The 72,089-nt window shown below is 40.7% G+C and overlaps 1 long non-coding RNA gene across 1 annotated transcript; it reads right to left on the bottom strand.

Annotated features, from left to right (window-relative positions):
- Positions 1-39,761: 39,761 nt before the first annotated feature.
- On the bottom strand, positions 39,762-45,818 carry LOC140739401 (uncharacterized). Its single transcript, XR_012101623.1, has 2 exons — positions 43,237-45,818; positions 39,762-40,153 (listed from the first exon to the last, which is right to left on the bottom strand). It is a non-coding gene; the product is annotated as an uncharacterized lncRNA (long non-coding RNA).
- Between the last annotated feature and the right edge of the window lie 26,271 nt (positions 45,819-72,089).

The following is a 72,089-nucleotide window of genomic DNA, read 5'->3' as shown; positions in this document are numbered from 1 at the left end:
TGTGGATGAACCAGGAGATTTGTAGTCTGGTGAGGGCTAGATCGGTGACGTTCAAGACCGCTGATCCAGAAGCACACAAGAAGTCCAGGTATGACCTATGGAAGGCTGCTTTACAGGCGTAAAACAATACTGATTGATGTTAGAGATGAATTGGAAGCATGTCAGCTCTGGCAGGGCTTGCAGGCCACTACTTCCTACAAAGTGCAACCTGACATGATGAATGGCAGTGATGCTTCACTTCCAGCCGAGCTCAGTGCTTTTTATGCACACTGTACAAAGGAGAATAAAACTACACCTGCGTGAATCCCTGCAGCATCTGGTGACTCTGTGTCTTTTGTCTGGAGGCTAACGTCAGAACATCTTTCAAGAGGGTGAACCCTGGCAAGGCATCAGGCCTGACAGTGTACCTGGTTGGGCTCTGAAAACCTGTGCCAACCAACTGGTGGGAGTGTTCGAGGACATCTTCAATCTCTCACTGCTGCATTTGAAGGTTCCCATCTACTTCAAAAGGATGACAGTCATACTAGTGCCCAAGAAGAGTAGGGTGAGCTGTCTCAATGACTGTCGCCCAGTAGCACTCACATCTACTGTGATGAAGTGCTTTGAGAGGTTGGTCATGGCTAGAATCGATGTCTGCCTGAGGAAGGAACTGGACCCACTGCAATTGCCTATCACCACAATAGGTCTACAGAGGACCTAATCCCTGCAATCTCAGTGGCTCTCCACTTGGCCTGGATCATCAGGGCAATAGCAAACTCTATGTCAGGCTACTGTTTATTGGCTACAGCTCAGTGATCAACACAATTATACCCTCAGTTCTAATAAACAATTTCCAATACCTGGGTCTCTGTACCACCCTCTGTAACTGGATTCTTGACTTCCTCGCAGTCTGTGCAAATCAGAAATCACATCTCCTCGCTGACAATTAACACTGGTGCACCTCAAAGGTGTATGCTTAGCCCCCTGCTCTAATCACGATTGTGTGGTTAGGCACAGCTTAAACGACATCTACTGTATACATTTATTGAAGTAACTATTGTTGGCTGAATTCAAATTGTGATGAGGAGGTGTACAGGAGTGAGGTAGATCAGCTGGTTGAGTGGTGTCGCCGCAACGTTCTTGCACTCAAAATCAGTAAGACCAAAGAATTGATTGTATACTTCAGGAGGAGAAGTTGAGGAAATATATACCAGTCTGCATCGAGGGACCTTTATTTTGTGGTGGGCAGCTTTCTCCCCAAACACACCTCCCACTTTTCCACCACTACCAACAGCTTTTGTGCCACCACACCAGACAATATTATTGAAAAGAGCAACTACATTTGTTTTTCCCTCCATTCTCCAAATTATAAAAATCTGGTCATTACTTAATTGAATTTATTTTTCTGAATTAATATATTTCATGATTTATATTTCCATTTCAGTCAAAGCCTTATTCCCCAGATTTGTTAAAAGAAAGAAGTACCCGTTGCGAGCAGTCTGGAAGTAGATTTTCAACAACTTCCAATAATAGCGCATGTTGTGCCTGCACTTAATGAAGCAGCAATATCAATAACCAGGGACTCAATTTTTAAATATCACATTAAGCTGTAAAAGTAAGTGGCATGTGGCTTCAGGCAGTTCAATAGATGCAGTTTTAATGCTTAGTGCAATTGAGTAACAATGATGAACTATTTACTCTAAAGCTATTTCATTTTATGGATTTTGGACTGGGACAGACTTTTTTAAAAATGATTTATTGAGATACAGTGTGGAATAGGTCCTTCTGGTCTTCCAAGCCACCCAGCAACTCTCGATTTAACTATAGCCCAATCACTGGACAATTTACAATGACCAATTAACCTATCAACTGGTACATCTTTGGACAGTGGGAGGAAACTGGGGCACTCGGAAGAAACCCACATGATCACAGAGTGAATGTACAAACTCCTTACAGACAGCAGCAGGAATTAAACCTGGGTTGCCAGTACTGTAAAGCATTGTGCTAACCGCGACACTGCCATGCTGCCACTAACAGGTCACTAATAGGAAAATTTGTAGCATTAAATCACAGCATCCCACTTTGAGATTTTTGATCAACTTACCGTTGGAGATAATGCATTAGGATAGATAATTCTTGGACTAACACTCTCCTCTAATGGTATCTATCTGAAAGGATTTGTGTTATGCTTTAGGATATATCTGCCTTGGAATTGGTCAGTGTTGCTAAATGTGTATCCAATCATGGCAACATATCATCCTCTCTCTTAAATTGTATTCTATTGACTTTATTGTGACACATTTTAGAGGAAGTGTAAATTGCACTGATGGATCTATTGATTTTGAACTAACCAGCTGGGGATGCTTTCTGGGCTATCACCTTTTGTGCTAGAAGATTGAGGGATAATTTTAAAACATGCCAGGAGAATTAATCTTCTGTAACTTTCCTGAACTGCCTCTATCCCTTTGCATTGTTCCCCCTTCTACTTGTTGATCAATAGGAATCCCTGGCAAGGTTCTATCTCCAAGTTTTTCACTTCCACTGATGACTAGTTTAAAGATTGCAAAAAGGAAGGGAAAATTATTCTTTTTGAGTAAAACTTCTGGAATAAACATTGATATATGGTTATTTCAGAAGTTATCACGCAAGATGTATTCCAGCCTCTCTTCAGCTTTACGATAGCTGAATCATTGCCACACCTGAGATCTTTTTTGCTCTCTCTCTCCCTCCGCCACAGATGCAGTACCTGAAGCTCACTATTATATCCCAGCCAGTGCACTTCATAATTTCAGTGGAAGCAGATTTAAGAAACCCACACATGCATTTGAAAGATCAACCTGTTTTTCAGCTCAGGACAATATCTGATGACAGTAATTATCCGGGTGATTGTGCATGATAAATCCAAATATTCAAGCAGTCATGCACTATTAACACTTCACCCATCTCTCCATTTTGCCTGTTTGATTTTCACTCCTATTTGTCAAGCAAAGTTACTGCACCTATATTGTCATGGTCCTGTTTGGCAATTTCCCATCTTGCTGTTACCTCCTTAATTGGGCCTTAATCCCCTCATCTGATTTCCAATCATTCCCAGTTCTACTAATTCTAGCACACCTGGTTCCCATTAGTGAAAATAGGATAAAACTCGGGCGCCAGAGCCATGCTTTGCCAGTTTGTTGGTAGGCCTTGTTTCCTGGTTCCTTAGTACTGGTAGTTCTAAGCTCTGTATCATTTCCTGGATATTCTGTGTAAACCTTGTCTCTGTGTGAAGACTCTCCTGGATACTGGTTCCCTGTTTGTGGCAGTGCTAATGCCTCATGACTCTGCCTCTGTGTCCTGCACTTAGGTTTGTCCTCAGCCTTGTCCTTGCAACACACAGAGGTGAGGACATCAACAATCCTTTATAACCACTAGAAACAGTATATCTTGTTCTCTGTCACAACAATGTCTACCAATGTGCCAGCACAGTCCTGTTGAAGGGTCCCAGCTCAAAATGTTGACTGTTTATTCCCATCCATAGATGCTGCCTGAACTGCTGAGCTCCTCTGGCACATTATGTGTATTGCTCTGGATTGCAAGCATATGTGGTACCTCTTGTATCTACAGTTTGCTGTTTGACTATGGAGTCTCCTTGACATATGCCTACCCTGAAAAATGTTAAACCTTCTCCCAGACCTGATGGGTCTTAGCCCAAAAATTAAACTGTTCTTAAATGTTGCCTGACTTGCCAAGCTCCTCCAGTACATTGTGTATGACCAAGGTGAGGTTGTCTTTATTCACTATCTACAGATTTGTGTGATATATCCTATTAAAGCTAAATAGGAAAGGGTATTGTTATTCCATTAATCTGAGCTGGATAAGTTCAATATGATGCAACTATTTTGTTTGTTTTAAATTTTGTGCTGTGTTCTGTGTATTGTTTTTAGGTCATATGTTTCCTTTTGAATGAACAACATGACCTCTAATTTGATGTGTACAGTAAGCTGTATAATCTATTTATATCTGAGCCCACAGAGAAAGATTACTGATACTTGGTAAATGGGTGTGATGATCCCTGCTGCCAGCCCATTAACTTTGTTGCTTGTCATGATCCCTGCTCTGTAGGGAATTAAAACTGTTTAATGATTTTTTTTTTTTAAAAGAATTATTGCTTGGACATGGTAAATTCTGGAAGAATTCAGCATGTGTGAAGGCAGAATGGTAGAGAACATTTCAGCTCAAGATCCTGCACCAGGACAGAGAGCATAGAGAGCCAGTGTAAAGAGGTGAGAGAGGGATGAGCAGGGGCTGGCAGGTAAATGAAGCCAGGGAGAAGGAGGAGAGGTATAGTCAAGTGACAGTGAATGGTGGGTGATAGAGACAGATAAGGAAAGAGAACAAAGAAAGGGTAGATGGATCCAGGTGGAGGGAGGAGATGATGGTCATTGAGGCAGAAATTGGAAGTTGATCTGTGGAAACAGAAGGCTGCTGATGCTGGGAATCTGATAAGTAAGGAAGATGCTAAGTAGGAAAGGATGATGGGCAAATGGTACCACTTGGGGGAGAGGAGTAGGACACAATAGGCATAGTGGGTGGCTGCTAGGTAAATGGAACCGTCTGGAAGAAGAAATAAAACTGGTTGATGTGGGGGAGTAGTTACTGGAAGCAGAGAAAGTAGCACGTGTATGGGTTCAATGTTCATTCCATTGTCTTATGGATAGACTTCTTAGACAGAATCTCCCTTCTCAGCTGGTTTCACCTATTAACTGCTAATCCTTGCCTCACTCCATTTCTTTATATTGGTCATCTCCAATCCACAAACTCAGTTTGAAATGCTGACCATTCTTCTGCCTCCAGAAATGCTACTTGACTCATTGAGTTCCTCCAGTGTTTTTTTTCTCTGTTAGTAATTGATCACGTGGGGAGGTACTTTCCTACTGGTAAATGTACCTTCAGTCATTTGTCTTTAAGAGCAAGAGTTGTGAGTTAAGCTCCAAGACTTTAATGTCGAGACCCTAGCCTTATAAAAGTTAATATGATCATATTTAAATAGAATTGATTGAAGTTTAAAGGTTATTATGAAAATTTGAAATGATACGGATGGTCAAAAATTCAATTGCCTTAATGAAATTAAATGACATAATAAAATTAGCACAAAAACCTTAGCATATTATGCAACAGACCACAAAATTGTGGTTGGCTAGGCCTGCTTTACACTTGCCCTTTATTTGCTTGCTATTACTGCTGCAAATTAATGAACAGGTCACGGAATGTTTTGTCATGTGGGAAATGAGTTACAACATTCTGAAGCAATTTCACTTGAAGAAATTTTACTCCACTACTTGGGACTTAACGCACTTTCACATCAGTACTCACCTTTGAATTAACTCTTTCAACTGGACATGCAGGATGTTTATAGTTCTCCACCATCTGTATGATTACACACACCCAACAAAACCACTTTTGCAAAATAGAGTCTAAGTTGGATAAGCATGTACCAATGTCACTTTATCCCTTTTGAAACTTAACTTCTTTCATATAATTCAATATATTGATATTTTGTAAATTCAGTTATTTCTCTTATTGATTTTGGAAGAATAATAATAACATGAGATTTAGGAAAACATAGTACCAAGATTAGAGATGACTATTTTCAGCAGTATCATATTAACTAGTACACAGCACTGCATCCAATTGTAACATTTCTAATAATAACCAGTAATAGTACATTCTGTAACTCTGAGAATCAGAGAACATATTCTCTAATAGTCATCTGTACAGCATGGAAAAAAGCCATTCAGCCCACCTTGTCCATTTGACTGTTGGGCACCCTTTCATATTTTATCCATCTTCCAGCCTTTAGTCTTCAACCCAAGCTTGTAAGACGGCTAGACAAAGCTATAACATGGGGTACAAAATAACATTTCTTATCATAGAGCATACAGCAGAAAAATGGGTCCTCTGCCCCAACTCTCGCAGGTCAATAAAAGGTGCACATATAAGCCAGTTCTAATTGCTCACATCTAGTCTCTATCCCTCTAAACCTTTGCTATCAATGTCTGTCCAAATATATTTTAAATGTTGTTATTATAAAGTACCTGTGTCTCAACCATTATCTCTGGTAACTCTTTGTCTCTGTGTGAAGAAGATAAATTCTATGTTAAAACTGTCCTCAGGTTTTTGATACCATTTACCTGGGGTGGGGTGGGGGGGGGGGAGAGGGAAGTGTCTATTCACCCTATTCATACTCATGATTTTATATACCTTCATCAGAATACCACTCAGTCTACTAAGTTCCTGGGTATGAAGTCCTATCCTATAACTCAGGTCATCATGTCTAGCAATATTCTTGTATATCTTCTTTACAGTCTTTCCAGCTTACTGATGTCTTTCCAAGAGTTACTAGACACACCTGAGACACCTTGAGATGTGGTTAAGGCTGGTGGCTGCGTCTACCATTTGGTCAGTTTTGACACTTGCTCTGCTGGTAAGAATCAGCAGCTAGAGTTAATCATTCTCCTGTGCTGATTCTGTGAAAAGACTTACCTGGGATCTAGCTAGTGGAACAACTCTTTTGTTTCGTGAACTGACTTGTCTGATTTTCCCCTGAAGCCTCTGATCTTGTGAGATAGCTTATCTGAAGCCCTTTGCCATATTCTCCCTGAACTCTTAAGTTGCCTGTGCATTTCAGTTTGAATGTGGCCAACTGAATGTGACAAGACATTTGCACTGAGTGCTTCTGACTGCTGAAGTAAAGTTTAAAGCCATTTGACCAACACGATTGCTGTCTCTGTCTGCAATTGCGTTCAGACCCATCTGCATCATTACAAAAGGAATCAGGCACACACAAGAAATAAGATTTGATGAAAAGCAGAGCACTTGGAGGGTTGGACACTAAGTGCTCGAGACAACTAACAGATTTGGTTGTGTGAAGTCATGGTTGGATTTTAAAAATGGGATAAATATTCGAAATAAGGAGAGTAAAATCTTTATCCATACTCGGGTTCATGGGTGTAGCATAACTGGAGATGAGAACTTGCAGTAAATTAAGATATGGGCACCAAATCTTTGAGATACACAAGAGATGTTGTAGATGCTGGAAACCATTATATAACTATCTTAATATAACCTTAGTTTTAAATAACTCAAAATATACCAAATCATGACAAATTAAACTAAAAGGGGATGCAGGATCAGGTGATGTGCTGTAGTGCATGATGTGGTTTCTGGTGACCACATCTGTTACAAATGCTGGCTGATCAAGGAACTCGGGCTCATAGTTAATGACTTGGAATCAAAGGTTTAAATGCTGTGATATCAGGAATGGAGTAAGTAACTCAGACACTGTGTTTCAGGAGGTAGTCACACCCATTAGGATAAATATTTCAAATTCGGCCTATGTCCAGAGACAGGGGGGTATGATTTAAGTGAAGAAGGTAGGGCTAATTCCAGGGGTAGTGTTGGAGGAGCCTCACCCCTTGACCTTGCCCAACAGTTCTGAGATTGTTGCTCCCTGTGAAGATGAAAGTGGGGCTGTAGGAAGGGTGAACAACCAAATCACAGCACCATGGATCACGGAGCCATTCAATGGGAGGGAGAGAAGAGAAATGTAGTTGTAATGGGGGAGGGGGTAGTATAATCAGGGGAATAGACTCAATTCTCTATCGCAAGGATCGATCGACCTGAAGGCTGTGTAGTCTGCCTGGTGCTTGGGTTCATCTGACCTGCAGAGGAATTTGGAGTGGGAGGGGAAAGATCCAGTTGCTGTGGTCCGTGTGGGTACCAATGACAAATGGAGAACAAGGTAAGATGCCCTTGAGAAGGGAGTTTGAGCAGCTGGAGGTTAAATTAAAATGCAGAACCAAAAAGGTAACAGTCTCTGAATTGTTACCTGAGCCACATGCAAATCGGCAAAGGTAAAAGGACCCTCAGGGCAGTTGTATACAGGCCTCCAAACAGCATCCGGGATGTGGATTACGAATTACACAGGAGGTACACAGAAAGTGGATTTAGAAAACAGGCCAGTACTGGACCTCGAGAGATTTTGTAGAATGTCTAAGGGATGGCTTTTTAGAACACTAGGGGATCGGCTGTACTGGATTGGGTGTTGCACAATTATCTGGAGGTGATAAAAGTGCTTAAGGTTAAGGATCCCTTAGGGAACAGTGATCACAATATGATCGAGTTCACTTTGAAATTTGAGAAGGAGAAAGTAAATTCCAATGTGTTGGTATTTCAGTGGAATAAAGGAAATTACAAAGGCATGAGAGGGGAACTGGCCAAAGTTGACTGAAAAGGGACACTAGCAGGAAGGACAGCAGAGCAGCAATGGCTGGAGTTTCTACAGAAAATGGGAAGTGCAAGACAGATATATTCCAAATAAGAAGAAATTTTTGAATGGAAGAAGGACACTACCGTGGCAGGCAAGTGAAGTTAGAGCCAAAGTAAAAGCAAAAGAGAAGGCATACATTGAAACCAAAGCTAGTGGGAAGATAGAGGATTGGGAAGCTTTTAAAAACTTGCAGAAGGAAACTAAGAAGGTCATTAGAAAGGAAAAGATAGATTATGAAAGGAAGCTGGTGACTAATATCAAAGAAGATACTAAAAGCTTTTTTAAGTATATAAAGGATAAAAGAGAGTTGAGGGTAGATATAGACCATAAGACAAGACAAAGGAGCAGAAGCTGGCCATTCGGCCCATCAAGTCTGCTCTGCCATTTCATCGTGAGCTGATCCAATCTCCCCTTTAGTCCCATTCCCCCGCTTTCTCACCATAACCTTTGATACTCTGACTACTCAGATACCTATCAATCTCTGCCTTAAATACACCCAATGACTTGGCCTCCACTGCTGCCCATGGCAACAAATTCCATAGATTCACCACCCTCTGGCTAAATTTTTTTTCGCATCTCTGTTCTGAATGGGCGCCCTGCAATCCTCAAGTCATGTCCTCTCGTACTAGACTCCCCCACCATGGGAAACAACTTTGCCACATCCACTCTGTCTATGCCTTTCAACATTCAAAATGTTTCTATGAGGTCCCTCCTCATTCTTCTAAACTCTAAGGAGTACAGTCCAAGAGCGGTCAAGCGTTCCTCATATGTTAACCTTCTCATTCCCGGAATCATTCTAGTGAATCTTCTCTGAACCCTCTCCAACATCAGCACATCCTTTCTTAAATAGGAGCCCAAAACTGCACACCGTATTCCAAGTGAGGTCTTACCAGTGCCTTATGGAACATCAACATCATATCCCTGGTCCTATACTCTATTCCTCTAGAAATGAATGCCAACATTGCATTCACCTTCTTTACCAGCGACTCAACCTAGAGGTTAACCTTAAGGGTATTCTGCACGAGAACTCCCAAGTCCCGTTGCATCTCAGAACTTTGAATTCTCTCCCCAGTTAAATAATAGTCTGCCCATTTATTTCTTCTACCAAAGTGCATGACCGTACACTTTCCGACATTGTAATTCATTTGCCACTTTGCCCATTCCCCCAATCTATCCAAGTCTCTCTGCAGAGAAGGCAGGTGAGTGGGGATGACTGGAAGAATTGGATCAGCCCACGATTGAATGGCAGAGCAGACTCGGTGGGCCAAATGGCCTACTTCTGCTCCTATGTTTTATGGTTAATGGGACCAAAGGTCTAAACGTGTGGCTCAAAGTTTCATCTGGGAGAAGAGGATCTGATTTCTTGGGGCCTTGTTAATACTATTGGGGATGAAGGGAGCTGTTCCAATAGGATAGTTGCCAACTGAATCATGCTGGAAATAGGTCTGGGCGAAGTGCATAACCAGCGCTGTTGTCAGGGCTTTAAACTAAAAAGTATAGAGATGGATTCAACAGTTTGGGAAAAGTAAAAATCAAGTAAAAGTGAATTGAACTTTGAATTGAACTTATTTAAATCTTACATCCATCCCACAATGTGAGGGAGAAAAAATCTTTGTGTTATGACTCCGTCACAATGTGCAGACATGTGAATTTATAAGTCTGATGGCTTGTAGAAAGAAGCTGTTCTGTAGCCAGTTGGTCCTGGCTTTAATGCTGAGGAACTGTTTGCCAGACAGAAGCAGTTGAAACAGTTTATGGTTGGAGTGACTGTTGTACCGGATGATCTTTCAGGCCTTTGTTATGCAGCTGCTGCTGCAAATGTCCTCAGAGGAGGGAAGTTTACATCCACTGATGCACTGGGCTGTCCATACCATTCACTGCAGTGCCCAGCTATCAAAGTTGGTGCAATTCCAGTACCAGGCGGTGAAACAGCCAGTCAGGATGCTCTCAATGGTGCCCCAGTAGAAAGTCTTGAAAATTTGGGGGTTCATGCCTAACTTTTTCAGTTGCTTGTGGTAGAAGTTGGAGTGCTGTGCCTTATTTGCAAAAGGGAAGACGAGATGTTTAGAGAAGGGCGACATGCAGTAACATAGAAACAAAATTTAAAACAGTGATGAATGCTGCACTGAAGGTGCTATATATGAAGGCACGCAATGTACAGAATAAAGTAGATGATCTTGGACAGAGTTTGAAATTGGCAGGCATGACATTGTGGGCATCACTGAGTGGTGCGTGAAAGAATATCACAGTTGGGAGCTTAACATCCAAGGATACACATTGTATCAGAAGAACTAGCAGGTGAGTAGAGAGGCTCTGTTGGTAAAAAAATGAAATCAAATCCTTGGAAAGAAAGGACACAAGATCAGAAGACATAGAATCCTTGTGAGCAGAGTTAAGAAGCCACAAAGGTAAAAAAAAAAAGCCCTGATGAGAGTTATATACAATACAGGCCTCCAAACAGTAGTCAGAAAAGTGAGTACAAATTACAATAGGAGCTAGAAGAGGCATGTAAAATAGACAATGTTATGATGGTCTTGGAGGATGTCAATATGAAGGTAAATTGGGAAAATCCGGTTGCAACAGAAGGAATTTATAGAATTCCTACAAGATGGGGTTTTTTTTTTAGCGCAGATTGTGGTTGAACCCAATAGGGAAAAGGCAATTCTGGATTGGCTGTTGTGTTATGAAGCAGATTTGATTTGGGAGCTTAAGGTAAAGGACTCTTAAGGAGACAGCAATCATAATATGACATAATTCACCCTGGAATTTGTAGGGAAGATGTATTACAATGGAGTGAAGGGAGCTACAAAAGCATGAGAGAGGATTGGCCAAATTTGATTGGAAGGAGATATTATCAAGGCAGACAGCAGAAAAGCAATTCAGAAGGCAAAGGATATTCATCTCAAGGTATTCTAAAGGGAGGATTGACAATGGAAGTCAAAGGAAGCATAAAAGCAAAAGAGAGGACATATAAGTAAAATTAGTGGTAAGGTAGAGGATTGGAATGTTGACAGAAGGCAACAAAAAAATCCATAAGCACAGAAAAGATGAAATAAGAAAGTAAGCTACCCAATAATATAAAAAAGAGAATATCAAAAGTTTTTTCAGGTATAAAGAGTAAAAGAAAGGCAAGAGTGGATATCAGACAACTGGAAAATGATGCTGGAGGGTAAGTAATGAAACAAAGAAATGGCAAACCAATTTAAATATTTTGAGTCAGTCTTCAGTAATGGAAGACACCAGTGGTATGCCAAAGTTAGAAATTGAGAAGTGAGTGGACTCACTTTTACTGAGGAGAATGTGCTTAGAAAGCTGTAAGGTCCTAGGGTAGATAAGTCACCTGGACCAGAGGAACTACAGTCCAGAGTTCTGAAAGAGGTGGCTGAAGAGATTGTAGAGACATTTGTAGTGGTCTTTCAAGAATCTCACAATTGTGGAATAGTTCTGGAGGCTTGGAAAATGGCAACTGTCACTCCACTCTTCAAGAAGGGAGGGAGGCAAGACAGGAAATTATAGACCAGTTATCCTGCCTTCAGTGGTTGGGAAGACTTTGGAGTCCATTATTGAAGATGAGATTTCTTGAAGGCACAAGGTAAAATAAACCGAAGTCAGCATGGTTTCTTAAGGGGAAATCTTGCCTGACAGATCTATTGGAATTCTTTGAGGAAACAACAGGCAAGTTAGACAAAGGAGAATCAGTGGATGTTGTTTATCTGGATTTCAAGAAGGCCTTTGACAAGGTGCTGCACATGAGGCTGCTAAACAGATGGAGTCCATGGTATTACAGGAAGGGTAGGAGTATGGATAGAAGACTGGCTGACTGGCAGGAGGAAAAGAGTGGGAATAAAGGTGGCAAATTCTGGTTGGCTGCCAGTGACTAATGGTGTTCCACAGAAGTCAGTGTTGAGACCACTCCTTTTCAATGTTTAAATTTTAAGATCAGGATGATAGAGTTAATGACTTTGTGGTCAAGTTTGTGGATGATACAAAATAGGTCGAGGGGTGGATAGTGTTGAGTAGGCAGAAGGACTTGGACAGCTTAGGACAGTGGGCAAAGAAGTGACTACTTTCTAATTGGGGAGTAAATTCAGAGATCAGAGGTGCAAAGGGACTTGGAAGTCCTACTGCTGGATGCCCTAAAAGTTAATTTGCAGTGGCAAATGCAATGTTGGCATTCATTTCAGTAGGGCTAGAATATAGAAGCAAGGATGTAATGCTGAGGCTTTTTAAGGCTTTGGTCAACTAACCAGAATATGGTGAGCAATTGTGGCCTCTTATCTAAGAAAGAATGTGCTGGCATTGAAGAGTGTCTACAAGAGGTTCACAGTAATTAGCTTGGGAATGAAAGGGTTAACATACAAGGTGTATTTGATGGTTCTGTGCCTGTACTTGCTGGAGCTTAGAAGAAAGAGGGGAAATCTCATTGAGATGTATTGAATATTAAAAGGCCTATACAGACTGGATGTGGAGAGTATGTTTCCTATAGTCAGGGAGTTTGGAACCAGTCTCAGGATACAAGGATATCCCTTTAGCACAGAGATGAGGAGGAATTCCTTTAGCCTGAGGGTAGAGAATCTGTAAAAATCATTGCCATGGATGGCATTGGTGGCTAAATCATCAGGTATAATGAAAGCGGAGGTTAATAGGTTCTTGATCAGTCAGGGTATGAAAGGTTATGGAGAGAAGTCAGAAACATGGGGTTGAGGGATAATAAATCAGTCATGATGAAATAGTGGAGAGATTCAATGGCCTAAATGGTCACATTCTGCTCATATGTCTTATGGTCTTATAGATATGGTCTTGAGTAATACACACAAAATGTTGGAGGAAACTGAGCAGGTCAGGCATTGCCCATGGAGAGTAATGTTTAGATGCACTTATGCATGCATCAGGTGAAAAATGTGGTGTGTTAGGAAATCAGTCAACAATCAACAATTACATTACCAGATGTCTGGTGTGGACCCAGATTCTGATCCATGCAAGTAGTCATTTGTTGACTTTTGATTCAGAAAGATGACTAATAAACCATGAATTATACATAGGTGATGAGGAGGCTGCTGTGAGATTAAAGTTTAGGCAGATTGTTAGAGCAGAGTAAAACAGAACATTCTATATGTGCATTAAAGGTTTGAGAATAATAAAAAAAAATGTGCACTTAAAAAGAGAAATTCTATTCTCTATTTCTTCTATATTTCCTTTCAATTAGTGCAAATCTTGACCAAAATGCTATTTTGGTGGGTTATTAGCAGTAACCTGAAGAGATATTTAAAATGTGTTGAAATAAAGGTGAGAGAAATATACATTGAAGCAATGCTTCTAAGAACAATGAGTTGCAGATCATGTTTTGAACAAGTACTAATTATTCTGTTTATGAAAATTGCAGAAATACAAGGATGGCTTTCAGAACACTGTCTAGATTCTATAAAACTGAAATACTTTCTTTCTGCTCTCACCCATCCTTTCCTCCAGTTTGCTTCCCCTTAGCCAACTCAGAATAATTAGAGCTCCCCAATATCTGAGATTCAGCACTTTTTACACTGACCCTTGGACTCACACAATTACAACTTAAAACCGCTTAATCCTTCAGTAAACAGGATCAGTTAAATCCATAGAAAATGTGTCATGCAGATAGATGTAAATTAAAGCTCAACATGATGAAATACAGTCGTGTGAAACTGGCCCCACTAATTTCAGTGTTTCAGTGTAAATTTAATACCTAAACTTACCATTCATCTCAGACATACGAAGCTACCCAGAGAGTGACGATAAATGGGAGGGAGGGGAGGGAGAACAGACTGTAATTCCCAAACTTTGTAGATAACATAGAACTGATCGGGAAATATGCACTTAGTACAGTTTAAATCAGCTCAACATGAGGCTAGAGCTCTTTTTTTGCTGCTTGGGAAAATGCATTATGAAATCAGGCGAATGATGAGCTCTGAAAGTGTTGGCTGTGAAGATGATTGACAAATAGGTAGCTCTCCATCTGTGCATAATCTTCCACCATCTGTAATTGCAAAGTATGAGTATTAGACAGTTTTGTGGTTGTTTTGACATATACAAACTGAAATCAGCCTTGTGCTCATCCGATGTCCATACCTGCATAAATTTTGAATGGTTATTAGAACAAACAAATCTCCCTTACCCTGCTGGTGGTGTAGTAAGATCAGTGCCAGACTTTGGAGCAAAGGTTCCCGAGTTTGAATCCAGCCGGCTCCCTTGCACGCTTTCCAGCTGTGCTGGGTTGAGCGTCAAGCTGGCAACTCAGCCTCGTAAACATAAGAAAGCCTGCTAAAAAACCACCATCATGATGACGGCCTGATGACTCCACTCAGAGTTAAGGGCTTTCTTCTTCATATCTCCCTTATTTTATCTCCCTACTTCAGATATATTAAAATACATTGTCACTCTTTAACTTTGCCCTGCATCAAATTGCATGGATTGTTATGGTTTAGTAATTGTACAAGCAAGTATCTTAACACACTTGGACAAGTGCTTCTCAAATAATAATTAGCCTTTGTTTCTTGTGGTGGACACAAATAGATAAAACTCCATATTTAATGCTCGGTGGTGAAGAGTCAAGTATTTCACTATTTATCATATATACAAATACACTCAGATTTTTGTTTTTGCAGAACTTGTTTTGAGCAAGAATTTACAATTTCCACATTTCCAGGATGGTATCTTCTGATTCATGGTATATCTTTGTTCATTCATTTTGAAGGGCATTGTTACAAGACCAGCATCCATTGCTCATTCCCAATTGCCCTGGAAGTGGTGGTTAGTTACCTACTTGAACCACTGCTGTTTTTCTGGTGAACACACACCCAAAATGATCTGGTGAAAGTTCTGGCAATGATGAACAATTGATCATTTATCTCCAAATCAGGATGGTCTGAGAGTTAGTGGGGAATCTGCAGTTCCCAGTGAAACCTCGGGCTTTTCCTCTTTTAGAAGGATGAGGTCCCAGGTTTGGAAGGTGATCATAGAATTAGAGTTGCATGGCATAGAATCAGGTCATTCACTTCACCTCAGCCGTGCTGACCTTTCTGCTCATCTACATTCATTCTATTTGCCCATATTAGTCCATATCTTTCTATGCTTTGCAGAGCAAGATAGCTTTAATAAGTAACTGCAGCAAACTTCAGACAAGATATACACTACAGACAGTGGTGGGGAATATAAGGTTAATGATAATATGTTAATCAAGTAGGTTTTTTTGCCATGGATAGTGCTGAACTTGTTGAGGGTTGTCAGTTCTGCACTCGCCCAGGTAAGTGAAGAGTACTTAGTTATTCTCCAGACATGCCCCATTGATGGTGAAAAGACCCTTGTTAGCAGGAGAATTATGAACTATAGAACACATAACTTTTGACTTGCCTTTGTAGCCGTAGTCTTTATGTGACTATTTAAGTTGTGCTCTGGGATGGGGTGGTCCTCAAGCTATTGATGATGGTGGACATTGAATGGTAATGTCATTGAATATAACAGATAAGGGAGTAGTCGCTCTATTTTTAGATAATCTGTCTGACCCTGTTATGCTGTGAATGTTTCTTGCTAATTCCTTAAATGTTGTCTAGTCTAATAGACATGGACCTCTTCTCTGAGTTCATATAACTACAGTATAACTCTTCAACCCTCAGAATCATGTTGGATTAATCAAAATATTCTGAATATGTTTAAATATTCAGTAAAAAGTGCAATCACAGAAAGAGAATGAAATAAAGACATGGATGAAAAAGTGCATTGAATCATGCTAGCTATGGTCAACATATCTGAGTGGATCTCAGCCAGTCAAACTGAAGCAAGTCCTGTAGTTCTGCACATGCACTGTCAAGGATTAGTGAATGGGGTAAATCTAACAGTTCATGCCTCTAATCAACTCTATGTGGAGATCAGTGATGGGATCCTGTACAGTTGTGATCCTTCAGTATTATACTGAAGAGTTTCTGCTTGGGCTCTGCACGAGGTTTTACCTGGCACAGAATCATTGATTTCAGTGACACTTGTCATTTCAGAGGACAACATGTTCATATTGGGTATGTTAACCATGGACAGCAATTCTGGTCAGGAGTAATGGGTCAGTATGATCTCACCCTTTGGATATATATGTAATAAAAGTGAAGAAGTATAAATAAATAAATTCATGAGAAATGCATCTCAAAATAATAAAATTTGGTTTTCACGCTGAGGAGATGTTATTTGACAGTGATTAACATACCATTTAAAAATACACCGGTTTTAATAATTTTTGATGTGCACAGTAGGTGAGTACAACATGACATCCATATAATCGATGACAAAGCTTGAGTCATTTGTCAGGGAACTAGTGCATCGAGGCTTGAGAGAGAATGGGGAAACCCAATAGCAACTTCTGAAAATGGAGATCAGAAGTAGCTGACTGCCTCTGTATAATGAGTGATTACTGTATGCCTCACCTTTATTGCTAAAATAAAATCCAAGGAAATAGATGAAATCTCAAAATTACTTTGCTCATCTAGTGAGGGTATTGCAAAATAAAAAATATATATTTGAAATACCAAGGTGCTGATGTATTTATTCACAAATGCAAAGTCACTGAAGGATTAATGATGGAACACACTCCCATTTCATTTTTATCACTAATTATTCATTCTCTGATGATGCCATTGATTGTTTCCATTGTACATCATTAAAGTTAAGCTGTGACTTACTAGAAGGGAAAATCCAACATTAACCTACTCTTTCCAATTTTGTTTATATCTACTAGGGAAAAAAATAGCCCCATCTAATGCAAAATATAATTGCCCGAAGATTGGACTTGATACAAAATCTGGTAAAACCTATTAATCCTACTTGGATCAAACCACCTTCAAGTACTTTGTAGGTGAGTAAAGCTGGCTAATTTACATGAAAATTAAAGAACTCAACCTATATGAAAATTTATCATTCACTCCAATCCAGTGCTATCTTTCTAATGAGTGACACTGTGGAATAGACAGCTATTACGTTATTTCAATACTGCAGCTATCTACAATTTATTTGATTAATGCCCTGGGACTTCCTCATGGGATTATTTCACAGATAAGTAAATCATTTCATCCCTTCCCACAGCTGGTGGAGCACAATTATTGTTTGGAGGACTATTGACTCAATCTACAATGTCTCCAAACAGTACTAACTGCAGGCCATCACTGTTCTAAATGAAAGACCAATGGGAACCATTAAGGATAAAACAATGATCTACATATCTCCTGTAAATGAAAATCAAATCATTAATAGACAATAGGTGCAGAAGTAGACCATTCGGCCCTTCGAGCCTGCACCACCATTCTGAGATCATGGCTGATCATCTACTATCAATACCCGGTTCCTGCCTTGTCCCCATATCCCTTGATTCCCCTATCCATAAGATACCTATCTAGCTCCTTCTTGAAAGCCTCCAGAGAATTGGCCTCCACTGCATTCCGAGGCAGTGCATTCCAAACCCACAACTCTCTGGGAGAAGAAGTTTTTCCTTAACTCTGTCCTAAATGACCTACCCCTTATTCTCAAACCGTGCCCTCTGGTACTGGACTCTCCCAGCATCTGGAACATATTTCCTGCCTCCATCTTGTCCAATCCCTTAATAATCTTATATGTTGCAATCAGATCCCCTCTCAATCTCCTTAATTCCAGTGTGTACAAGCCCAGTCTCTCTAACCTCTCTGCGTAAGACAGTCCAGACATCCCAGGAATTAACCTCATGAATCTAAGCTGCACTTCCTCTATAGCCAGGATGTCCTTCCTTAATCTAGGAGACCAAAACTGTACACAATACTCCAGGTGTGGTCTCACCAGGGCCCTGTACAAATGCAAAAGGATTTCCTTGCTCTTGTACTCAATTCCCTTTGTAATAAAGGCCAACATTCCATTAGCCTTCTTCACTGCCTGCTGCACTTGCTCATTCACCTTCAGTGACTGATGAACAAGTACTCCTAGATCTCTTTGTATTTCTCCCTTACCTAACTCTACACTGTTCAGATAATAATCTGCCTTCCTGTTCTTACTCTCGAAGTGGATAACCTCACACTTATTCACATTAAACGTCATCTGCCAAGTATCTGCCCACTCACTCAGCCTATCCAAGTCACCCTGAATTCTCCTAACATCCTCATCACATATCACACTGCCACCCAGCTTAGTATCATCAGCAAACTTGCTGATGTTATTCTCAATGCCTTAATCTAAATCGTTGACGTAAATCGTAAACAGCTGTGGTCCCAATACCGAGCCCTGTGACACCCCACGTCACCACCTGCCATTCCGAGAAACACCCATTCACCGTTACCCTTTGCTTTCTATCTGCCAACCAGTTTTCTATCCATGTCAATATCTTCCCCCCCAATGACATGACCTCTGATTTTACCCACCAATCTCCTATGTGGGACCTTATCAAATGCCTTCTGAAAATCGAGGTACACTACATACATTGGATCTCCCTTGTCTAACTTCCTGGTTACTTCCTTGAAAAACTCCAACAGATTAGTCAAGCATGATTTGCCCTTGGTAAACCCATGCTGGCTCGGCCCAGTCCTATCACTGCTATCTAGATATGCCACTATTTCATCCTTAATAATGGACTCTAGCATCTTCCCCACTACTGATGTTAGGCTGACAGGATGATAGTTCTCTGTTTTCTCCCTCCCTCCTTTTTTAAAAAGTGGGATAACATTAGCCATTCTCCAATCCTCCGGAACTGATCCTGAATCTAAGGAACATTGGGAAATGATTACCAATGCATCCGCAATTTCCAGGGCCACCTCCTTTAGTACCCTAGGATGCAGACCATCTGGACCTGGGGATTTGTCAACCTTCAGTCCCATCAGTCTATTCATCACTGTTTCCTTCCTAATGTCAATCTGTTTCATTTCCTCTGTTACCCTATGTCCTTGGCCCATCCATACATCTGGGAGATTGCTTGTGTCTTCCCTAGTGAAGACAGATCTAAAGTACTTAATAAATTCTTCTGCCATTTCTCTGTTTCCCATAACAATTTCACCCAATTCATTCTTCAAGGGCCCAACATTGTTCTTAACTATCTTCTTTCTCTTCACATACCTAAAAAAGCTTTTGCTATCCTCCTTTATATTCCTGGCTAGCTTGCGTTCGTACCTCATTTTTTCTCCCCGTATTGCCTTTTTAGTTAAGTTCAGTTGTTCCTTAAAAATTTCCCCATCATCTGTCCTCCCACTCACCGTAGCTCTGTCATACTTCCTTTTTTTTAATACTATGCAATCTCTGACTTACTTTGTCAACCACTGTGGCCCCTTTCCCCCCTTTGAATCCTTCCTTTTCCGGGGGATGAACTGATTTTGCACCTTGTGCATTATTCCCAAGAATACCTGCCATTGCTGCTCCACTGTCTTTTCTGCTAGGATATCTGTCCAGTTAACTTTGCCCAGCTCCTCCCTCATGGCTCCATAGTCTCCCCTGTTCAACTGCAACACTGACACCTCCGATCTGCCCTTATCCTTCTCAAATTGCAGATAAAAAACTTATCATATTATGGTCACTACCTCCTAATGGTTCTTTTACTTCAAGATCACTTATCAAATCCTGTTCATTACGCAAGACTAAATCCAGAATAGCCTTGTCCCTGGTCGGCTCTCGTACAAGCTGTTCCAAGAATGCATCCCGTAGGCACTCTACAAACTCCCTATCCTGGGTTCCAGCACCAACCTGATTCTCCCAATTCACCTGCATGTTGAAATCCCCCATAACTACTGTGACATTACCTTTGCCACATGCCAATGTTAACTCCCTATTCAACTTGCACCCAATATCCATGCTACTGTTTGGTGGCCTGTAGACAACATCCATTAGGGTCTTTTTGCCCTTACTGTTCCTCAGTTCTATCCATACAGACTCTACTTCTCCTGATCCTATGTCCCCCCCTTGCAAAGGACTGAATCTCATTCCTCACCAACAGGGCCACCCCACCCCCTCTGCCCACATTTCTGTCCCTACGATAGCACGTATACCCTTGTACATTCATTTCCCAGGTCTGATCTCCCTGCAGCCATGTCTCCGTTATCCCAACAACATCATAGTTACCCATTCGCACCTGAGCTTCAAGCTCATCCACCTTATTTCTGACACTTCGTGCATTCAGATATAGAATTTTTAGCCCATTTCTCCTCTCTCTGTTTAAATCGCTGCCTATTGTGCTTAACGCAGCTCCCCGAACTCCCATCGGGCTATACACCCCTTGAATTTTGTCGTCCTTCCTAAATTTACTTATTCTTTCTGCACATTTAACTCCATGTTCTGTCAGACCATCCCTCTGTACATGTGTCCTCCTTATCACTTGTTCCGCCTCACCTTTCTCTACTACACACTTAATATTCCAGAACCGTGTAGTCCCCACCTGTCCTTTATTCTTCATCTCGCTATCCTCTCTCGCATTCTGGATCCCTGCCCCCTGCAAATTTAGTTTAACCCCCCCCCGAGAAGCACTAGCGAACTTTCCTGCAAGAATTATCTCACCCGATCTGAGATGTCCCGGACCCCGGCACCAGGGAGGCAACATACCATCCGAGACTCCCGATATTCCCCACAAAATCTCCTATTAAATGAGTGAAAATCAGAAATGAAGACTTTGCAGGTCAGTCTATCAGAATTGGGAGAAAGAGAAAAGAACTTAGTTTTAGGTAATTTTTAGGTACCGCTCCAATTCAGGTGTAAACCGTCCCGTCGGAACAGATCCCACCTTCCCTGGAACAAAGCCCAATTATCTAAAAACCTGAAGCCCTCCCTCCTGCACCATCCTCTCAGCCATGTATTAATCTGTATAATCCTTCTGTTCCTTGCCTCACTCACACGTGGCACAGGTAGCAATCCTGAGATTGTTACCCTGGAGGTCCTGCCCTTCAGCTTCGCACCTAACTCCCTGAACTCACTACGCAGGACCTCCTCACTCATCCTACCCATGTCGTTGGTCCCTACATGGACCACAACATCTGGGTTCTTGCCCTCCCTCTCGAGAATAACCTGCACCCGATCTGAGATGTCACGGACCCCGGCACCAGGGAGGCAACATACCATCCAAGACTCTCGATCTTCCCCACAAAATCTCCTATTAAATGAGTGAAAATCAGAAATCAAGACTTTCTGCAGGTCAGTCAGCATCTATGGACTGAGAAATATAGTTAATATTTCAGATCAAAGGCCCTCCATCAGAAAGAGGAAAGAACTTAGTTTTAGGTAATTTTTTGTTTTACCTTTTCCATTTCTGACAATTTAGGAAAGTCTTTTAAATTAAAGAACTGTTACCTTCCCACGTTTGGTGTATGACCTAGTGATTCCAGCATTTTCTGTTTTCACACTGTTTTCCCACTAGAGACCTTGCTTTATGGATTCAGAATTGGCTTGCTCACCGAAGGCAGTAGTTTGTAGATGGTTCATATTCTACATGGAGATCAGTGACCAGTGGTGTTCCACGGAGATTTGTTCTGGGACCCCTCCGCTTTGTGATTTTTATAAATGACCTGGCTGAAGAAGTAGAACGATAGTAAGTTTGCTGATGACAAAGGTTAGTGGTGTTGTAGATAGTCTGGAGGTGTTGTCAGAGGTTACAGCAGAACATCAATGGGATGCAGAACTGGGCTAAGAAGTGGCAGATGGACTTCAACCCAGATAAGTGTGAAGTGGTTCATTTTGAAGACAGAATATAATAATGGTAAGACTCTTGGCAGTGTGGAGGATCAGAGAGATCTTAGGGTCTGTGTCCATAGGACACTCAAAGCTGCAGCGTAGATTGACAGAGTTATTAAGAAGGCATATGATGTGTTGGATTTCATTAACCGTGAGACTGAGTTCAAGAGCTGTGAGGTTATGTTACAGCTGTATTAGAGCTTGGTCAGACCTCTCTTGGAGTTCTGTGTTCTGTTCTGGTCACCTCACTACAGGAAGGATGTGGATACTATAGAGAGAGTGCAGAGGAGATTTACAAGATGTTGCTTGGATTGGAGGGCATACCTTATGAGAACTCTTTGAGTGAACTTGGCCTTTTTTCCTTGGAGCAATGGAGGATGAGAGGTGAGCTGATAAAGGTGTATAAGATGACGGGCATTGATCATATGGATAGCCAGAGGCTTTTTCCCAGGGCTGAAATGACTATCACAAGGGGGCCTAGTTTGAAGGTACTTGGAAAAAAGTACCGAGGGGATGACAGGGCTAGGTTTTTCGCACAGTGGTGGGTGTGTGGAATGCAATGGTGGTGAAAATGGATATGGTAGGGTCTTTTAAGAGCCTCTTAGGTGCATGCAGCTTAGAAAAATAGAGGGCTATGCACTAGGGAAATTCTAGGCAGTTTCTAGAGTAGGTTACATGGTCAGTACAACATTGTGGGCTGAAGGGCCTGTAATGCGTTGTAGATTTCTATGTTCTATGTTCGATTTCCACTCTACTTTCTCCAGCATTCATACCTCTTGATAAGATGAAGCTAGCCCAATATATTATGATGCCATTGAACATCAGTTTTGAAATCGAATCATATCTGAACTAACTTGAGTAGATTGTCTCTTGTGTGTTGTCTTTATGTGGAGATAAGAAGGTATATATTACAATGAACTATGGTGCTACTGGCCAACAATGCCAGTTATTTTTGGTTTTTGGAGAAGGGTACTGTCACTACTTACTTGGCCAACTCTTTGACATTTCCTGCCAATGAATGAGTGTTGTAACTTTTTCTTATGGAATCGGAATCAGACTTACTATCAATGAGATGTGGCATACTAGCAGTACAGTGTAATGACATAAGTGTATAAACTACAAAAATAAATAAATAGTGTAAAAATAAATGCATACTGGGGTATTGCTCATGGATAATTCAGAAATCCGACAGCAGAGGGAACAAAGTTGTTCCTAAATCATTCAGCCTGGTATGGAAACATTAATGCCTTTGAGTGGAAAATCCTACAAAATGGTAATGGTTTCAGCCCAGTACATCACAGGTAAAGCCCTCCAAACTATTGAGCACATCTACATGAAACATTGCTGTAGAAAAGCAGCATCAATCATCAAAGACCCTCGTCACCCAGGCCATGCTCTTTTCCTGCTGCTGCCATCAGGTAGAAGGTACAAATGTCTCAGGACTCTCATCAACAGGATCAAGAACAGTTACTGCCCCTCAACCATCAGGCTCCTGATGAAAAGGAGATAACTACACTCATTTTAGGACTATCATATTGTTATTTCATGATTACTGCCCCTCAACCATCAGGCTCCTGATCAAAAGGGGATAACTACACTCATTTTAGGACTATCATATTGTTATTTCATGATTGTTACTTATTGCTATTTATTATCTCTGCGTTTGCACAGTTTGTTTATAGTTAACAGTTCCTGACGTTTACAGTTTACAGTTACTGTTCTATAGATTTACTAAGTATGCCCGCAGAAACAGAATCTCAGGTTTATATGTAATGACATGTATGTAGTCTGACAATAAATTTTACTTTAAACTTCGTTAATCTGGAGGCAACTAGGGTAACTATATCACCAGACCTTTACATTGATTTCAAAGCCAAGTATCTGATTTATGTTGACCTCAAATTGCACCTTGTGCCAGTTCCCCATAACCCTCAACAGGGATGATAGTTCAAATGTAATTCACCAGCCATAAAGCACTTTCCAATATGCCGAGATTGGAAATTCTACATATGCAATGAGGTATTGGTTGTTCATTGTACTCTGATTCTGAAACATATTTACTTTAACACTATATTTCTTGGCACCCATTTCTTGTGCAATCAATATTTTATTATGAATGTCTTTAAGAAATATGGATTTGAATGTTCTTAATTTTCAAAATACATATCAATTTGAGTTACTGCTGCCAGCTGCTCGAGTTGTATAATAAAATGCGGCACATTGTCATGTTGCTTACTGATTTGATACTAAATTTTCTTTGCTGCCTGTGAGCAAGACTGTTCAAGAACAAACACTTTAAAGTAGAAAAAAGGTTTCAGTGCTTTCAAGTAGAATTAATAATGAAAGGAAGTGAAACTGGGAAAAACAAATTGAGGAGCAGGGATAAGGGAAATATTGAATAATATAGATGAGAAATAGATACAAAAACAGAATATAGCATGTAAAAATAAACAAGAATTAGAAGGCATTATGTGCAAAGGTTTACTCCTGACATCACTGGCCCTAAAATGGATGTGTCAAAATGTTGTGCCTTTTAAAAGACTAAATGAGAAAAAATAATACCTACCAAACTGTAAAATACATTAGTTTTGAATCTGGAAAGAACCATATCAAGGACCCAAGTAAAGAGAAGCACTATTTAAGAGAGATTCCTAATTTTTTTGACAATTGTATGCCAATTACAGTACATTACCTGACCAGCCCTGATTAGCAGACAGTTTCTGGGTGGTAAGGTTTACTGGAAAGTTTGTTGGGACTGGAAGCAACACTCCTGCGCCTCCTGACTCACAAGACACAGAATCTATTTGAGTTCCACCCCTTGCACCTTACTCAACCTGCCGGACTTCCTGAATCCTGTATGTCCTTGTTCCCCGCGTTTGAAAATAAGATCACACTTAACATATTTTGAGACCCAGTCTGCATCCTGAAAAGGTTTCAGTTGCCTGTCTTCACCCCCCCCCCCTCTATTATAATTGAAAGTGGGAAGGTTTGAGGCTGGCTTTGTTCTCATTTATATTTCTAGCATTTCACTCTCTCAAACGCAACCATTCAGGGTGGATTAAATAGTCTCACTCCAGGAGTCTCTTTTTATGAGTCACAGCAGAGGATTGCTCATTACCATGAGAGGTACTGTATGTTATTTTATGCTGAGTAAAGTACTATGTTGCCATGCATAAATCTACACATTTGTAAGTATTTTATCACATTATTCACAGGTGCACTATGTCTTTTGTATCATCAAGTTTGCAGATGACTCAGCAGTGGATAGCCTCATCAACAATGGTGATGAGTTGGAATACAAAGAGGAAGTGGACCGGCTGGTGGACTGATGTGAGAACAACAATCTACATCTGAATGTCTAACCAAGCAAATGATTGTGGACTTTAACCATCCCCTCTGCACATACATGGCTCTTCCATAGAGAGTAAAGTGCGCCACGTTCAGGGAGTCACATCGTGGACAAACTCACAATGGTTCATCAATGTCACTTTCCTGAATAAGAAGGCACAGCAGCCCTTCCACTTCCTGTGGAGATTGAGGCAAATAAGGGTCCTCACCCCCAGCATTTATACTGAATTTTACAGTAAGGTTGCACTGACAAACTGCATCTCCGTCTGGTATGGGAGCAGCAGAGCATCGAACTGGAAGTAACAACTGTGGGGACAACTAGGAGCATCATAGGGGGTTCTCCCCACCATCCATCATGGACAATTATCAGGAGTATGCAGAGCCCTTAGTATTGTTAAGCAACCCACCCATCCAAACAACATCCTCTTTGACATTCTACCATCAGGTAGGAGACCAGGAGACTGGTCAGGATGGGAAAGAACATCTCCCCCTCAGGCAATGAGGTTTCTGAACTCCCTGCCGCATCACATTTGAGGTGTTACTGAATAATTTGTACTGTGCCATACAATATTTAATTTATGCATTTAGTATTGTTTTTTACGCTTAATTGCTTTGTAAGTTTAATACTTACTTTAAGTTATTCTGTGTTAAGTGTACGATTGTGGTTTGCACCCTGGTCTGGAGAAATGTTGTCTCATTTGGTGTATACATGCATATAGTTAATGATAATGATTTGACGTGTGTGAACGCACAATGTATCATTCAGCTAGCACAATGCATGGAGTCAGGAAGAATAGATTTAAGGCTTGAAATCGAGTTCAAAAAGCACTCTGGTAAATTACAGGATCTCAGTTACCATAACTTATTAACAGTGTGTGTTCTACACCACTTCCAGGTATCAAAAAGAAATAATTTTTTTTCATAAAATATTGCTTTTGCTTCAGTTTTAAACAACAAAACTGAAAAATCACCATAAAGCTCAGAGACATACAGAGTATGAGCACTTTAAAAGATTGCTAAAAGCCAGAGTACATCTTTCATTGTAAAGGAAGGCAATATTTGATCGTAAAGACACTTACTGCCATAGACATCAGAGCTGATGCACCATCTCATAAAAAAACAGCAAGTCTTTATGAGATTACTTTTTCTTTACTTTTTCTGCTGATGCATTGAGCAAGCCACCAACACCATTGGTAAAGGTAAATGTAATTGCACTGCCTAATACTTAGGAATTGACCTTTTTTCCTATGTATCTTCAGTGCATTCTTCATGAAACATTAACCCTAGATAATAAAGTAAAAATAAAATCATACACGCCTGTTCTACAAACTTCCTTTGTACTCCCCCATTTTGTGTCACCCAATGTGTAAATTTATATCAGGATCAGCACAGTAACAATTTATATCGTTTGCAATTTGATTTATCTTAATTCCACATATTGGTATGAAGCAGATCAAGTCAAACCAGTCCAAGAAATCCATCCAATAACTTATTTACAGGAGATGAGTTCATGATTGTGCAAGAACTGAAAAAAAAACAATTTTATTTATCAGCACATAGAATTTGTCCTTTTTCCTATAGTATACATAATTTTAAATTATGTGCTTTTCATTAGATTTGACATACCATTTAGATATTAAATAGGAATACTTTTAAATCAAAACAGTTGGAACTTCTGAAATGTCCAAGTCACTGCAACAACACTATTTTAGTTTGCCCTTTGCCCAGATGAAGAATGGGAATATGCATTTTGAACTGAATAGGAAATGTGATGTAGATTATAAAAATAAATATACTTCATTTAAACTATTTATGGCATTAAAGAAGGACAAGTGTTAAATAACTATTTTATGGCTTCTGCCTTTTCCCTTTCTAGTTCTGATGCAGAGTATCAGACTGAAATGTCAACTTTTATTCCCTTCCATAGATGCTGCCCGACCTGTTGGGTTCCTCCAGCATTTTGTGTATGTCACTCAACAACTTCCCATTGTTCCTTTGCTTCTTAATAATGGGCACTGAGAATCATTCATCTGCTTGTCAGCCACATAATCTTTCAATTACAATAAAACTGAAAAATGAAATTTTGAAGACAATAGAAAGCCTCCGAGCTTTAACGAGGTTTATATAAGGGTAGCTGTGGAAAACATCAATTTCAGTTGATTTTGGTTCTTGATATTTTTCTTTTAATTTTTGTATTGCGGTAAAGTTACGTTGCACGGTGTACTTCTAATTTAGATTGTGAGAAATATTAATTTGTCATCATGAATTGACAATGTGGATGTGTATGCACACAAATACACACACATATAAACATCAACATTTCTCTTCTCTATGTGATATATTCGGGTTCTCGCTTTTAATAATCCAAGAAATAACTTCAGCATTTTTCTTATTTTCTCTACTGTTATATGCCGCTTTACGAATTGTGTTGATTTGCAAACCTAGGTATTTTGGTTTGAAGATTTCCAAGTGAAAGATGTACCAAACAACTTAATGATCAGTGCAATGAAACAAATGGCACCCATGATGATGTAACTCCAACTTTAATAATTAACAAATGGATTATTAATATATTTCAAAATTGAATTGACTTTCAGTCTCTTTATTAGGATTGAACTGCCATAAAGCTGTGTTCCCTCAAGTATTTGTTTCTTTGTAGCAGGAACTCAATATATGTCTTCTGAACCCTTAAGTTGAGTCGGCTGACGTGTTACGTTTCCTTTTGAGAATTGATATGCTAGTTTCACCATTAACTAGCACATGTGTGAAGTCCAGATGACTAATTAAAAAGAAGTATGAGAGGAACATTTGTTGAAAGAACTTGTGATATATGATTTTCAGACCAAATAAAATGTTTTTTTTTAAATTGCAGATACATTATTGAACTTGTGAAAGCTATTCAATTGGTTCAGTGCAACATTCTGGGCTTACAAGCCTGCTTCTGTGCTGTATGCTGTACTGTTCTGTTTTAAAACTAATTACAATATAGTTATAAGTCATAATGTCGAACATTAACAAATAGCACTTCTGCAAGGTGCATAGAAGTAACTAGGTATGTTTTAAAGACTTGGCTGGAAAATCAGAGCATCCAGGCAATATATACAAAACGTTCACCATTTGGTCCACCAAAGTCCACCAAGTCTCTATTAAGCAGCCACTTACACTAAATATAATTATTGACTCTATTTTCATTGACTACAATCAGATTCCACTGCACTCTTTCACATGAGGGACAATATACAGTAGCCTATGAGCTGGTAATTTTTTGGAATGAGGTGGGAAATTGCAGCAGTCAGAAGAAACCCATCCAATCACAGGGAGAACATGCAGACTCCACCAAGAAAGCACCAGGGAATAGACTTGAAACTGGGTTACTGAAGCTCAGAGTCAGTGGCTTTACACAGTTGCTGTGCAACTGTGCTACTCTTAAGTTTTCAGTGATCAGATTAACACTCGTCTTATTGCTAAAGAGAAAGGACTCCAACAGACACAGCAAATTGTGATGCGATGTCTTTGTGCATTTTACTGATGTACAGTACTGCAAATTATTTTTTATAACTGTGATTCTCTTAATTCTGGGCCTTCCATTTGTTAAAGGAACAAATAGATTCGTGTAGTGGCATGTTATACATGGTTGGATCAAGTGCACTTTTAACAACCCTGTAACTGTCGAGCTGCATCACGTCACTTACCCCCCTCCCCACACCCAAATGCCAAGATTAGCCTTGATTGTAGAATAATGTTCTCAGCTATCCACCCTGGCTCATCTGTGAATCCTATACTCCCATCTGCTGACAGACAGACATATTTTATTGATCCCGAGGGAAATTGGGTTTTGTTACAGTCGCACCAACCAAGAATAGTGTAGAAATATAGCAATATAAAACCATAAATAATTAAAATACTAATAGGTAAATTATGCCAAGTGGAAATGTCCAGGACTAGCCTATTGGCTCAGGGTGTCTGACACTCTGAGGGAGGAGTTGTAAAGTTTGATGGCTACAGGCAGGAATGACTTCCTATGACGCTCAGTGTTGCATCTCAGTGGAATGAATCTCTAGCTGAATGTACTCCTTTGTCTAACCAGTACATAATGGAGTGGATGGGTGTCATTGTCCAAGATGGCATGCAATGTGGACAGCATCCTCTTTTCAGACACCACCGTCAGAGAGTCCAGTTCCACCCCCACAACATCACTGGCCTTACAAATGAGTTTGTTGATTCTGTTGGTGTCTGCTACCCTCAGCCTGCTGCCCCAGCACACAACAGCAAACATACTAGCACTGGCCACCACAGACTCATAGAACATCCTCAGCATCATCCGGCAGATGACCATACACTGTCAACCCTGACCAACTACCAGTCCCATCCCTGCTAATTTATTCCCTGCTGATCTTACTCCTCTCTGTCAGTTCTATCCCTCCTGCAGACCCTGTATTCATGTTCCTCATGACTCTCTCTCTGTCTCATTCTCAGTCGTGACAGATTATGAAGTGAAGAGATCAGTTGTTTTCTCCATATCACCCGTTGCCCTTGCTGTTTGTCCGAAGTCTGAAGGGCAAGGATTACTGCAGTGACTAGGCTTGGTTTACATTTCAGGCCTTGACCTTCAAACACTGCTTTTCTGAAACAGCCAACAATTTCCCAGTTGCACTGGAAATGGTTGTGGGTTTCACCATTGAGGGTTTCCATCATTGAAGGGTATCTCTGAAATATGGCAAAAAACCATCTTTGTTTTCCCATGTCCAATGATGGAAATGTATCGTTGAGCACAGCAGTATGGTTGATTGAGAATCTTTGTATTAATGATATTTATTGAAAAATCCATTTCCTCCTGTGGTTCAGTGAATAAGTATTATGCATTGTAGCTCAAACTCAAAATGTGCACACATGCATGTGTAATACGCTGTAAGGATTCACTGCTAATGTGATGGCTTCTTTGTGGTGTTCACTGCTGAGGTATTGGTTTCTCTGTAGCAGCAATGTTAGGGTTATGACTGGAGATAACAGGACTGTGGTATGCATGTTAGCCAATCAGGAGATTGTTGCTCTGTCTTGTGGATCTGGAAGGAGACTTTTCGCGGTCTTTTGCCGGTGAGAGATGAGGAGAGAAGAAGCAAATGGAGAGAGTTGGTAGATCGTCGGACGGGGTAGACTTGGAGCAAAAGTCCAAAGGGAAACAATGATCGGAGGAGGTCGATGGAGGACGATGGGCTTAGCAGTGAGCTCCAACATTGCGCAACAGATTGTTTCATAACATTGGGCCTTTCATCTTTTTTTTTGTTTTCTTTACTAAACGTATAGTCAAAGTAAGAATTATAAAGCTTAGTCATTTAATCGCATATTGTGTACTGTTTATTATTTTGGGGTACTTATTTGTAGCAGGGAACACATTGCACAGTATCCACCCAAACAAGATTTCTTAAGATTGGCAGGGCCAGGGTCTATCACTCCCTATATTAAACCACTAGCCGGTGGGCGTTACACGTGCACACACCACCAAATGCCCACGCACACACACACACACACACACACACATACAAATATATGTGCACACATATACAGATATGTACACACACATACACCCACACACATATATACACTAGTCTAAGCTAATGTAAAAACAAAAGAGAGGGTATACAACAAAGCAAAAATTAGCAGGAAGATAGAGGTTTGGGAAGCTTTTTAAAACCTACAGAGACGAAGTCAGCAACATTTCCTTAAGGGAAAATCTTGCCTGATGAACCTGCTGGCATTCTTTGAGGAGATTACAAGTAGGATGAATAAAGGGGATGTAGTGGATGTTGTATATTTGGACTTCCAGAAGGCCTTTGACAAGATGTCACACATGAGGCTTCTTACCAAGTTAAGAGCCCATAGCATTACAGGAAAGTTACTAAAATGGTTAGAGCATTGGCTGATTGGTAGGAGGCAGCAAGTGGGAATAAAAGGATCCTTGTCTGTTAGGCTGCCCGTGACAAGTGGTGTTCTGCAGGGGTCGGTGTTGGGATCACTTGTTTTTATGCTGTATATCAATTATTTAGATGATGGAATAGATGACTTTGTTGGCAAGTTTGCAAATGATATGAAGATTGGTGGAGGGGCAGGTAGTGTTGAAGAAACAGGGAGGCTGCAGAAAGATTTAAATCGATTAGGAGAATGGGCAAGAAAGTGGCAAATGAAATACAACATTGGAAAATGCATGATCATACATTTTGTTAGGAGAAATAAATGTGCAGACTATTTTCTAAATGGAGAGAAAATCCAGATCTGAGATGCAAAGGGATTTGAGAGTCATTGCGCAAAACACCCTAAAGGTTAACTTGCAGGCTGAGTCGGTGGTGAGGAAGGCAACTGCCATGTTTGCACTCATTTCAAGAGGTCTAGGATACAAGAACAGGGGTGTGATGCTGAGGCTTTATAAGGCACTGATGAGGTCTCACCTTGAGTATTGTGAACAGTTTTGGGCCCCTCATCTTAGAAAAGATGTTCTGGCATTGAAGAGAATCCAGAGGAGGTTCACAAGGATGATTCCAGGAAGGAAAGGGTTATCATACGAGGAATGTTTGATGGCTCTGGGTTTGTACTCGCTGGAATTTAAAAGACGAGGTGTGGTGGGGGATCTCATTGAAACCTTTTGAATGTTGAAAGGCCTACACAGAGTAGATGTGGAAAAGATGTTTCCCATGGTGAGGGAGTCTAGGACAAGAAGGCACAGCCTCAGAATAGAGGGCGTCCATTTCAGACAGAGATGCAGGGAAATTTCTTTAGCCAGAGGGTGGTGAATTTCCGGAAATTGTTACCAGCTGTAGAGACCAGGTCGTTGGGTGTATTTAAGGCAGAGATTGATAGATTCTTGATTGGACATGGCATCAAAGGTTACAGGAAGAAGGGCAGACAGTTGGGCTGAGGAGGGCAAAAAAGGATCAGCCATGATTGTATGGCGGAACAGACTTGACGGGCCAAATAGCCTAATTCTGTTCCTATGTCTTAGAATCCTATGGGCACAAACACATACATACTCACATACACACACACTCACAGATACAGACACACATACACACATACATGCACACACATATACTCACACATACACACACTCACACATAAACATACACATACACATGCGCACACTCACACATACACACACACACACACATACATATGCACATATCCGTGCATACACATACATGCATGTACACAAGCAAACACACACTATACACAGACATGCATACACATACACACTTACATACATATACACACACACCCACACAACACACTTACATACACATAATGGTCATTTATTACTGCAAGTCAATCACTGAGGGAATGAAATAACCTTTGTCTGCAGTGGAGATAGCAGAGGTCCAAAGAAAATCTCATCAAACCAAAAGCAACTCACCCGTAAGCAATTCATACACGGATTCTTCAGTACTCTTGACCACTTATGGCTGTAACCCCTGAAGCCAGATCATTGATAACCAAGAACACAGGAGAGATTGAAATTTTCTAGGACAGTGCGGGTTGAAATGAAAACTTTTCAAAGCATTTTATCCGAGACTTTATCACTGATAGGGTTTCTTTGGCTTCATTACACAATACCCTATCTAGTTCATTTGATGTCAATTGATATAATGGAGAATCCTCAAATTTGGTAGCCCATGGGAGTATATTCAACTCTATTTTATATCTACTACATGATATCATACAAGTCACAATATTAGCTAGTAGTGTAGACATTGCACACAAAATGCTGGTGGAACACAGCAGGCCAGGCAGCATCTATAAGGAGAAGCGCTGTCGACGTTTTGGGCTGAGACCCTTCATCAGGACTAACTGAAAGGAAAGATAGTAAGAGATTTGAAAGTAGTGGGGGGAGGGGGAAATGCGAAATGATAGGAGAAGACCGGAGGGGGTGGGATGAAGCTAAGAGCTGGAAAGATGATTGGCGAAAGTGATACAGAGCTGGAGAAGGGAAAGGATCATGGGACGGGAGGCCTCGGGAGAAAGAAGGGGGGAGGGGGGAAACACCAGAGAGAGATGGCGAACAGGCAGAGTGATGGGCAGAGAGAGAGAAAATAAACCAAACAACTAAATATGTCAGGGATGGGGTAAGCGGGGAGGAGGAGCATTAACGGAAGTTAGAGAAGCCAATGTTTATGCCATCAGGTTGGAGGCTACCCAGCCGGTATATAAGGTGTTGTCCCTCCAACCAGAGTGTGGATTCATCTTGACAGTAGAGGAGGCCATGGATAGACATATCAGAATGGGAATGGGAGTGTAGACATTGGTTAATCTTCCCAAATAATGAAATAATCAGCCCACTTATTTATCCTGAATATTGCTCACTTACTGCCAACTACCACTTCAGCCACAGGATAGTCTCTCCAGACCACTTCTCAATTTCATTGACTCAAGTCTGAAGGACTATGATTCTTATCCTTTCTCTAAAGATCTTGGCGCTGCAGATAAGAGTGCAAGTTTCATGATTTGAAATGTGAGTTTTAGAGACTTTGTGATCTGGTCAGTAAGTTTTCCCATGTTCTGAACTATTTGCAAGGTGAACATACAAATGGAAAGCAGTCTGCAAAAAGATGCAGCCTGTTCCCTAAATATCAACTTTATTAGCAAATTAATTACAGCGATAACTTGCGTGCAGCATTTTTAGAGGAGTACATTTTGGAAAAAAAAAGATAAATTATAAAATTAATCCAAACATCAGCAACAATATTTTTGACTCTGGCTTCCTGTTCTACTCCTTTCCCTCTGCCCATCAGCTGCATCTGACAGTTGGAGCAGAGAGAAGCAGAAACTTGGTGTGAAAGAGCAGCAGTAATGGTATCAGAGCTGACACCTGGAAGGACAGATTACACCATGAGGAAATATTCAGTAGGATTGTTTTATAGTTATTGGAGCGTAGGAGAGTGAGGTAATACTTGATTGAGACATAAAAAGTCAGAGGTCTCTTGCTGGGTTGGATATGGAAAGGATGTTTTCTCTGTTGGGAGAATCAAGTAACAGTGAGCCTCTTTTTTAACTTCTTTAAGGTGACAACTGGGCTAAAAAAAAACCTCTCATATAGTTACAAGTCTTTGAAAGTTTTTTTGTCAAAACATGATGGAAATGGAGTAATGGAATATTTTAGGTCGAGGTGCCTCCTTCTCCTTATCCTTTCTTCTGGTCAAGACCAGAGTGAGTGACAAAAGCTACAATCATGATTTTGTCTCCATGTCAACAAAGCAGAAATTAAAAATAGCAGTAGTGCAAAAGATCAAATGCAATATCCTAAGAAAGTAAGGTTGCTTCTCCAGACAAAAGTGTTGGGAAATAATCGAGAAAGTAGCAGTCAGACAGAAATCAGAAATGAGGCAGACAGCATGCAAACTTTTGCATGTCTCACTTTTATGCTTATCTTGGAAAGCACCTCTCTGTGGTGAAATAATATTTGACCACAAGATAATACTAAACATACATTTGAGGCACAAGCAAATATAATCAGTTCCAACACCTGGAATCCACAGGGATGCATACACCATGGTAGTTATTCTGATGTCATTAAATTAAATTCTATTTTATTTGGAGGTACAGTGTGGACCAGGTCCTTCTGACTGTTTGAGCTGCACCGCCTAGCAACCAGCCGATGTAACCCTAGCCTAATCATGGAAAAATTTTCAATAACCAATTAACCGGTACATCTTTCGGATTGTGTGAGGAAATCAGAGCACCCGGCAGAAAACCACAGGGAAACATACAAACTCCATTACACAGATGGCGCTGGAAATGAACTTCGAACTCTGTTGCCCCAGATTGTAATGGCGTTGCACTTACTGCTATGGTACAGTGGCACCCTGTTGGCATCTGCAGATGGTTAAGGGAAGCATAATGCTCTTTCTCTCCAACATTCCAGGTAATTTCTATGTGAACTTTTGTCCCCAATGTTGCTTTCCTTAATTCCACAAGCAGTATTAACTCACATGTTTGATATTGGGATGAAGACTTTTTGCCTTGACTTTTTTTTAGTTGGTTCCCAAATAATAGAAACAAAGAACAACTATTCAAAAATATCTGGAAGGGGCGAGAAGAAAATTTGAAAAGGAGGTGAATTCCAGCAAGGTTCTAGACCACGTGTAGTTGCTATTGACATAATTAATGACCTTTTTCAAGTCCCTAATATGATATATAATGAAAATATGGTGTTAAATGCAGAATTTGATCCAATAAGATCTCCCAGTTCCTGCCCTAGAAATCCAACTTGCTATTATTCCTTCTGGAAAGCGTGCAATCACTTATCCTGAAAGTTAATATGTTCCTTTATTGATTAAAAAGACTTTATACTACTTAAAGATTCTGCAGATTAAGATCTGCAGCTGTATGCAAATTCTACTAATCAGTCTCTGAGCAATCGATGCCTGTAGGACAATCTAAACTGCAACTAAAGCTAGTGTATAATTTCTATTCAAATCAACTCTGATCCTGACAGAACCAAACCCAGCATGAAATGGAGAATGTGAAGTTAACCCCACTACATATATAGAGATGCAACTTAATGTCAGCAGATGCTCAAGAAGATTTGAAGCTTGTTAAGACAAATGCAAGACATTTTTAAAAATACACATGCATTATTTGAAGGCTGGAGGTGAGAAAAGTTAATACAATGCCTGCCCAAGTGACAGAGTAAATACAACAAAATTTAGTCAGAGGTAGCATGCAGAATTAATTTCCATGGTGTTGGCATCCTTGCTGCACTCCATGTGTTGGAACTGATTACAGCTTCAGTCCTTAATACGTTCATGCTGAATTACAGGCAGATGTGTAGAGATAAATCAGAAATCATGCGGAAATACTGCTGGTGCTGTCCTACAAGATGTGGGCCAATGTTTCAAAACCCCGCTTTTCAAGGCCTTGCATCTCTGTTCAACAAATACTGACACCTACTATACACATAGCCATAATGTAAAATTTAAGTTCTTTACTTCTGTATTGTAGAAATTGGACAGAAATAACTGGAATAAAATAAAAGTATTACCTTAACTGTTGTGGCCTGATACAATGGTCGCATTAGTTCCTTCAGAGAAAAACTGTTCTATTCAGGTTATTTTTACCAGAGCATAATATTAATTTTCTCATATAAAGTTGGATGAAAGTTTTTGTTTGTAAACTTAACAAATCCTGACTTTGAGTATATAACTACTTATAGGATTTTTCTCCTATAAGCACATAAAAATAAAAACGGGTTAAGTTCCTCATATTCATAAGGCTATTTCCCAGTCAGTAAGCATACCTCGGGACCACCTTCCTGATTGATCCGTTTATCCATCATAACCAAAAATATTTCGATCCTCATCATGAATTTCATCAACCAGCGTCTGTAGTAATGAGAAACATGAATGATCATCACTTTGACTGTGGATTTTTCAAATTGATTCTTCATCCAGTGGTAATGTGGCTTACCACTGAAATAAAGGCTTGGAGGATCAGTCATCTCCTACCAAATACTAATATTTCAGGCTAATATTCAGTATTTCCTGGGAGACAGATATAATCATGCAAGTTATTGAATCATACTTTTCATAACATCATAGACATACAGAAGACAACAGATGCTGGAAATCTGGAGTGGAGCAACATACATAAAGCTGGAGGAACTCAGCAGGTGTGGCAGCATATACGGAGGGACATAGAGATTGCCATTTCAAGTTGGGAACTGGAGGGAGGAATGTGGGGGGTAAGGGGCAGATAGGGAGGGGGACAGAATAGGATGGTTACCAGAAGTTAGTTAAATTTATATTCATGCATTCAATTTGGAGACTACCAAGATGGAATATAACATGCTTCTCCTCTGTTCTGCATCTAGCTTCAACTTGGCAGTAGAGGAGGCTGTGCAAAGACGTGTTGGTGTGAGAAAGGGAAGTGGAATTAAAATGACTGGACACTGGGAAACCCTGACTGGTACAGTAGACAGACCAAAAAAGATGCTCAATGATTCATAACATCATATTGGTGTTGGCGGAAGATAAATTAGATTTTAGCTCCATGTTATGTTTCTTTGCAAATCATGGCATGATAATAATGAAGCATAGGATTTGATAGGGATCTTATTGTAGGTTCACATAAAGAAAGGAATTGTATTTTTTATTCAACAAGGTTTTGCATGAACAATTCCAATTTATTTATTTCAAGGTGTCAAATAACTGCATTAATTAATAAATTAATTAATAAGAACTCCCAAGAAAAACTTAATGTTGACATAAGTTGGCATAAGCAGGACATCTCCTTTCATGCAATGGGTTTTAATTTTGTTCATAAACTTTGACTCAGTGTATTCTATGTGATGGTTTCATACCTTCCACTCCTGCCCCCAGTTGACTGGTTACTTGGTTAGACAATTTGATGCGTGACGTGTCAGCAAAATTGAAGCAGAAATCTGATTAGGTAAGCTATTACTATTTTAAGTTGTGGTATGATCTGATTACATATTAAATGCATCCTGTAATGAACACAATATTTTTAAAATACAGTGGATTCAGTTAATTGAGACACATCAGGACCAGTATATTTTGACCCAATTAAGCGGCTGCCCCAATTAGCCAAAGTTTCATGGAAATAGTTAAAAAGGTATAAAAAAGATAAATTGAGTGACAAATAATGTATTTAAATGAAATACAAAACAAATTAGAACTCTACCAATAACACTAAAGCACCATAAAACTGTATATTAGTTCTTAATAATTATTGACATCCAGTCTACGCAATGAACAAAACTAGTCCAGGCTCCTCTGTCGATAACGGACTGCCTTCATGAAATGCTTTTGACGACTGCATCCTCCAAACCTTAATTTCCATTGTAAAATTCAAATGATTGTCAATATCTTCAATTTCTTTGTAGTTCCCAACTTGTTGAAGTTGTGAAATTACTTAATTTTCACTTCTGGCAGTTTCTGACATCTCCAAGTCTGAGTGCTTGAAACAGCAGTGAGCAAAACCGTTCAATTATTTTACTGCTTATTTCTCACCAACTACCAGTGACAAAAGTCCCTGCCTTTTGAAGATAAGCACATGAAACTGGCACTAGTTAAAATCTACTCACTCGAAGCACACTATGGCATCTAGCGGCTTCAAAAGTGCCCGCGACTGATGATAGTTAGAACCTGTTTGGCAACTGTCTCCTGCTTCACTTAAGTGGCATGGTGTCCTAGATAAATGAAGAAAATCCTGGCAGTTTTCTTGCTTAGTTTTTTTTTAAGAGTTGTCTCAAATAAGCAGCTGCCTTGATTAAGTGATGGTTCAGTCAACTGGAATCCACTGAATTTATTTATTTAGTGATACAGCATGGAGCAGGTCATTCCAGCCCTTCAAGCCAGGCCTCCCCAATTACCAATTAACCTTTCCAGTACATCTTTAGACTGTGGGAGGAAACCAGAGCACCAAGAGAAGACCCATGCTTTCCACAGAATGGAAGCACAGATTCCTTACAGAACAGCACTAGAAATGGACTTCAAACTTTGGAATGTCCTGAGCTGTAATAACAATATGCTAACCGCAACACCACCATGGCAATGTATTTATCTTCAAGTTAGTCATTGAAGATAAGGCACAGTTCTGAAAAATTCAAATAAAAATAATCAAAATTTGTTTGACCACAATAATCCAACCATTACAGAATAGGTTTAGCCAAATCTCAGCTTGTTCTGCACCTTCCCTACTTTACACAACCCATCATCAACTACTTATGGACTAGGAAAGGGTGGAAGATACACGGTATAATTGAAGAGTAAGCCAAGCATCCCATTAAAACTTGGCTATACATACAGACAATTAAATTTGATGCACTGACAGCCAAGGGTGTATTTGGCCAGGCCAACCTTATGTTTTTAGCCCACCTTAATCCTGTTTATCCTATTATTAGATAATTGAGATTTTAATCTCTGAACATAGATCTACACATTTTAAGATTAGATTAAACAAATCCTCAAGAATGATCAATAAGCCAACAGCATTAAAACTCATGGTAGCCCAGCCGCAGGCAGAGGCTTAGTAGCGTTGAGCAATAATACAATATGATTATTTTAACTGACTACTTTAAATAGCTTTGGGTGGGATAAGATAATTTAAAATACCTCTGATAAAAAGTTGCATACATCAGGTGTGTGCATTTTTTAAAATTTATATGCTTTGGAGTAAGACTAATTTATTCTATTTAGAATGAGCCATTAAGCTGTGAGGATAGAATATTCTGTTGGTGAGAATTTAAAATGAGTTCTTGATACATTGATCAGGCATTTGCTTTTTAGCGGTGACAGTAATCCAATTAAATTAAGTGGGTTAATCATGTTAATATAGTGTAGAGAAAAATCAACTATAATTATATAAACTTTTCGTAAACAATGGGAATCTTAGCTTTAAACAGACACTGTCCACTAATATTTTTGAAAAAAAGGTAAAGTGCAAATTTAAAATTTTGAATTAAATTTAATATCAAAGTACGTATATATCACCAATTACTACCCTGAGATTCATTTTCTTGCAGGCATTCACATTGGAACAACGAAGTACAATAGAATCAATGAAATGTTACATAAACAGACTGATAAGCAACCAATATGCAATAGAAGACAAACTGTGCAAATATTAAAAAAACAAATAATAATAAAAATGATAAAGTAATACATAATAATGAGTTGCTGAGTCCTTGACAGTGAGTCAATAGTTTGTGTCCAGTGATCAGTTCAGTGTTGAGGTAAGTGAAGTTGTCCACACTGGTTCAGGAGGTTACTGGGTAATAACTGTTCTGGAACTGGTTTATGATGGTGCTGGTGAATCTCAATGACTTCTGGCTGGTGGCTAAGGAAACAAGGAAAACAACTAAATGCATTGTTAATCACACTTCTTCTGGCAAACAATCATCGCAAGTAATAGTCTGTCACTTCCCTTTGGACTTGAAAGTAATTCAATGTGGCAGAACCGAGCCAAGGCAAGATGGCGGGCCTGTCACCAAGAGTGAAGACAACCCGAGCTTCAGTGGCTTTGAGCGCTGCGCCGAATCGGAAAGGTTGGATTCAGGCGGAATTGAGGCGGTGGGGTTCAGGCAGCAGAGAGGATCAGAACGACTGAACTCGATGCTTGGACAGAGATTAAAGCGCCATGCTGAATTGCAGAGGTCAGTTTCAGGCCAAATCAAAGTGGTGGGTTCTGGCCCCAGAGCGTGTCGAGCCAACCGATCCTGATATTTGGACGTCGATATATGCGCCAGGCCAGATTGAAAAGGTCAGGGTGCCAGGACCTGAGGCTAAGGACGGGCCAGTTCAGCTTGCTGCTCCACAACTCAGCTCACTGTTGAACTACGGGACTTTCGTTCCGGACATCAGCTCAGAACGTTATTTGCTTGTGGTTATTGTTTGCATGATGTATTCTTTTTCTCTGCACACTGGGTGGCTGACTGTCTTCTTTATTTTAATGGATTCTTTTATTTTTTTATGGGTTTTTTATGGGTATGATGTCATTTTTTTCTCACTGCACATTGTGTGGTTGGCATTTTTTAATATGTGTTCTTATGGATTTCTTTGTTTTGTGGCTTCCTGTTAGAAGATGAATCTCAAGGTTGTATAATGTATGCATACTTTGATAATAAAAGTACTTTGAACTTCGAACTTTGGTTGCATGGGACCTAAGGCTTGTGTACCTCCTTCTCAATGGTAGCAGCAAGAAGAGAGCATGGCCTGGATGCAGATGGGTACTGCTTACTTGTGGCAGCTCTCTTTGTAGATAAGCACAATGGGGCGGGGGGGGGGGGGGAAACGTTTTTTTTCAGTAATAAACTGGGCTGTATCCACCACTATAGTAATTGTAAGCTTTTCCATTCTTGGGCGCTAGTGTTTTCATACCAGGTTGTGATGCATCCATTCAGAGTGCTCTCTACTTTATGCCTTTGAAGTTTGTCAAAGTTTTTGATGGCATGCCAAATCTGTACAATCTTCTGAGGAAGTAGTGGTGCTGTTGTGCCTCCTTTGGAATGGCACTTCCATGCTGGTCCCAGAGCAGTTCCTTTGATATGATAGCTCTCAGGAATTTAAGGTTACTTGTTGGTGGCCCTCTCCATCTCTGATCCCGTAACGAGCACGAGCTCAAAGGTAGACTTCCAGCAGTGAAATTCCTACACTGCCATTAGCAGCACCTAGCTCATTGAATGGATTTCATTTTAATCTTTGGCCACTGCATTTGCTTATTATTTCAGTAAAACACAAAATACATCTACTATGTTCCTTTTGCTGAAGCTGGTGCAAAGCAAAATTATGCAGCATGCAAAGTGGTTGACTGATCTGATTATATCAGGTTCTTTAGTTTCCACTGGGTGTTGCCAGCAAGCAGCCTATTTGAGGTTCCTAAAGAGGCCAAAATAAAACTAAGCCCTTACTTTTAGCTTTGCTTCACATAACATATTAATAACCAATAGGCCTCCTTAGCAATTAAACACATTAGTTGAAACTTATCCTCGGTTCAATGTTGTAAGAGCAGACCACAGACCATAGTATAAACTTAGCCATTTGCAGTTTCCTCTTCCATCTATAATTAGATTTTAGATCACCTCTACTGTAATTCCCGATATCCATAGTCTTCAGTACAGTGGGATTCAGATTTTTATAATTATTTAGCTAATAAAGAAGTTTCCAATTTCACTCCAAAAAGTCATAATCCTGAATTTCCATTTGTGCCTTGTTATCAAAGTTCTCCAAATAAGATCATTTAAAGCTCTGCTTCCTCTATTTGTGCACCCAGACACTCAGAAACATAGTAACTCTGTATGCAAAGCAACACACTCAAAATGCTGGAGAAACACAGCAGGTCAGGCAGCATCTATGAAGATGAATAAACAGTCGACATTTCGAGCTGAGGCCCTTCTTCAGAGCTCTGTTTCCATGTTATCAAATCTTTTCCACATTTTAAAGACTTCAAATTGATTTTCCCTCAGATTTATAAGATCAATGTAAAGCTATATGCTATATTAATTGAAACATGGCTGAGAGAAGTGCAGGACTGACAACTCAGTATTTCAGGATACAGTTGCTACAGGGGTAACAGAGAACATGGGTAAGTGAGGAGGGTGTGCAGCCATTTTGATAAAGGAAATCAGTACTTAGAATTGACATTCTTTTAGAATTGTCCAGTGAGGTCATATGGACAGAAACTGGAAGACAAGGGTAATTCTAGGGGGATATATGGTAAACCACCCCTCTCAACAACAGTCAGCAGGAACTTGAGGAGAAGGTATGTTCAAAAGGTTCAAAAGTTCATTTATTATCAAAGTGTACAACTCAGAAATTCTTCTTCTCTGGATGGCCATGAAACCAAGAAAGAAAAGAATGGCAGCATGGTCGTCAACCCTCAAACTCCCCCTCCCCGCACAAAAATAAAACAAAAACAGAACAAGTACATCGGCTCTCTAATCCCCTTCCCCTGTACAGAAAAAAACAAGAAAGATTGGATGAAAAACACAGAATGTAAAAAACTATAAGACTGAAAATAAGTATAGTTCAAGTCCATATCCAAAATACAAAAAAGCTGGCAACATTCTCTGGGCACAGCAGCAGCCTCTCCCCTCTCCATAGCAAAGCAATCCCTCAGTGATCAAAAGGCAGTGTCCCCTCTCCATAGCAGAGCAATCCCTCAGTGATCAAAAGGCAGTGTCCCCTCTTCATAGCAGAACAATCCCTCAGTGATCAAAAGGCAGTGTCCCCTCTCCATAGCAGAGCAATCCCTCAGTGATCAAAAGGCAGTGTCCCCTCTCCATAGCAGAGCAATCCCTCAGTGATCAAAAGGCAGTGTCCCCTCTCCATAGCAGAGCAATCCCTCAGTGATCAAAAGGCAGTGTCCCCTCTCCATAGCAGAGCAATCCCTCAGTGATCAAAAGGCAGGTAGTTGGCTCTCACCTTCCACAGTCACCTTGTTATTTCAGTGTCCCTCGTCGCTTAAATCAGTGAACAATGGAAGCTTTAATCGGCAAAATGCAGAAGAGCACCAGCCCGCCTGCCCGCCACAAGGTTCTCACACGCTGCCTCTGCCTCCCAGAATACTCTCAGAATGCTGAAACACCCAAGCAATTTTCAAGCTGCAAGTCACAGGCTCTGAAAGTTCCAGAATCTCATTCAAGATGAAAAACAAACGTAAAAGACATAAAAAGGTGAAATATATGGTTTGATCATCTATCCAGAAGTTGTCAACTGAGGGAGCATTGTATGGAGGTGCCATCATGACTGCAATGCAGAAAAATTGCTCATAATTTAATAATAATAGGGTTGTATTTGCAGGAGAGTTTAATTTCCCTGATATTAAAATTGGGTCACCTAGATGCGTTAAGGGCCTGGACTGCATGGAATTTGTGAAATGTGTTCAGGGAAGTTTTCTGAATCAACATGCTACTCAGGAGGAACTCTACTGGACCTATTCTTAGGGAACAAGGCAGGGCAAGCAACTAAAGTGGCAATTATGAAGGAGCTCTATAATGCCATTAGTTTTAAGATAGTGAGGGGAACAGAAAGGATGAGCCTATATGGGTTAGGGTCCTAAACTGGAGCAGGGGGAACTGGGCAGGATGTAGCAGAAGTCAATTGGGTGAGCCTGTTTGAAGGGAAAGAAATGAATAACAGGTAAGAGGTTTTGAAAAGTGTGAATTAAGTGTCCAGGAGCAGCATGTTAGGGTGAAAGGTAATCTTAACAAGTTTAAGGAACCTTGGCTGACAAGTGATTTTGTGGCTCTGGTCATGAAAAAAAAGGATGCATACATTGTGTTTAGGAGGTCAGGATTGAGTGAATCCCCTTATGACAACAAAAAGATTGGAAATACTCGAGAGGGAATTCAGGAGAGCAAAGATAGATCTGGCAGGTAAAGTTCAGGAAAATCCCAAGCAGTTCTATGAATATATTTATAGTAAATGGTTGACTAGAAAGAGAGTGGGTTCACTTAGAGATCATCAAGGCTGCCTATGTCTTGAGCTGCTGGAGTTAGGTGGGATTTTTAAATGAATATTTCCTCCTTGGTGTTTGCTCAGGAGAAAATCATGGTTACTCGGGGGTAAGGGATAAGGAAAAGTGGATTGGTGAGTGGTAAATTAATTCAATAGAGATAAGTGTGAGGTGATGCATTTTAGAAAGTCAAATCAGTGTAGGACTTAATACTGTAAATGGTAGGGCACTAGCAAGTGTAATGAAACAGAGAGAGTAAGTGTTTAGTTCATTGAAAGTGGTAGAGAGGGTGGTGAAAAAGTAATTTAACATGCTGGCCTTCATCAATTAGGACAAAGTAAATAGGAGTTAGTACAATTTACTGCACTTGTATAAATCATAGGTAAGGCTGCACTTGGACTACTGTACACAGTTTTGGTCACCCTGTTATAGGAAAGATGCAGTTAAACTAGAAAGAGTGCCAAAAAGATGTGTGAAGTTATTGCAAGGAATAGAGGGCCTGAGATGTAGGGAGAGTTTGGTCAGGCTAGGTCTTTAATTGAATGTAGGAGAATGATTGTTGACCTTCCAGAAATGTTTAGATTATAAAACCATAAGATTATAAGACATAGGAGCCGAACTAGGCTATTTGGTCTATCAAGTCTGCTCCGCCATTCCATCATGACTAATTTATTATCCCTCTTAACCACATTCTCCTGCCTTTTTTCTCATAATCTTTGATGCCCTGACTAATCAAGAACCTATCAACCTCTGCCTTAAGTATACCCAATGCCTTAACTTCCACAGCCATCTGCAGCATTGAATTCCACAGATTCACCACTCTCTGGCTAGAGAAATTCTTCTTCATCTCTGACATAAAGGTATGTCCCTCTGTTCTGAGCCTGTGCCCCCGGTCCTAGATTCCCCCACCATAGGAAACATTCTCTTCTATATTCACCCTGTCTAAGCTTTTTGCTATTCATTTGGATTCAAAGAGATCTCCCCCACCTCCAATTCTTCCAATCTCCAGTGAGTACTGTGCCAACAAACATTCGCAAAATGTTAACTATTTCATTCCTGGAATCATCCTCATGAACCTCCTCTGGACCTTCTCCAATGCCAGCATATCTTCTCTTTGATAAGGCCCTAATGAAGCCACTCTATTACATCCTTGCTTTTATATTCTAGTTGCTTCAAAATGAATGCTAAGAAGAGAATAGATAGGGTGGACTTTAACAGTCTTTTCAGGAATCTAATTCTCAGAAAGTCTCAAATTTGAGGGCATAGAGTTCGCGTGGAAGAGGAAAGATTTGAAATGGATTTTCTTTGCACAGAGGAAAGTGTGTATATGCATAAGGTGCCAGAGGAAGTGGTTGAGTTAGGTACAAAAATGTTGTTTAAGAAGCACTTGGATAGGTTCACGCAGGGGTGGAGTTTAGATGGCTATGGTCTGAATGCAGGAAATGCTATAAAGCATTGTGCTAACCACAATGCTATGGTGCTGCCCTAACTATGCTCTATTGCCTGTGGCTCTGTTCTATGAATGCACTGCAAGCAGGAGCAGTTCATTCTGACTATTCAATAGTTAATGACTTTGATTAATCTCCACTGTGCTCTTACCTTAACCAACAGATCTTTTTTGTCAATAGGCACTTTGGTTTGAAACTTGGGAGCAATTTTCTTTCAGTTCATTCTGTTATCAATTCACAATAATTTGCTGCACCGTTCCTAGAACACACCCAGGAGGCACCGATCTACAATAACAAAAACTTACATTTATAGAGTGACAGGAACTTGGGTCATGGTCCCAGATTACTGGACAAAAATGTGATAAAACAAAATTTGACACATGGACATATAAGACACAGGGGCAGGTTGGATGGAAAAACAGATAATATTCTCAAGAATATTTTGGTGACTGGAGGAGTTGAGTTATCATAAGAGACTGAATAGATTGAGCTTCATCCCCTGGATCATAGGAAGCTGAGGGATATAAAATCATGGAAGTTCATAGATGGGATGAATGGTCACAGTCTTGTTCCCAGGGTAGGGCAGTTTAAAACTAGAGCGTATATAGGTTTAAGGTATAGGGAACAAATTTAAAGGGGACCTGGGTGGGGAAGGCAGAGTCAAGGTTTTCACATTGAGAGTGGTGGGTATTTGGAATAGGCAGCCAGTGGAAGTGTCGTGGTGAGAATGATTGCAATGTTTAAAAACAATTTAGACAAGTACACGGATAGAAAAGTTTAGAGAGACATTGGCCAAAGGCAGGCAAATGGAATTAGCTCTGGTTGGCAGCTTGATCAGCTTGGGCAAGATGGGTTGAAGGACCAGTCTGTATAACCCGATAACTCTATTGCTTTATGACTCCCATTTTCAAATTCTTAATCAAGGATTTGGTGGAGATATGTTGAAAGAGGCTTTAGCAATCCTGTAAAAAGTTATAGACAGATGGATAATAACAAAAAAATTTGTTGACCTTTGTAACAGGCTCTTTAGACATAATTTATGACCTTAAGAGTTATTTTAGTGATGATTCAGAGATGGAATCCTGAAAAGGAATCATTCAGAATTACTGGAAGGGTAAGTGCAGATTTGGAAACCATTGACATATTTATATAGCTGGAGAGGAAAAAAGTTGATAGATGAAACAGACATGGGTGGAGAGGTCAATGGATCTCTATAAGTTAGAGCAGAATTGCCAGTTTTGAGGAGAGAGAAAATAAATCAGCAGAGAGACATATTTACCATTGTAGCTAAACAAAAAGTAGAAACCAGAAAAGATAAGTCGCACTTATGTACACTGGGTTCTTGTATTTGATAGCTGATGTTTATATAATTCAAAAAAATTTAAAGTGAACAAACTTTTTTCATGGCAACTGGTCTTCAATTGAACAGCAAGCATGATGCAAGTAATGAGATACAATCGTGTGACATTGGCACTAAAAGTAGTAACAAATAGGGCATTGAAATATATTTCCTAATTTGACTGATAGATATATGTCACACTGAGTGATCAGTAATGTGGAGATGTTGGGGTCTAAAGACAAAGTTTCATGTCTCATTGGCAAATTGAGCTCAATGTGAGCACAGATGAAGATGGGAGAGAAACAATAAATGGTTGGGGCACCGGGAACATGATACGGAGAAATCTTGGTGGTTGTGGAAGGAAAAGGAAGTAGACGATGAGGACGCAATATTCCCAAACTTGTACATTGTTTGCTCATATATGTTGACGATTGGAAAATAAAACAATATAAAGAAAAGGTGGTTTGCAGTGAAAAAGTAAAGGCTATGTTGGCATAGCACTTATGTCACTAGAATTAAAAGGACTGATTGTTGATCCTGAATCTGAGTATCTTGGGAGGGAATAAAATGTTTGAGTTAAAAATCTATTCAATAGACAATAAACAATAGACAGTAGGTGCAGGAGTAGGCCATTTGGCCCTTCTAGCCAGCACCACCATTCACTGTGATCATGGCTGATCATACACAATCAGTACCCCGTTCCTGCCTTCTCCCCATATCCCTTGACCCCACTATCTATAAGAGCTCTATCTAACTCTCTCTTGAAAGCATCCAGAGACTTGGCCTCCACTGCCTTCTGGGGCAGAGCATTGCACATATCCACCACTCTCTGGATGAAAAAGTTTTTCCGCATCTCTGTTCTAAATGGCCTACTCCTTATTCTTAAACTGTGGCCTCTAGTTCTGGACTCACCCATAGCCTGTCCAATCCCTTAATAATCTTATATGTTTCAATCAGATCCCCTCTCATTCTTCTAAATTCCAGTGTATACAAGCTAACTTGCTCCAATCTTTCAACATATGATAGTCCCGCCATTCTGGGAATTAACCTTGTGAACCTACGCTGCACTCCCTGAATAGCAAGAATGTCCTTTCTCAAATTTGGAGACCAAAACTGCACACAATACTCCAGGTGGGGTCTCGCCAGGGCCCTGTACAGCTGCAGAAAGACCTCTTTACTCCTATATTCAATTCCTCTTGTTATAAAGGCCAGCATTGCCATTAGCTTTTTTTCACTGCCTGCTGTACCTGCATGCTTGCTTTCATTGACTGATGTACAAGAACACCTAGATCTCGTTGTACTTCCCCTTTTCCTAACTTGACTCCATTTAGATAGTAACCTGCCTTCCTGTTCTTTCCACCAAAGTGGATAACCTCACACTTATCCACATTAAACTGCATCTGCCATACATTCGCCCACTCACCCAACCTGTCCAAGTCACCCTGCATTCTCATAACATCCTCCTGACATTTCACACTGCCACCCAGTTTTGTGACATCGGCAAATTTGCTAATGTTACTTTTAATCCCTTCATCTAAATAATTAATGTGTATTGTAAACAGCTGCGGTCCCAGCACCGAACCTTGTGGAACCTCACTGGTCACAGCCAGCCATTCTGAAAGGGACCCGTTAATCGCTACTCTTTGTTTCCTGTCAGCCAGCCAATTTTCAATCCATGTCAGTACTCTGCCCCCAATACCATGTGCCCTAATTTTGCCCACTAATCTCCTATGTGGGACTTTATCACAGTAATAGTGAATATGAAATGACCAGGTTGGTGTAAAATCCTTCTGGTTCTGTAATGTCCTTTAGGGAAAGAAATCTGCTGCCTTTGGGGAAGAAAAATTTTTGTCCTTGCTCATTCTTCGAGCCATGGACACATAGATATATGTGTGTGACCCTGAACTGCCCTCTGAAGTGATGAGTTATTTAGTTCAAGGGGAATTAAGGATTGTGATAAAATTTGACAGTCAGGCCAAAATGCTGAGAACAAAAGACCAAAAAAAAAACAAACTAATTTATATTTCTTTTCATACATGTTATTTTACAGTCATCAAAAACATTTGAGTCTTCAGGCTTTTCATATAACCTTCCTGCCAGTACAACTTTGGTACAGAGAGAAGAAATTAACATACTTAAAATCTATACACTGCCAAAATCTATCTCTAAATCAAATCATTGCCTGGCTGTAATTTTCATGTTATGATATGTTTTAATCTTTAGATTTATTTAAAGTCAAGAGTAAATATGAACAATATGCTATTTACCTTTTTCAGCTAAAACAAAATCTGATGCAACTTTAGGTAGTGTTTTTAAAAAAAATACCATTCTGGTTATTGCAAAAAAATTATGGCTAACAAATTATTTCTGAAGTGTATTACTATTGTGATGAAGGAAATTCCTTGTCAACTATAACAGCGAGCTTCGGTAAACACCAGTAAAATATTGATCAGTCTAAATGATGAACTTTGATAAGGGCACTGCTTTTCTTCAGATGGGTGACTCGAGACAAAAGTCAAAATCAAATTTATTTTCATGTGCACAACTTCATGTACGCAGAGGTGCAATGAAGACCTTATTTGCAGCATAATCACAGGCACACAGCATAATATAAGCAACATTCACAAGAAAAACATAAGTTAAGTGCTTTTTTTTAAACAAGAAAACACAATTGGAACAAAAATAGTAAGATCTATTTCAGTGCAAAGTTGTCAAAGTGGTCATTGTGTTGTTACTATGGCGATTAGGATTCTGCCACTTTGTTCACAAACCAGATAGTATAAAGGAAGTAGTTGTTCTTGAAACTGGTGGTGAAGCCTTCAGGCATCTCAACAAGAAGTCGCTGACCAGATATTTAAGATTAAAGATTGCTTATTGTCATCTTTCAGCTAATAAGTGTAAAGAACACTCGTTAGTCTAGATCCAATGCAGCATAAAAATGCAATACTGTAAGTATAAAAACTCAATAAGTATAAAACCAATCCTATACAAGAATGTACAAGTAACGGTTGAATTTGGCTCTATATACATAAGATATATACACATCAACTGGTTGCATATATAAAGTGATGCTAGGTGCAAGATTATCTGAACATTCGGTGACGCTGACAGGAAATGATGAAGTGTCCAAGTTCAAAATATCTCATTCAAAAGATGTTACCATATTTGAATACCAGCTGGGATCTGGAGGGGCCTGGAGAGGTTGTGAATCCTAAATCCTTTGACCTCATAGGTAAAATCTATACCAGCAGAAACACAGTATTAGTATTCTCTATCTGTTGAAGCAAAGAGGATGTGACAATACATTTTATTGATAGTAATAAAATAGTTTGCATGGAAATTCAATAGGGGGAGAGTATGTTCAATTCATTTCTTCGTTTAGATTCCCAGAAGTGTTAAAAATTGGGAAGGGCATTCGATATGAGCCTAAGTACATGTAGCTATTAGTCACCCCTAAAATATCATGTTACATCATTGCTGAGCCAATCTAACTTTCAGATCATTTCATTACAAGTAGTAAACGTAAATGCTGGCAAGTAAATGACGCAAGAGGATCCTTCGTTTAAACTTTGCTCATTGTATACAAAACTCTGCCAGTAAGTGTGACGATATTTGAAAGAGAGTCTGCTGTCCAGCTGTTATATCACAAACCAAGCCATTTGAAAATGTGTTTCAGGAGTTTACTGCACTCCTGTGATGTGCTCTAAAGTGTTATTGGATGCACCATTACAACAGAGAAACCCTATTGTCACAGATATCATTATTATATTCCACCATTTGCAACAGTTAATAAGCATTTTCAGATTTGGTATTCATTATAGAACAAGTGAAAGACTATGCTAGTAATGGGGATTTAGTGGGAAAAGGGTAACTGCTACTAATTAATAATGTCATGCAGCATTCCAAAAAAATGAGAATGACCACATATTGGTCTAAAAATACTGAGCCATCCATGATCAGCATTAAGCCATCCGCTAAGGGCTAAAGGCAATTGTCAGTTTGTTGTTGCCTGCTTCTACTGCCAAGTAGGCCTGACTAGGATCCCAAAGGATGCTAGGTATTGAATGTATAAATATTATTTCCAAAGGGTGGGGAAGCAATGGGGCAAGTTGACCCTTGCACAGAAAACAGTGCAATAGAACTCTTATTGCCATCCAGACAGTTGGCTTTCCAGGCTGACAAACACCTAAATATTTTGTGTTTAGGAAAATCACAGACATTGAAAAACTATGTGAATCCTATTGAAGATAATCAACTAAAATGCTAATTATTCAAATATATGATAAACTAAACTGCATTTAAACAATTAAACGTTCTCAATCATTTAACATTAAAAAGACGCATTACTTATTATTTACCATGATCGCTGGCAACTATTCCAAAACTGTTGGATTTAGCAGGTGGATTCTCCAGCATCAGGACAATGGAGCAGCTACAGTAAAGCACTCTGTTACTCGGCTTCCCATGCAGTCTGTGTTTAATTAAAACAATAGGTTCTCAGACCCGACTCAATGAGACGCAAAGAAACAAACTCCAGTTATCTGCGTAGAGCTACGAAACTACATTTGTTAGGACAAACCAGAACAAGCATTGCAATTCGTATCTGAACGTGCATGAACCATCTCGCTGCAGCACCCCTCCCACTCGATCCGCGGCACTGTTCACGACTAGCCCATCGGCGAGGCCCCAAAAACTATTCCCAAATCCCCTGACCACTCTATTTTTATACCCTTTCCACTGATATGAAATGCCACAGCAAGTGGACTAATACATAGCACCATCGCAAACCACTGAATTAGATCCAGTCATCACTTGTCACCACTCTTTGCGAGACCCACCGCTGTGTTCAACTAACTTTCACTTTCCCATGTTTGTTCCCATAGTATCGCATTCTCATGTGATATTCCCATAGTAGTAATCAAAATTCCTGGAGCTAGTTCTGTTACATTGAAGGCCACAGGGGTGGTGAGCGTTAGACAAACACAAAGATTAACCCTTTACAATACATTCCACCCCACGAATGTCACAGCCATGTTAGATCCGGCTGGCAGGCTTTAATATAATTTCTGCAGACGTCCTACCATAATACAAACAAATCACATAACTACTAAGTATAAAAGCAAAATGGCCATAGTAACACCATAGCACAGTACAGTAGCCCACAAGCTTCCTGGCACTTCAAAAAGCCAACAATTCCCTCTAGGGTTATAATATTCATAGAACTGATATCCAACATTACGTACCTTAACGAGCAACCATTAAATATGGCCAAATAAATGTGATATATTCTTTGACTCATCGGGGATGTACATACAACACTTATGGCCTATTATGGCACAGGGGTAATGGTACTGGATTTGCTGACCACAAAGTTCTGAACTTAAAGAAAGACCTTAATCCTGATAGATAATGATGGGTTCCCTCACTAAAAGGAGGTTAAGCTGTATCAACCCAATCTTCAAAGCCTAGTTCACTTTCCTGTTTATTCTCCTTGATGCCAATACCCACTATTCGAGAGGTTTGATCCCAACCCCCTTCCCTTCACGGAGAAGATACTTCAGGCTAACAAAATAGTTTAAAATACAGGTAATTTATTTTCTGTGATACACATTTAAATTTAAAGAACATTCTTAAAACACATATAAAATTCACAGTTCAATTTGACCATATCCCGTTGAAGGACATACAACCAGCTCAACAGGGTAGGTGTCGGTGGTAACAATTTATTCTGCTATTTTAGCAGTCCAGTCATACACTCGATGAATATTGCAGCCTGCGGATAGTACAGAACGTGGAATATCCACAGTATCCTGGACTCTCTGGCCAATTCTCGAACCTTTTTGCATTTCTCAGGGGGGTTCATACTGGAGGATAAGTATTAGAGATTCTATATTGTATGTTCCTGATCAGCATGGCTGTAGGGCACTGCCACCAGTACCCTGGGGTAAGCTTCAACCATAGACAACACATCACTTCTTGTTACGCACAGGTAAAGTCCCAATGTAGTCCACTTGCCAAATCTGGCCTGCCCGTTGTGGTGAACTACATATACCTGTCTGGACACACTCCCCACCTGCTGACTGCTCCTGTGGCTCCTCCCACAGACCCCGGTATAAAGACGATTGGAGGCACAGCCCCTTCCTCAGTCTCCAGGATGTTGTGTGGTGGTCGCTTGCTGCTTGTGCTTTCTTCCAGCCAATAAAAGCCTACCTTAACTCACGTCTCCGAGAGTTATTGATGGTGCATCACCCGTACCTCTCCAGATTTTCCCAAGAGGCCCACTGCCATCCCCTTGGCTTCACTAGCTGTGATGTTGAACAGTTCACTGCCGATGTTTTGGCTTCATCACATTCCAGCACCACCCCTTGGGACTCTGTCCATTTCCTACTATCCTCCCTGCCGGCCAACTCTAAGGGATTCCAGATTCCTGCTCCTTCCGCACAATGGTAGTAGTGAAGGGAGGGTGATGGGTCAAATGCATGCAGATGATACGGGCTCTGGTGGGGTATCTTGGCTAGCTTGGGGAAGAGCACCATGTCTTTTTCCGTTCTTGGGCTTCAATCAGCATGGACTATTGAGGCTGAACGTCAGTTTGCTTTCCGCTTTTGGGCCTCAACTCTGTAATTTGGCTCAGTGCTTTAATTGGTGAAGAGCAGTGGTGTTAAAACTCAGGTCATTTTCCACTCTTGGGCCTTAGTTCTTTGGTCTGGCCTGATGCCTACCCCAGCGATGGTCATACCTGTCTTCTCAAGAGTCAAGTTTGCTGAATCCTTCAGGAGATTGTAAAATTGCTAAATAGTTTGGACAGTTCAAAAGTACATTTCTTAAAGGGAAACTACAGACTGTGGATTGCAGTAATTACAGTAATCATAGTCTAGAAGTGGCTCCAAAGGTAGTCATAGCCGAAGGGTGGTGGTGAGGACGAGCTCCCACTGCTAAACAAATGCTCTTCATGACGTGCATCTCAAACAGCCTCTGACAACCAAGTCCAACTCCTGGCCTTCACATGTGGCATAGTTCTTATGCCCGGCAGAGCTGTTCTCACTGACAGGGGAAGGGGCAAAGGCGGACCACTGGCGCCTTAAAACCAGTTGCTCCGGGCAGATGGGGCTGGTTAACCATGGATGGTAGCTCATCTAGGAGAGGGAAAACTCCAATTTCAAACCTCCGCTGCCTTGCAGCTATACCCGCTCACGGGAAAGGCTTTGGGAGTAAACCCCGAGGAAAAGTCCGGAGTTGGAGTCCCGAAGGCGGCTGACTGCTGTACCCAGCACCGACACGGCAACTCCTGCGATGCTGCTGGCACCAAACTGTATCGACTTTCATCGTTCCTTTGGACCTGTCATCAGCATGGAGAGGGAGAGTCCCACTGCATGGGCAACAGACGGATCTCCATCTCAACTCTGCCCTGGCTTGCACCCTGGAGAGGTGACTACCAGAGGCGCAGTACCCATGGTTGACCACGACCGATGGAGGCCACACACACAGAGTCTAGAAGTATATCTAGTAGTTTTGTGAGGTGCCCACAAAAGACATCACTGGCAGTATTTTGACAGAGATTAGGAAAATGGATTTTTCATTAGTTAGCATTTATTTGTGGAGGTGCTTACCATTCCACTTGGGACTATTGGCATCTTCCAGTAGAGTATGCCCAATATGTCATCAAGTTTATTATCTTGTAGGTATGTACGGTGAGATCCAGGTACAATGAAAATCTTGCAGCAGCATTACAGGCATGTAGATACAGACACAAACAGAAGTTAAATTATACATTAAGTTATGCCATACAATGATTAAAAAAAGGGGTTGATAAAGCAAAAATGAATGGGCATCAGGTACCAGATCTTAGCGAGGAGACAAGGATGGTATTTTTAGAAGGGCACAGGGTAGAATCACTACCTCCTTTTACCCTTTTGCAGGGTTCATCTCCTAGGCCAAAGCAACAATCATTTTGTACTCTGCAGCTTAATGGGTATCATTGACATAATGTAAGGTCTCAAAATGCTTTTAGCAGGCTATTTTAAGATATTAGTTATATTCTGAATGCCCATGCACACTCTCAGTTCTTCCAATATGGTTCCATCTGCTCATTATCCCCCTTTCAGGTTCTGCTTGTCACCTACTGGCCTCTATCCCAAACCCCTGTACTGCTATACACTGGCAATCTTTCCCCTTCCTCTCATTCCCAGATACAGGTTCTTGACCCAATACATCAGCTCAAATGCTGGTTGACACACAGAGATCCTCCAGTGTTTCTGTTTTCTGACCTAGAATAGAGGACTCATTTCAGAAATGTCCCTGAAGCTCCCTGCCAGACAATGTCTGTTTCTTGTGCAATAAATTCAGTGGCGATTCACTAAGAATATCATCAGGACATAGCCGTTATCAACTTCTTTCACAATATTGCTGCCTGAATTTGGCATTGGTATCAGCTAAGCAAATCTCAGAAGATTATAATTCCTAATATTTTCTTTCCATAGCTAAGAGAACATGGAAATATACACTTAATAGTTAAAAGACACTTGGACAGATACAAGGATAGAAAAAGATTTAGTGGTAGGGTTAAAGCAGAGTCAAGGTAGAGTTGTAGCACCCTTAAGAGCGAGGCAAATCACAATGTCTGTGCAATTTAAGTGCTGAGCAAATGGAAAGGTCGACTGCAGGCCAAATCATGGCAGCAGGATTTAGGCTCCAGAGCGGTCAGAGATTGAGGAATGACCCGATGTTCATACAATTTAAGCACTGGGCCAGATTGAAACTGGGGGCAAAGCGAGGGTTGGTTCTGCATGGTTCAGCTCACTGCTCCATGACGTTTACCCAGCTCAGCTTTGAACAGAGGCTGTGGCTTGCTCTGACTGCAGTGATGCCTGGCTTCTCATCTGTGGTCTTGCAACGTTTACTTGGCTTTGCGATGAGCTGAGACAGTCGCCTGCTCCGGCTGGATTGATAAACAAGAGAAATCTGCAGATGCTGGAAATCCGAGCAGCACACACAAAACGCTGGAGGAACTGAGCAGGCCAAGCAGCACTCTTTTATGGGAAAGAGTACAGTCGACATGATTTTCTTACTTTTTCTTTCTGAACATTGAGTGTTTGATGGTCATTTTTTTACTGAGTTCTTTTGAGATTTCTTTGTTTGGTGGCTGCCTGTAAGGAGACAAATCTCAATGTTGTACAATGTATACATACTTTGATAATAAATGTACTTTGAATTTTGTATATTATTTATGTGAGCTCAGGTATACTAAAATGGATAGTGCATAAATGGAAATTGCACTTGAACGGGATGGGAAGTTGCATAATCAATAGGAAACACACAGCTCTAATTGCACGTTGTTGAAGTTTCTGAATGGTGCAACAAAATGCAGGAGGAATATATAGTTACCATCATGGGATGGAGAAGCCCCAAAACTAACATTAGGAACATTATGTCCAAGATATTCAAGGAAGTAAACAGCAGCAATTTCAATGAAATGGGAAGTAGCATAATCCACTAATTGGCTCAGGACAAATGGAATACATTAGTAAACTCAGCTGGCTTAAATAACCCTTCTTCGCTTTCACTCTGTCATGCTAATTACGTTCCACCACACCATTCCTCACACTTATGAGAATATGAACAGCAAACACCTGTGCTTTCTATGCACATCACCATCTCCACTCACCATTATTAGACTTCCCAAACTTTCATTGTGTACAGCATCATTTTTTTGTCAGGCTTATTGATTACAGCAATTCAGGTCAGCACTTCATTTTCATCCACTTATGGTCCATTATTTCATCCCTTATAGAAAGAATACAAGTTGCAAGACAGGAAAGTTACTTTTGAGATGTTATTCTATTATTTGAATTACTACTTTATCTTCAAGGCTATTCAATCACAAAATTGAAAGTACCGTGAGCCAAACACATTGACTTTTTGGACTTCATATATAAATGTCCTCCAGGGTCTTTAGCTGATCAGATAATTGTCATAAACTGACAATTAGTATGTGATAGCTTAACTCAGTTTGGTTTTCATGGTTATCCCATTTTTCTTGACATTATTCTCTTTTTTAACACCAGTGAGACCAATTACCACTCTGCTCTGTTTTCTGAGTCTGGAATATAGTCTGCACTTCTCTGAAGAACGAAGTTCTCTGAGTTCTGTGAGAAGCAGTTAATTTTATTTTGGAATTATTACTATTGTAAACCTTGCAGAAAGATTTCAACAGATAAGATAATTGTCTGTCATATTGAAATGTTAATATATTTGCATCATGATAATCTCATTATAAGAAGACAATGGTTGAATGTTACTCAAATAAATGAAGTAGATGACAAAACCTGTTACTTGTTTTACAATGGCTGGCAAAAGAAGGCAGCACTATAAATTCCATCCTGCTTGACACCACTGAAGTAATTCTTTCCGATCTGGAACTTTTAGTCTGGATTTTGTATTTAATTTCTCATCTGAGAAAACAATATAAACACAAGAACTACTGCAGATGCTGGAATTCCAGAGTAACATACACAAAATGTTGGAGGAACACAGCAGGACAGGCAGCATATGTGGAAAGAAATAAAGAATGTAAAGAGAAATTTCTTCAGCCTCTTTCTTCTCTCTTTTTCCATTCCCCATTCTGGCTCCTCTTTTACCCCTTCTCTTCTCCTCACCTGCTCTTCCTCCTCCCCTTTCTCCCACAGTCCCTCTCCTCTCCTCATAAATTTCTTCTTCTTCAGCCCCTAACCTTTCCCACCTATCACATCCCTGCTTCTCGCTTCATCCCCCTCTCCCACCAACATAACACCCCCCCCCCACATGGCTTCACCTATCACCTTCCAACTTGCACTACTTCCCTTCCCCTGACCTTCTTATACTCACTTCTTCCCCCCAGCCCCCGCCCCCTTCTGTTTCCGTCTTGATGAAGGGTCTCAGCCCAAAATGCCAACTCCTTACTTCTTTCCCTCACTGATGCCTGACCTGTTAAGTTCCTCTGGCATTTTGTGAGAGAGAAATATAAACTGAATAAATAGCACAAAGATATTCGGGAGCAGAGCAAAGTGATGATGGCACTAAGTGTTGATTCCTTTGCTAGCATCTTTGAAAACAGCTCTATATCTATGTTTGATATCTCCTTTTTTTTCCTTTTCAAGACCCTGACCTGGAGTTACACTCTGGCTTTGGTTCTTTGCGGGAATGGGACCCGCTCTCAGGGCCTCACCACCAGACGCTTTTTGATATCCCAGAGACATAGCCTGGAAGACTAGTGTGCTTTCAGAGTGCCAGATTTTTCGTGGCTCTGGAGACGGGCTGATTCAAGGCCGGTGCCCCTGACTGAGCGTCGTGGGAGAACACGGAACATCGAGAGCTGCGGGTTAGCTGCCGTGGGCTGTGTGTCTAGAGACCTGAATTGTTTTGGGGCCGACTCTCTGGGCGCAATGCTCGGAAAAAAGCGGCGCAACAGATTTTTAACATCATAAATCAGCGAGTTATTTGTTATGTCTCCCCTCTCGCTGTAAAATGGGGACACTTCTTTTTCTCTTATTAGGGAGAGAGAGCCTGTAGGAAGTCAAATTACCAGGTGAACGAGTACCGGTAGTCTTTCTGCAAGTCTGTGTCTTTATTGATGCTTTGCTGCATGCTTGAGTGCTCGGTGGGGGGAGGGTGGCGCTGATGTTTTTTTGCTAGTGGGGGAGGTGTGTCGTTGCATTGCCGCTGCTAGGAGGGGGGAGCTGGATTGACTTTGGGGTTCTAACATTTAACTGTGATTCATTCTTTGAGTTACTGCTTTGTGGATGTTTGCAAATAAAAAGAATTTCAGGATATATATTGTATACATTTCTGATATTAAATGTACATACTGTAGCCTATTCCGATTAATTAAAATACATCTATTAGAATGAGAAGCAGGAGAAATAAAAAACACTAGCTCTTAATGAATACCAAAGGCCCAGATGGTTGATAGAAATGTCAGCAGATCAGTTGAAGCTTGCTTAATCATCCAGTATAAGTAACAGGATCTTCCGTTGTCTGCATATGTGATGCAAACACTGAAGCTTAAAGGTAACTGCAGATTATCTGGCAATGCTCCCTTGTGAGACTACTCACTGAGTGCATTGAAATCATGGATAATTGTTCAAAATTCCCTCTACATGCTTCAAAGTTGCCGGGGAAGCCTGTGACAAATGCTGCACGATTCATCTCGGTTTGAATGAAAGGAGGTCTGGAAATTGGTCAGTTAAGTTCTTCAAAGAATTTTTGATAGGTTCATTTTGTACAATTTTCTCTTGCTTTGTGCATCAGAAAAGTGTTTTTCCCCCAGAACACACCATGTTTTGGATTATTTTCAGATGGAACTGCCCTGAGACACCAGGCAAGGTAATTTGATTCAAAACTATTGGTTTATTGATCATTTCAGAATGTCTCTCTGATGATTTCTGTTCTCTTCCTTCTTCCTTCCCATTTTCCCAACCATTCTTCCCCTCTCCCAGCCCCTTACCCACTCTCAGTTCACAATATAGACCATATCAGAATCAAGTTTATTAACATTCATATATGTCATGAAATTCATTTTTTTTGTGACAGCTGTGCAGTGCAATACATCAAATTACTATAGTATGTGGAAAAGTCTTGGGCACCCTAGCTATATATAGGTGCTTGGAGACTTACCTACAGAGAAGATGTACATATGTTTGAAAGAGAATATTTATAAGGATATTACCGGGTCTGGAGGACCTGAGTTACAAGGAAAGATAGAATAGTTTACTCCTTGGAATGTAGAAGTTTGAGGGGAGACTTGATAGAGGTATACAAAATTATGAGGGATATAGGATAAATGCAAGTAGGTCTTTTCACTGAAGTTGGGTGAGACTACAACTTGAGGTCATGGATTGAGGGTGAAAGGTGAAAAGTTTAAGAGAAACATGAGGGACAACCTCTTCACTCAGAGGGTGATGAGAGTGTAGAACAGGCTGCCAGCACAAGTGGTGCAAGCAAGCTCAATTTTGACGTTTAAGAGAAGTTTGGATAGGTACATGATGAAGGGGGTATGGAGGTCTATGGTCCTGATGCAGGTGAATGAGAGTAGGCAGTTTAAATGGATTGGCACAGATTGGGGGGAGCTGGAGGGCCTGTTTATGCGCTATACTTTTCTATCACTCAATGACTCTATGACTCTACATGCCGAATCTTTGCAAACTTCTAAGGAAGTAGAGGCACTGCTGTGCTTTCTTCATAATGGCACTTAGGCGCTGGACCCAGGACAAATCCTCTGAAATGATAGCACCAAGAAATTTAAAGTTGCTGGCTCTCTCCACCTCTGATTCCCCAGTGGACCTCTGTTTTCCTCCTTCTGCAGTCAATAACTATCTCCTTGGTCTTGCTGATATTGAGTGTGAGGTTGTTGTTGTTTCACCACTCAGCCATATTTTCAAATCCCACCTACATGTAGATTTGTCACCACTCATCAGTAAACTTACATATGGCATTGCAGGTGTCCTTAGCCTTTCGATCATAAGTATAAAGCGAGTAGAGCAGAGGGTTACGCACATAGGGTTTGGGTGCACCTGTGCAGAGGGAGATTGTGCAAGAGATGTTGTTGCCCATCCGAACAGACTGGGTCTGCAGGCGAGGAAATTGAGAATCCAGTTGCAAAAGTAGGTATTGAGGCCTAGGACTTGAAGCTTATTGATTAGTTTTGAGGGGATGATAGCAAGCTGGATCTAACAGATTCTAGCCAATCAGGTGGTTGAGGTTTCTGCTGCGATGCTGATAGCAATGGTTAGATGCTGAGGAGATTACAATGAGCTGCCTGCACCAGTTTTATTGAGCTAAGATTACTCATGCACCATGATCCCTATTTCTGTTATTTTTGCCATTTTCAAATTTAGCCCCCAAACAATTTATTAATTAGAAGTTTAGCTTTGTATTAATAGGACCGCAGCCACCATTTAAAATGTGGTGCAGAGGCCAAGTTTGAAAATCTGGTGGGAGCAAAGGATGTTGGGAATGGCAAAGGCCGAGCAGCACAGGAAGGATGTGGGTCAAGTTGCAGAGAAGGTGTGCCAGGGGCGGGGAGCTGGGTGATGGTGCAGTTGCAGACACAACCAGCCCTGCAACACCAGTCAAGCTAATTTGATTCAAAACTGTTGGTTTATTGATCATTACTGAACATCTCTCTGGGGCTTCCTGTTCCCTGCCCTCTTCCTTCCCCTTTTCCCAGCTATGCCTCCCCTTCCCCACTCTCAGTCCTCAATAGAGATGCATATCAGAATCTGGTTTATAATCACTCAAATATGTCATGATTTTTTTTTACAGCGGCAGCATTACAGTGCAATACATAAAATTACGACAGTACTTTGGAAAAGTCTTAGGCACCCTAGCTATAAATATGTACCTAAGACTTTTACATAGTAGTGTATAAGCCGAATTTTGAAGTAATCTCTTCCCAGACCCTTGAATTCCTAAAGGTAGGAGACATGATTTCTTGGTAAACTTGTACAGTTGAAAGGCAGTGAATATATGCTTCCAACCGCACATTGGTCTTGTCTAATTTGTTGGGTTCGCTACTCACAAGAAAAAATGCCTGTGGTTTCCTGCTATAGAAAACTCAGGTAGTGGTGGAAATATATGAAACTAATGAAACCAGCTGGGCTTCAAAGCAAACAGCCATTTAATGGGGAGGTGACAGCAATTACTACGATGTGATAAAATCCAATTGCCAACAAAACTTCTGGGAAAAGTGCTCCATATTTTAGTGAAGCAGATCTGGATATACTTCAGTAAATAGGAAGGCATGAATATTTGGTAATATAGCAAGTGGGTACCTCAGACCACAGGGAGGATGGAAAAATAAAAAAGTTGTTAGTGCCACCACTTAATCTCAAGATCGTCAACACAAAGCAGAAAAACAATCATAAAACCTTGATCAGAGTATTGGGCAAGGGTTGTTCCATGTCACCCAAGTGAAGTTCATACAGCCAGTATATAATATATTGTTGTCATGATACAGTAGTGGAATGTCCTCCTGCAAAGGGGATGTCAACAATATTGCACCATAATTGGCAATGCAGGGCGATAAACTAAACAGAGCTGTATCACAGTCTCACTACATGCAACCCACTTATCTCACTTTTCAATCCCCTGAATACCAGTTATTCATCTTAGTAGAGGCATGCTATCGCATGTTACCATTCTAATTCTTTGATGAGACATGCTGTATATATTTTGCATTAATCTATCTGTTTGACCGCGTGTTTGTATTAATTACTTATGGGAGGTGGCTCCTGCTGACAAGGCCAGAATATAGTCTACTTGCCCTCGAAGCAACTGATGAATTACAGTGTATTTTGAACCACTGTTTAAAATGTTGTTGGTCCTGTCAGGGTGCTGGATATAGCACAAGAGTATGATATTTTCTCCAGGTATGGGGATGCTTGATTGTCGTTAGAATTGTTACTCGTGCATCCAGATGGGGAGTATACCATCACACTTCTGACCTGTGCCTTGAAGATGCTGAAAAGGCTGCGAGGTGTAGGAAGGTGAAACATTGGTTGCAGAAACCTACCTTCTCACCTAATCCTTCAGCCACGGTACTTTTTGGCTTATATAATTAAGCTTATAGTTGATCATTATTCCCAGGATTTTGACATTAGGGAAATGGTGATGACTGTGGCATTGAATGTTAAAGGTAAGTACTTTACCTCTTTCAAATTAAAGATAGACATTGCTTGACACATATGGTAGAATATAACTTAGAATATAGAACATAGAATGCAAAACAGTACAGCACAAGAACAGGCCCTTTGGCTCACAGTGTTGTGTCCAACTAAACTAATCCCTTCTTCCTACACAATGTGCATATCCTTCCGTTTCCTGCACATGCATGTGCCTGCCCAAGAGCATCTTGAGTGCTTCTATTGTACTTCCCTCCTCCACCACCCCATACAGTGTATTTCATACACCCACTACTCTCTGTGTAAAAAAAACTTGCCTTGCATATCTTCATTTAACTATCCCTTCTCACCATAAATGTATCCTCTCTGGTATTAAACATTTCAATACCAGGGAAAGGATACTGTCTGTTTTCTCCATCTATGCCTCTCATATTCTTATTAACCTCTAATAGATCTCCCTTCAGCCTCTGCTGTTTCAGTGAAAACAATCTAAGTTTGTCCAAACTCTCCTTAAACTACATGCCCTCTAATCCAGGGAGCCACGTGACAAACCTCTTCAGTAACCTCTCAAAGCATCAACAGAGTTCAAGACAGGCAACCAGCAATCTTAACATAAGTGGAAGATATTTTGTTTGGTATTTAGAATAGCATTATAGCCATTGTGTTAGCACGGAGTTTTGCTTTGTACAAATAATGTGAAACTAGGATCAGAGCCCAATCTACCTTCAGTGCAAGGGGAAGAGTTATTCTCTCTTCTGAGTAGGGCCTGACATTGTGTTTTCATTCCAACTTTGTTATGTTGGAAGCAATGGCACTGTCATCAGAATACATCAAGACACAAATATGAACCTAGAGCAATTTATTTACCAAACAGCACAAATGCATTTCAAAGCTGAGAATCTAAGTTGCTGCAAAATAGATATCTATTTTACTGTTACCTTGGTTGAGAAACAGGCATAATACAATATTTGTCCAGCAGGATCATGATATGCGCACAGTGCTACGGAAAGACAGTATGTCCCATGCTTAAAGATACCTTGTACTCAACCTTTTGCAATGCAACAGTGCAGTACAAACAAGATATCAATACAAATTCAATTAACAGTTGGATATTTAATCCAGCATTCGTATTTTTTTAGCCCTTCTGATTTTTTCACTGAGTAAAATCTATTGTGGAACTCAAGCCACAGGCTGCAAATACTGGAATCTGAAGAAGCAAACAATCTACTGGAAACGCTCAACTGGTCAAGCAGCGCCTCTGTGGGAGGAAAGGAATCATTGACATTTTGGAGCAGATTGAAATAGAAGAAAGCTATGAGAATAATGCTCTTCAGATAAGCCATGGCACACACTTGTCAACTTCAATGTCTCTTACATTCAGTAGCTTTATATGAACCCAGGAGTTTCAATGCAACTTAAGCAGCAACAGTTCTGTACCAGGAGCTTGTCATTCTATTCTTTACAGGAGTCTACATATACTCTCTGCAAGGAGCTCATAAGTTATGTCCAGGGCTCAAAAGAGGCTGTTGGTGGCATGTTCCTACAACTTTGGCAAAACTGCATTGTTTTTCCAGTGATTCAAGATTAAAAACAGAAACTGCTAGAAAACCCAAACAGCTAATCTCTGTGGAGAGAGCAACAAAACAAAAACACAAGAGATCCGCAGATGCTGAAAATCCTCAGTAACACCCAGACATACTCAAATGCTGAAGGATTTTTAGCAAGTCAGACAACATCTATGGAAAGGAAATGGTCAACATTTTGAGCCAAGACCCTTCATCAGGACTGGAAAGGAAGGGGGGAAGGCTAGAATAAAGAGGTGGAGGAACCTAGGAGGTGATTAGTTGAAAAGCTGAAGGTTGTAGAAGGTGGAAGCTAATAGGATAGAAGAGTGGACTACGGAAGAAAAGGAAGGAGGAGGGGCACCAGGATAAATGATATGCAAGTGAAGAGAAGAGAGGGAATAAGAGGGGAGTCAATATTGAGAAATGAAAAAGAGAGAAGGAAGAGAGGGTAGAAATTACCGAAAGTTAGAAAAATTGATATTCATGCCATCAGGTTGGAGGCTACACAGACAGAAAATCAAGTGTTTCTCTTACAACCTCAGACTGGCCTCATCATGACAGTAGAGCAGGCCATGGACCAACATGATGGGGGAAAGGGGAAGTAAAATGAAAAACGGCGGCCACTGGGAAATGTTGTTGGTTGCAGACGGAGCAAGGATACTCGGCAAAGCAATCCCCCAATCTACAGAGGGTCTCACCAATTAGAGGAAAAAGGCAACACTTCTGGTCAACGATGCTTATTTAAAACATTGACTCCATTGCTGCCTCAATAGATGCAGTCTACTTTTCTGAATGGTTTTGGAATTTTCTGTTTTTATTTTAGATGTCCAAGATTTCCAGTTTTTTTTCCATTGAAATGTTGAGATTGTTGTCAAACAAGTTCAGTAAACAAAAAATCTTTCAATGTGTTTTGTATTGAACTTGATTGTCAGTCTTCAGTATGAAGTTCAACCAAGGTAATTTTTGTCATATGACACCTCAGATTCTGGTTAAAGACTATCCATCCTTTCAATGTCTCTTCATTAGACCTTCTACAATATAGAATCTGATTCTTTATTGAATATTTATCTTCTGTTACTTCAGAAGCAGACACTGGGCATTCCATCATTCCAGGCAGAGTGGGAAAGTGGAATTGAAGCCAAGACTAGATCAGCCATGGTTGTATTGAATGGCAAAACAGACTTAAAGAACCCATTGGCTTTCTGTTGTTCCTGGTTTGCATGTGAAGCTTATCTTAACTACATAGGAAGATAAAAAGCAGAACTACATGAAATTAGTCATATCTACACAGAAGTTGAAATGAGGAACTTTAACCGGGCTCCGAAGGATGGTGCAATATGTGTCGATGAAGTCAATCAACTGAAACAGGGAAGATATTCCTGCTTGGAAACTGCATCAAGAATGTCTAACATATTGTTGGCTGTGCAGTGAAAAATCTGTGACTTTCCATGGTGATTACGAAGTCTGTAATGTTTTCAGTGTCTGTGATATCTGCTTCAACAGAACTTAAAGGCCCTTCTCTGAGCATGTCCTAGTCTGATGCTGGTATAAGGGGTTCTTCTTTGTGAGGGGGTTTTTTCTTTCTTTTTTGTTACTGCGTATGTTAATCAAAATGGCTTCTTTGTTTTGTTAAAAGTAGGAATGCTTCTTTGTTATGATAAGTACTTTCTCTCGCAGTTTATTTAGGTTAAAATTACTGATAACGAGAATTGTATTTGTTTGTTAACCAATTGGGATTAATGTTATTCTTTCTTCTGGGTCTGTAAGCTATTGTTGGCGGGCATTTTGGGGAGTTGGCACGAGGGAGAGAGAGAGAGAGGGGACGCGATGCTGTAAGATGGGCAACGGAACTGACCCCGAGAGGGTGTCCGAGGACAGGATTGTCGGCGAGGAGAGGAGACGGAGACAGACGTGCCGGGGGGGGCGGGGGGGGGGTGTGCTTGGTTGATCACTTCAGGTGGTCCTGATCTACGAATCGAGGAGTTTGGAGGCGATTAAATGGTGGCCAGAAGACTTTGTTAATTGAGCTCCAACGGTTGTGCATGAAGTGGTTTGGACTTTGATAAGTTTGGTGCCTTTATTTTATTTTCCTTCATATATACTGTATTGTTATTAATCACTTAGTTCTAGTAAGATCTATAAAGTGTAATCATTTAATCGCATATGGTGTACTGTCTGTTATTTGGCGTGTTGGGACATCACACAGCATCCACACAAGCTGATTACCCAGTTTGGCGGGGCCGAAGGCTGCTCCCCCTAGACAGAAGCAAGCTGAGCGAGCCGGAGGCGAGCCAAGGGGCTACACTGGTAAACCATCTTGAACACCATTGAATTCTAACACTGTTGGTTTGCATGTTGTTCCTGTGATCACAATGGTTTCCTCTGTGTGTGTTCTAGTTCCTTCCACATCTCAGGTCAACATGCAGGTCAAAGGATAATTAGCCATTGTAAAGTCCTCTGAGTATTTATGTGGGTGGTTAGATAATAGTTATGGGGAAATAAGTACAGATGTGGGATTTATAGTGATAGTCTCAGAGCTGGATAGATTCAAAGGGTTGAAAGGCCATTCAAGTTGAAAGGGATTAAAGTATGAACCTTCCTCCCACCATCATAGCACCCACTTGTCTCAAATCTATTGTTGAACACTCCCTTCCACCAGATTACTGTCATTTTCTCTACATGTTGTTGCTCAAGCTTATTCAATATTCATTCAATCACTCAACTACTCAGTCGCACCACCGGAGTACCCTCCCTCAATTCCTAATACCCCAACCCCCAGTGATTATCAAGGCCTGCAATTGTTAAACTCTCTCTTCCCAAATGTCACCTTCTTCCTCTACATCAAGCCTTATCTATCCTATCTTGATATCCTGACCTCCTTTTTCCCATTATACCCTGCCCTGTCTCAATATAGTGCCATCCCCAGTTTTGTCTGACTTCCTTTACACACTTCACAGTGTCAAAACACGTTAGGGCCTTTCATAGATATGGTCCTTTCAATATTACCTGAGTTAGATCGCCCTCTTGGCCTCACCCATGTAGTCCAAAGGAAAGCAAAGCAATACGTTTGGCACCAGCTTGGCTGCAGCAGCTGCCGTAAGGATCTTCAGAAACATCCAGCTCCCTTAGGAGCTCCACTCCAGATTTTCTGTCTGGATCTACTCCTGTAGCCTTCGTCTCTCCCGAGGCTGCCCACAGGGTATTGGGGCTACTTACCCATCACTGGGGATCTGGTTCACGAGCACCCAGGACGTGTCCATGCGCTGGTGGGTCTGTGTGCTACATGTGCAGGGGCCAGACCGCCTCCCCGTCCTCTGTAGTTTGGCCTGAGTCCGAAAGGAGTTCAGTTTCCGTGTGTTGCCAGCAAGGAGGCACTACATGAGGCTTCCGTGTGCTGGCAGGGAGAGACTTACACATTCAGCTCTCCTTCTTGACTGCTAGCCAATGGTGGAAGCTGAAAATGAGAGCATTAAACTCTACCCACTACACTGCCACGCTAAACACATCACAACAACCATTTGACACACAAACTAAAACTCTACCCACTACACTGCCACGCTAAACACATCACAACAACCATTTGACACACAAACTAAAACCACAGACAAGAAGTTCTCAAACAGGAGAAAGTATCCAAATGCTGGAAATCAAGTTCCTCCAGCATTTTGTGTGTGTTGACCAGAAGTTCTATCATGCAACATGATGTTCGTACAGGTGAGGCTAGTGAATTTCAAGGTTATTTATCATGTGTACATCAAACCATAGAGAAATGCATTGTTTGCATTAAGAACTGAATACCCAAAGGTGGGCAGGGGGTCACCTTTGTGTCACTGCTCATTGCGTCACCAACATAGCACACCCACAATGCTCGGCAGAGCGACACAGAACACAACAAAACAAGCCCAGTTCCTCCCACTCACCCACATTTGTCCCACTCCAGCCTCCAGAGGATTCTGATACGGATGCAGGGGCACGCAGATATTGGGCCTTTGACTATCCCAGCAGACTTGCAGAGATTCGCAGACCCAGGACTCCGGCAAACGGGCCTCAATTTCCAAACTTCCAATTCGGCCCTCGGGCTTCCACCGTCGGCATCCACCACAGGAGCTGCCAATTACCGAACACCAGGCCTCGAATTCCAGACCCGCCAATTATGGGATGCCAAAAACTCGGCCTTAAGTTCTGGTCTCACAGATTCACAAAACTGGAGTGTCATCAGAGCTCCTTCCTTCTGTCTGAATGGGTCTCCAACTCCATAGCCTGCTGACAGCTCATTGACCCCGGGGAAGCCACCAGCTTTCGTCCATGCAGGTCTGCGGTCCAGACATACTGGCACATTCCTTTAATGCCCCACATCGGTGCCACAACCTTCAAACATGGAGCAGAGACTTAGGACTCCATCCTATCCTCTAATTCTTCCAATTCTCCTACATCCCTGTCCCTAATACACTAACCCAACCCCTAACACCCCTCTCTATATGCAAAACCATTCCCACAAACCCAAAAATCACCAATAAAATGACAACTAAAGCTGAGCCACACTCTTATGAGGATTGCAGCTTGGCGTTACTTTAAGTTATTATTTCTACCTACAAAGTTCTCATTAAAGGAAAACAAGGACTAATTGCTTGAGCAAACACGAGGAAATCTGCAGATGCTGGAAATACAAACAACAACACACACAAAATGCTGGTGGAACACAGCAGGCCAGGCAGCATCTATAGGGAGAAGCGCTGTCGACGTTTCGGGCCGAGACCCTTCGTCAGGACTAACCGAAAGGAAAGATAGTAAGAGATTTGAAAGTAGTGGGGGGAGGGGGAAATGCGAAATGATAGGAGAAGACCAGAGAGGGTTGGATGAAGCTAAGAGCTGGAAAGGTGATTGGCGAAAGTGATACAGAGCTGGCGAAGGGAAAGGATCATGGGACGGGAGGCCTCAGGGGAAAGAAAGGGGGAGGGGAGCACCAGAGGGATATGGAGAACAGGCAAACAACTAAATATGTCAGGGATGGGGTAAGAAGGGGAGGAGGGGCATTAACGGAAGTTAGAGAAGTCAATGTTCATGCCATCAGTTTGGAGGCTACCCAGCTGGTATATAAGGTGTTCCTCCAACCTGAGTTTGGATTCATTTTGACAATAGAGGAGGCCATGGATAGACATATCAGAATGGGAATGGGACGTGGAATTAAAATGTGTGGCCACTGGGAGATCCTGCTTTTTCTGGCGGACCGAGCGTAGGTGTTCAGCGAAATGGTCTCCCAGTCTGCGTCGGGTCTCACCAATATATAAAGGGCCACACCAGGAGCACCGGACACAGTATACCACACCAGCCGACTCACAGGTGAAGTGTCGCCTCACCTGGAAGGACTGTCTGGGCCCTGAATGGTGGTGAGGGAGGAAGTGTAAGGGCAGGTGTAGCACTTGTTCCGTTTACAAAGATAAGTGCCAGGAGGGAGATCGGTGCAATTAAATGGTGGTCTCTTTCTGCCTGTCAAACTCTGATGTTCATGATTCAAACAAACCAAGACCAACTCTCCACTTCTTTCTAAATTCAATAAATCTGCCTTCACATCAGATAAACAAGAACCAAATGAGAAACAAGAATGAAGATGTGATGTCACTTGCGCCACAGCTCAAAAACTTACATGGAACATAGAACAAAGAAGAATACATCGGAGAATTATACGTTGTTTGGTAGTGGGATCCCGTTGAACGTATAATTCTCCGTAACTTCCGCCACCTCTCGGCCCAAAACGTCAACAGCGCTTCTCCCTATAGATGCTGCCTGGACTAATTGCTTGAATAGCTAAGTCCAAGATTTTCCTTTCATTTGCCCAATGCAGCTAACATTTATACAGTAATGTAGACTGCAGCAGATAACTGGTGTTCCTTCTTCAACCTTCCATTGCATAGCCACAATATTTGAGTGTGTTCTGGATCAGTTAAAGGAAACCTGACTGATCATGTCACCCCTAGAGCCTGTCTCACATTAGGAAATCTCTTCATTAAAAAGTTACCTTGGCTGTTCCTCATCCATCTCACTCCACTCAGATCACCCCATCTGCCCCCAAACGATTTACACGGCTAATAGGAACACCCTCCCTAGCCTCAAACCAGGCAATCATGAAGTTCCGTTCCTTTTGTTAAACCTTTGAGGTTCTACTTTTCCCTCACAACAAATGCTCCATGCCATTTTAACCCTTCAGTCCTCTGCCTCTTCAGGCCCCACTATAACATTCCACCTACCTACTTTCCATTACTCATGGAGGAAATGTCTATCAGTCTGTTAACAATATGAGGCTTTTTTTAAAAACTCACAGTGCTATGAATGTCACACACTGTTTTTTTAACCATTTTTTTTATTTTTAAAATTTTTGAAACTAAAGGCCCTCAGAAAAGTCACTTCTTGGCTTATTGCAGCCACTTTAACACAAGATTTCTTAGTGAGAATTTACCAATAGCCTCATATTATTGGAACTTATGTATATATGAATGTATAGATCTTACTATACATATGTCAATGGAATTAAATGTAAATCCACATTTCCCATTAAAAATATAGCCCTATATTTAAGGATGAAATTTAATTCAGAGGGATCATAAGCAATTGACTTGTTGACAGGTTGGAATTCATGAAAAAGCAAGGTCCCTGTGCCAAAAATATCTACAAACTATAGGAGGAACTCAGCTCTGTGGAGGGAAATGGACAGTCTTAATCCAAAATGCTGACTTCTAATTTCCCTCCACAGATGACGCCTGACACACTGAGTTCCTCCAGAGTCCAGCATCGGCAGTCTCTTGTGTCCCTGATAGATCTCTGTTTTAAGTGTTTCTAAGTTTGTTGTGGTAACATTAGCAATCTTTTTATCTTTTTAATTGCTGTGATTTTTAGTAGTTACCAAATTTAATCCTTCAGATTAACGATCTAAGATTTGCATGATTTCTACCTTGAGCTTTAAGGTTTCGATACATTTGTTATTTAGAATGATTACATTCTTTTGTCAGTGCTTCTGAAGCTTTTTAGTCAATTTGGCTTGGATTGTGGTTAAACAGCAGTTTTCAATGCATATATTACTTTGCTTTGCTTTTCTAGTGGAACTGCTTTACTTTAGTTTTCTAAGAAGACTGCTTTGTCCCATTAAAAGAGTAAGAATTCCATGAAAATGAGTCCGCGGTGTCATCATGAGATGGGAAGTGGGAGGACATTAGTTTGAGTACTGAATGAACTGGTGTTATTTTCCCAGGATCCCAACTTTAGATACTTAAAATATTCAAGTGTTTCAGTTTCAATTACCATCAGGATATCAGCTGTCAAATGTTTTTCAGCAGAAATTAAAAAGATATGTTACATCAGTGGAGATTTCCAACATAACTGTTTTTATTTATTGTTCACAGGTAACCTAGTTGCTCATCTGAATCATGTGCAGTGTTTGAAGATAATCCACATAAATTTCTTTGTCTTCAGGGAATGGAATTCTTGAGATAACTGTGTCTGATAACTTCAAACTGTTACCTTACTGAGCTGCAACTGGAGTAATTCCATGCAAGTTCAGCTTTGCAAGTCAAATTTTAGAAACATAGAAAACAGGCCCTTTGGCCCACAAAGCTGTGCCGAACACGTAATACTTTAGAAATTACCTGGGGTTACCCATAACCCTCTATTTTTTGAAGCTCCATGTACCTATCCAGGAGTCTCTTAAAAGACCCTATCGTATCCGCCTCCACCTCTATTGCCGGCAGCCCATTCCACGCACTCACCACTGTCTGACATCTCCTTTGTACCTACTTCCAAGCACTTTAAAACTGTGAGCTC

The sequence above is a fragment of the Hemitrygon akajei genome, chromosome 15, assembly GCF_048418815.1.
Source record: "Hemitrygon akajei chromosome 15, sHemAka1.3, whole genome shotgun sequence".
Lineage (NCBI taxonomy): Eukaryota > Metazoa > Chordata > Chondrichthyes > Myliobatiformes > Dasyatidae > Hemitrygon > Hemitrygon akajei.
Note: the sequence above shows the minus strand (reverse complement) of the source record. Positions and strands in the feature narration are given on the sequence as shown.